The 72,089-nt window shown below is 37.6% G+C and overlaps 1 long non-coding RNA gene across 1 annotated transcript; it reads left to right on the plus strand.

The window, feature by feature from the left end:
• Window positions 1-17,592: 17,592 nt before the first annotated feature.
• LOC128864546 (uncharacterized) lies at window positions 17,593-56,387 on the plus strand. The gene is made up of 2 exons (XR_008454708.1): window positions 17,593-18,278; window positions 54,923-56,387. It is a non-coding gene; the product is annotated as an uncharacterized LOC128864546 (long non-coding RNA).
• Window positions 56,388-72,089: the final 15,702 nt, after the last annotated feature.

A 72,089-nucleotide genomic window follows, 5' to 3' on the forward strand; every position in this document is an offset into this window, starting at 1 on the left:
CTGCGACGCATGTTACAAAAAAAAATTATAAAAACGCGCTTTTTTAATTTTAAATATTATATATGTATATTCTTACAAATACTGAAAATTTTAAATAAAATTAGTCAAAATTTTCGCCTGCGGCCCTTTTTTGATTTCAAATAAAATAAATAAATAATTGGCGCGTACACTTCTGTTAGGTGTTTGGCCGAGCTCCTCCTCCTATTTGTGGTGTGCGTCTTGATGTTGTTCCACAAATGGAGGGACCTACAGTTTCAAGCCGACTCCGAACGGCAGATATTTTTATGAGGAGCTTTTTCATGGCAGAAATACACTCGGAGGTTTGCCATTGCCTGCCGAGGGGCGACCGCTATTAGAAAAATGTTTTTATTAATTTTGCCTTCACCGAGATTCGAACTAACGACCTCTCGGTGAATTCCGAATGGTAATCACGCACCAACCCATTCGGCTACGGCGGCCGCCGTGATTGATTTCAAATATACATACATATTATATATTCATATTACAATACAAAAAAAAATGTATTTCATTAAATAAAATGTTTATAAAAATTATAAATTTTTCGTCAGTGTCACTTATAAATGTTACGATAATAAAACATTTTAATAAATAGTATGAATTATAAAACCTAAGTTAAATGCTTGCTGGGTTAACACTTGCTTTATACATACATTTCTCTTCAACGATATTTCAGTACAAGTTGCAAATACGGTCGTAAAAAACCTAAGTTTTAAGCTTTTCCTGGACGTTCTATGGGATCCCTAGGAGTTTGGGACTTTCATCTTTTTAATGGTGTGACCTTGCTCTTTCTATTAAGCATGGTGGGCCGCGCCACGCCCCCTCCGCCCCCAACAAAATATGTCGTGGCAGTAATGGAAAGTTTTCCCTATGTAGCAATATTTGAAAAATTTCATTCTTTTTCAGTAAAATGCAATGAGTTTAAAAAATCTCGTCTTCCATTTTCCATTAAATAATCTCCATAAGAAATTAGTTATTATTCAATAATCAAAAATGTACCACTAATCACTTTCTTAGAAATATTAACGATAATTTTATTTTCAAACAATTTCATCACAAATCTTACACAATCACCCACAATCAGGTTTATCCAAACCTCACGACGAAATACAAATCACGCACCAATCAACAAATTAGGCATTTCACGCGAAATCGTAGTATTATGACAAATAAATCTCTGGCAAATGCCAAAAAAAAAAAGTAAGTACCTCAGCAAAAAAATAAAATAAAATAAAATTATCACTTTTTTACCTGTAACAAAGAGAACTGACCTTTTTGTGCAGCTGGAGTAGGAGTAATGCTGTTGCTGGCCCACCTAGCGGTAGCTGGCTGCTTGCAGTCTTTTCTTTGAAATTAGTATAGGCGAGCACTGAGAGAGCCGCACCTTTATATTATATTTTGTTTATTGTTTACGCAGCTGCTCGGCTGTCTGTCAGATGCGCTTATCACTTAGCCGGATACTTTAGGCTTTTTATGCAAATTTATATTTTACTAGTTTTTGTACGTACTTTGGTTATTATGCACGAGAACAATTAAAAAAATAAAACACACAAAACATATAAAAACTGGAAGCCTGCAGAGAGATGAAGCATTTTATTTTGTATTTTATTTGTTGTTATTAATTAAAACTAACTGTTTCTCACACATTTCTTTATGCAATTTCGAATTACGAAAATTTACTACACGCAATTTTTATTGCTAACTTTATCATAGTTTTACTATTTACTATACATATTTTTGAAGTAGGTATTTCTCCTAAAAACGTAAAATTCCCTACTTTTATTTTTCGTACCCCTTAGCACAGGTAATAAATTGAAAAATCCAATATTTTTCGCAAGCGCCTAGCGAAAAATACCCAATAACCGACTGAGCAACATTGAAAAATCCAATTGGCGAATGCCAAGGAGAAAATCGAGCAAAACAACTACGAAAGGGTGGAAGAAGCAAACGGCAAGAATTATGAATGAACAAGAACGAAGAAGACGCAGCACAAAGCAAGGTGTGTGCAAATAAGTAGAAAAAAAAACAACACGAAATAGTTGGAAATACAAAGAGGAGAACAAATTGTAATTCGCTTTTGTTTCCCAATTCTATGCACGCAAAATTTTAAAGGAAATCAATTTTTGTAGATTCTTTGCCTATTTAATTGTTAGATCGTTTCATTAAAACGCCGCTAACTAAAAGTAGCAAATTAATTTCGCTAACCCAATCACTCATTTCACGAGTTCTTTTTCACCCCCCCCCCCCCCCGTCCTTCCGTTTTATCAACAACTAACGACTACAATCAGCACAGCTGCAGCCATTTTTCGCGAAATTCTTAAAGCTCAGTCAATTTGGTTTACCACAATTTCCTACAAAGTACCGCAAACTATTTCGACCCCCACTGACTAACCTCCAACGCACTGTGCATAAATTCTTTTACACTCAATTGTTTGCTAATGCCCCCATTTCACAAAACGCTTCTCATTTCCCGTTTATACTTTATGCAATTTTTTACACACTGCCATAATTTTTCACCGATATTCACATTCTTTGCGAAAATTTTCACCGCACTCTGTTGCGGTTGTTTCGCAATTTTTGGCCACAGAAACACTGTAAATCTGATACTCACTTAATTTTATGAAATTGTGATTATATTTTTGATAATTTTACACTCTGTGCATATCTTTTATTTTGCACTGCCCGCAAAATTCTCCTAAAATCCGCGTATGATTTAACCGCTTTACCAACAATTGATCCGCCATTTGTTTCTCAACTGACATTTAGTCTCATAACGGCGGACAATTTTCCTTTGAGTTTCTTCGTCTTCATTTTCGGGAATCATTCGTCGTACCGTTGCTTTGTGCTGAAAGAAGAATGTCAAAAAGATGAATTGTGTATTTAACATTCTCTGTGTGTATACTAATTTCAAAACTTGGCAGCACTGCGGAGCAGTTTTGAGGGTGCTGGATTGCAGAGTTGCATATTATAAAAAAATAAATGAGAGATAAGAGTTTATATAACTTTTTTATTGTAAGAATTTTTGTTAGGTAAAAATAGTTTGTTATTTTAATATTGAGACACATTTTTATCGCACATTTAAACCTTCCATACGACGCACTGTCGAGATTAACCAAAGCGGAACCCATCTTTAGGCAAATCAAAACCAGAAAGTGGCGATGGATAGGTCACACATTGAGAAAACCAGCATCATGAGAATGGCACTGGACTGGAACCGCTCGAAATCGCATGAGACGGTGCACAGAACCGTGTACGAAGAGCCTTGTTGAGGCCCTATGCTCCTGAGAGAAGTGAACAAGAAAAAAAAAAAAAATAAAAAAAAAAACCTTCTATAAATTGGGTTCAACAAAGTCCTGTTAAAACAGAATGCCAGCTGGAGACCACAAATTGCCCAGTTATAACGCATTTGTTTTGCAGGCGCGTTGCCTTCATTGCTTTAGCATTAGATGTCATTTCGTAATTTGACAGCTCAATTTTAATTTTATCGCTCCATTTGCATGCGCGCATACAGCGATCCGATTTGCCTGATATTTCTGCTAAAATGAAATGTTAAGACAGCAGGGTTCCCAAGAATGATGGCATAAGAGATTGTGCCCTCCGAATTCGCGTTGACGTCAGGCTCCGAGAATACACAAATAAAAGGAAGGGGCTTTACTCATTCTACAAAAAAGCAAGTACATACACCCCTGGTGTGAGTTCGATGGGCAATCAGGTGTGTGATGATATAAGTTGTTGGCCTCTTTGCTTGCGCTTATTGGCGGGATTGCTATTCCAAATTAGAAATGTGTGGCAAAATTAAAATCGATAGAATATTAAAAAAAAAAAAAAAATTATCTTTGCTTCGGAAAACTTACAATAACTAATATTTTTAATACATATCTTAGCTATAATAAAGCTTTTTATTGAGAAATTTCTGAATTTGTTCGTCGTTTTGAAGACTTTTTAACATGAATTTCTATGAAACATAATAATTGTCTATGCAACGATGTTACATGAAAGAGCGTTTTGGAATCAGGTGATCACAGCTGAGAGTAAGTTTCGATACTCAGCTGAGAGTGGTTTACTTATTTGTGACGAGGAAAAGTAGGCAAAAACAATTCATACTACCGAACACAAGAAATTATACACACACACACACACACCCAACTCAACCTTGCTCGCTCCACGAAATGGTTTGTTAGCCAGCATTATACCCGGAGTGACCATCTCGCGATAATTTGCGAAATAAAGAAACATGGCGAACCAAAGGTTCCATATACATACGACGCGAGATACAGGGTCGACTCAATGGAGGCCGAGGTAATCGAAGTCATGCTGGCAGATGTAACACTCACTGGTGATGCAACTGAGAAGGCTACGCAAGCTATGAATCACCTAACAAAAGCATGCGACGCAGCCATGCCTAAAACAAGGCATAACAGTGAACCCGTTTACTGGTGGACAGCGGACATTGCGGAATTGCGTAGCGAGTGCAACAGAGCAAGGCGAGTTTATCAACGTTCTAGGGGCACGCACAGTTTCCAAGGGAACCAGCTTCAGTATAAGCAAAGAAGGAAGGCCCTGAAAAAGGCAATAAAAGGGAGTAAACGACAATGTTTCCTCCAACTATGTGACGAAGTCGATAGTAACCCTTGGGGACTCGGGTATAGGCTAGTTATGAAAAAACTGAAAGTTTTCAAGCCACTCCTAACAACGTGCCCGGCCACACTGCGTAATGTAGTTGAAACATTGTTCCCAGCACAAGATGCTCTCCGAGCCAACGATTTGGAAAAATGTTGTGAGGGGGACCAAAATATGCAGTTGACAGACAAAGACGAGCTCCTGATGATCACTAAACGGATCAAAAACAATAAAGCTCCTGGCCCAGACGGAGTCCCCAACGAGGCACTAAAAGTGGCAATTCGAAGCCATACCGACATTTTTGTAGATCTCTACAATACATGTCTAAAAGAAGGTACATTTCCAGCTCAGTGGAAGTTACAGAAACTTGTGCTGTTCCCAAAAGGATCTAAACCAGCGGATGATCCCACAGGTTACCGCCCTCTTTGCATGTTCGATACCGCAGGTAAAATTCTAGAACGGTTGATCGCTAATCGTCTAGAGGCTGCCATTGATGACGCAGGCGGTCTATCATCCTCGCAATTTGGATTCCGCAAGGCTCGCTCAACCACAGATGCTGTAGCTGCGGTTAAAACCATTGCGCAGAAGGCAATCGAAGGAACTCGGTGCTTGTACGGTGGCAAGGAATACTGCCTAATGGCAACGCTAGACGAAAAGAATGCCTTCAATACCGCGAACTGGAACCAGATCCTGATGCCGTTTGATTGCTTCCAGGTCCCAATGTATATACGAAGGATTATCCTCAGTTATTTCATTGACAGAACCCTTCGCTATAATACCGATGCGCATATTAGGGAATATAAAATAACCGGCGGAGTTCCACAAGGCTCAGTCCTAGGCCACTTGCTGTGGAATATTATGTATGACGGAGTCTTACGTCTCAGTCTACCCCCAGGGTCCAAAATTATAGGGTTTGCTGACGATATCGCTGTTGTGGTCGTAGCTAAAGTACTACACCAAGCCGAAGCAACCTGCAACCAGGCTGTCGGCATGGTAAAAGAATGGCTGCGCAAGAACGGTCTAACTCTTGCGGATCATAAGACGGAAGCAGTGCTCATTAGCAGCAGGAAGAAGATGGAGTCGGCAAATATAATGGCGGGCGAAAATACCATAGGATCGAAACCGTTCATTAAATACCTGGGCGTATTAATCGACCATAGGCTGAACTTCAGAGATCACCTATCATACGCAAGCAGCAAAGCTGCAGAGGCAGTAACAGCACTGACGCGCATAATGATGAACATCAGAGGCCCTAGGCAAAACTGTAGGAGACTACTCAACTCTGTTGTCTCATCGATTTCGCTGTATGCAGCTCCAGCATGGGCGGAAGCAACTAATTGCACCTCATATGTGAAGTGCATGAAATCAATATACCGATTAAGTGCCTTCAGAGTGTGCTGCGCGTTTCGCACGGTATCGGAAGACGCCATTATGGTTAGAGCAGGACTACTCCCAATCAACCTCATGGCAACAGAGTATGCTGAAATCTACAAAAAAAAGCTACTTCAGAACGGGTGACAATACGCAAGATAGCAAGAGAGCGTAGCCTGCGTTCATGGCAGGAGAAATGGAGCTTGTCCCTCCACGGACGCTGGACGTACCGTTTGATTCCCACAATTTCCAAATGGGTTAACCGTGAACATGGACAGTTAGATTACTATCTGACCCAAATACTGACAGTACATGGGTGCTTTAAATCCTACTTATATAGGTTTAAGCACGAAGACGACCCGTACTGTTCTCATTGTGCACCAACTGCAGAAGACGCAGAACATATCTGTTTGTTTGTCCGCGATTTGCGTTCGAAAGGGAGGAATTAAGCACTAGGGTGGCGAAGCCAATTACGGCTGATAACCTAGTCGATATTATGATAGAGTCCGAAGAACATTGGTCCGCTGTATGTAATATGGCAAAAATAGTAATCTCCGAATTGCGTCGCGCTGAACAACAGCGCAAATCTTCATGAAGAGGTAATAGGCCGCTCTCCCTCCCGTGAAGTACTACTTAACGGTTGTCTCGCGGGAAGGAAACGGAGCTGGGGTGGGTTTTTCGTGGGTGAGCCGAAAGGCAAGTCTCACACTTTTCGGCTTTCAATGCTTTGTGCCACCTCCAGAAAAATAAAAAATAAAAAAACACACACACACATTTTCTTGCCACCGTTCACTGAATTTTCACAAATATGTAATTTGTTCCCCTTTTGTTTGTTTTGTTTTATTGAGTGGTCTGACGATACACTTGGTAAAATCGCGAAGAGTAAAGTAGCTGTTTTGGGATGACGCCACCTTCTGTATTCAATTTGCCTTTAAGTTGCCCACATTAGAAAACGGGGCAATTTCAAAACAGAAATTTGACAGATGTTAAGACACATTAGTAGAGTATAGATGTTGGGTTACGATTATAATCAAAGTGTTCTACTTCAAAGTGTTTGCCCTGGAGTCGGGGGATGAAAACTGAGTTTAAATCGGAATTGAAAAAGTTACAAAGAGGAAATTTATAACTTGCCTTTCGTGTCGAATTGGTATGAAGCTTTAACTTGCATTTTGGCTGTGATTTTGTCTTGGCATACAGTGAATTTAAACAGACCCAGCAATTTTCTGTAAAACTTTTTGTTTTTTGGTTCTCAAAACTTTAATACTATTAAAGGAAAAGGAAACAAGTAACTAATTTGATCAATGCGTAGTAAAGGCAAACACTTCAAAGTTTAATAGAAAATAAACGATACTCCAACTGTGTAAGTCATTTTTGAATTGCCACACTTTAAAAATTTAATTTTACGTTATTTCATCGCATTTTGGCTTAAAGACGCAACTCTTTTGAAAGTTTACAAATTTGTGCCAAAAAAAATCTTAGAGAAAAGATGAACTGCAAAATACAAAAAATTCCGTTCAAATCGGAGCATTCGGTGCACAGTTAGATAGTGATTAGCTTACTTACTTTTATTGGAATTTTATTTTATAAGATTTTGATGAGAATCGACGCGTTTCGCCATTTTATTAAAATTTTTAAAAAGTATATAGTTTACCTTATTCCGCAGAAATTAACTATAATAACTAAATAACACCTGATTCATTATATCTAAATAAAAAGTGAAGTCGCCTTTAATACTTGAATTGAATGCTTAGTATTTAAAGAACTATTTTTGAACTTGCACATACGATGCCAAAACAAACTTTTATTTATTATTTTTATTTATATCAGTTAGCAACTAACCGGAAATTCATTTTCCGGTAAACTTGATCGGAAGTTAACTGATGGTTTTTTGCTAGACGGACATTGAAAAATCACTTTTTACTCACATGCTAATTAAACACAAAGCGGATTCATACAGCGAGTCAAAAAAGTATTCGCACCCTTGAAAAATCAAAGTTTTCAGTGCTATAACTTTTCTTCTAATGAAAGTATAAAAAAATAGAAAACGCTATTTTCTAAATGTATTTATTTATTACGTATCTGAACAAAAAAAAAAAAAATTATTGTAATTTCGACCTAGGTTTACAAGCCCAACCTTGAAAGGTAAAATAAGGCACAAATTCACATCAAAAAAGTATTGGCACAGGTAGCGTAATCAGCTTGCGCCATTGCAGCTGTAACACGCTAATACTTTGTGGGTCCTCTTTTAGACTGAATAACGGCCTGCAAACGTCTCTTCATACTACAGGGTGGGCCTTATAGCGTTTGCTTTTTGAACCACCAATTTTTTTGAGAATGGCAACACAAATGACATGTCAAATGTGTTCATAATTTACTTAAAGGTTTGACATTTACGAAATGGGACGCTATACGCTTGAACAAAATTGCGAAATATTGAAAACCTATTTCCAAAGTGATGAGTCTTCTTCTTCTTTTCTGATTTTCACATCGGTGGCTACGTCAATAAGCAAAATTGTCGGATTTGGGGCTCAAAAAATCCACACGTTACTGTAGAGAAGCAAATGCATACACAACGAGTCACTGTTTGGTGCGGTTTTTGGTCTGGCGGCATCATCGGGCCATTTTTTTCGAAAATGAGCGAGGAGCCGCGGTTACAGTAAATGGCGAGCGTTACCGTGACATGCTGAACGAGTTTTTGTTTCCAAAAATTGAAGAGGATGATATGGACGACATTTGGCTTCAACAGGACGGTGCAACTTGTCACACTGCCAAAGTTACACTCGAACTTTTGGCTACCGTTTTTGAATTCCGAAATCAATTGGCCGCCTCGGAGCTGCGATTTAAGCCCGTTGGACTATTTTTTGTGCGGAGCCGTTAAGGACAAATGCTATGCGAACCATCCAGAGACGATTGATGCTTTAAAACACGAAATCGGAGTTGCCATTCATGAAATTGGAGCCCAAACAATCGAAAATGTACTTAAAAATTGGGTTGATCGAATGGCCTACTGTAAAGCCAGTCATGGCAGTCATTTGAACGATATTATTTTTCATTCATAAATGACAATGTTCAATCTTCAAAATAAAAAAAAAGTTTGAAAAAATATTGATTAGTTTTTTTTTATAGCCGATTCAAAAAGCAAATTTTTCATGGCCCACCCTATATTTACCAGATTTGAAGTTTCGGAAGGTGTTGTTTTACTCCATTCAGTAATTATTGCCTCTTCATTTTGCCAACACATTTCTTCCACCGTGTTTAACTGTTTTGAGCAGGTTGTTCTCCTGAAGTTCTTTATTTGGCTTTCGCCAAATTTTCTGTGCTCTATTTGACCCAAATAAATTGAGTTTTGATTCATCACTAAATGTGGTGTCGTTCCAAAAAGCGTCTGGCTTATTTAAATGCAAATTTTAGCCTCTTTTTTCCTATTGACCTTCGAAATAAAGGGTTTGCATCGAGGAACCCGGCCTCTTTTTCCTATTGACCTTCGAAATAAAGGGGTTGCATCGAGGAACCCGGCCATGATACCCAGCCTTATATAGGGTATTCCGAACAGATTGTGATTGAAATTGATTTCAAGTGAATTTTGCAGGGTTTCGCAAAATTTAACAGCCGTAGTATTTGGATTTTGTGCCACTGTGGACACCACAATTCGCTCCTGTCGTTCGGATTAATATTTTTGGGCGGTCAGATCTGCTCGCCGGAGCTATTTTGCCAGTATTGCAATAATGCATAACGGTGTATCGAACGCTGGACCATGATTTATGGACAAGTAGGATTTTGAAGTGAAACTTATTAGGCGTCGATGGGCGAGCGAGAATGGAGAGTAAAATTTCTAGGCCATGCAACGTTTTGGGCATTTTCGTTCCGCGAGAGAGAAAAAAGATGCAACGTAGAGGAAAAGGAGAGAAAGAGAGCTGTACCTTAAATATATCTTAGATACACTTTAGGTTATTTTTCCTGAGTTTTTCCTTGTAGTTGCTAATTTCTTTTTTTATTTATTTATTATATATCAATTTTTCTGATAATGCTTTTCATGACAAGTAATCACGAAAATTTTTCGATTACTACTAAATGTTAACGATTAATAATAATTGCAATTAATCATTCAGTTATTAATCAATAGAAATAGTAGTCAACGTTTGAGGTTTAATATAAGATTTTGTTCCACAATATTATCCACCACTGTTTTCGAGGCTTAACTTTTTCTAATTTGGTTTCAATCCACAGTGGCATCGAAACTAGAGTAAACATTTCATTCGTAAAACGCGTAACAGCCGACAGTTTTGAGCTCTGTGGACGCGCGGTTGAAAACTTAGCTAGAACTTAGAATTTGGGCAACACCGGAAAGTTGATAGGCTGAATTTCTTAGACGGTTCGTAACACTGCTAACAGTAACTAAGCTTTTGGTGTTCATGAGTGTTCTAGAAAGACTTGGTAGACCAAATAATAGGGAAGCCAACTGCAACCGCTGGCTTGTGAGTTTTTTACACCGGAGCGATTAGAGCTGCGAATACTAGATAGAGAAAACACCCGAAGCATGAAATATGTATGAATAGCCATAGAGCGACTACAGAACAATAATGTTCTAAAAAAATTAATAATAAAAAAAACCTTTTTAATGCATGAAAAATTAAATATAGTACAAGACACAATGGCATATCAAAGGCATTTCGTCGCATGAAAAAAAAGTGCGTGTAGCGTAGTACACATAACAGAGGTGAAACTTTCAAGGCAGACAAAGGATGAGAGAGAGAGAGAGAGACCGAAGAGATAATAAGAGAGAGTAAGACCCGAGGGAGAATAAGAGAGAGAGAGAGACCCGAGAGAGAATGAGAGAGAGAGAGATGGAGAGAAAGAATATATAATATATATCTAAATAAATTCACAACATTTGCATAGAATACAGATAGACAAAATTTACAAAAAACGGAGAACGGGGTCGACCGGTGTAGGTAAACGCCGGACACAAGCCGTGGCAACAACGTGCGCTACTCCGAGCGTTTATCACCAGCATAAACACAGCGATTCCAGGACCGCAGCAACGGCACAAATTACCGCAAGGCAATACCATTAAATCCGACGCCGGAATGCAAGCATTTTATAGTACGCACAAGCACTAGCCAGGAAACGGAAATAAGCGCCAAAAAGTAGGCACCAAAAAAAAAGCCAAAAAAGTTGCGACTAAAAAACGCCCTAAACAGTAGGCACCAAGGAAATATAACGCAAAAAAGTAGGCAGAAAAATAGATTTCCTACAAGTTTGCACCAACAAACAAGCGCCAAAAAGTAAGCAGTGTTATTTCTCACTAAAAATTAGCAAACACAAGGAAAAACTCAGGAAAAATAGCCTAAAGTGTATCTAAGATATGTATAAGGTATTGCTCTCTCTCTCCTTTTCCTCTACGTTGCATCTTTTTTCTCTCTCGCGGAACGAATATGCCCAAAACGTTGCATGGCCTTGAAATTTTACTCTCCATTCTCGCTCGTCCATCGGCGCCAAAGAGTTTTCACTTCAGAAAAAAAAAAAAAATTTTTTTTGTTTAATTTGATTTTCACTCGTCGCTTGTTTTCAGAAAAATTTTCCTTTGCAAATATTTCCACCGGGAAAATTTGGGTCTCTGCATATGCGAGGGTTGTTTGGGAAGTCTGCTCAAAGTTAAATAGATGGCATTACTGTTGCATTCCGAGGTTATGTTTAGTTAATGGCATCCATTGGAACAACACACACACCAAATTTCAACCCGGTTGGTCTATTTCCTTGTGGTTGGCATTCGTTTGAAGCAAGGAAGCCGAGTGATTTTTGTTTTCCATCACTATAACGCACCAGCTCACGCCCTAGCAGTTGTGGTGGCTAAATTAATTTTTTGAGGAAACTGTCTTCTTCAGTTGACTTCGGTTCACTTGTTCTATCAAATGATGATGTCATTGGGGGATTGTTAAAGATTAAAAACTCTTCTCAATCGGATGTAGACGGGCTTTCTGTAACTTTGTTTAAAAATTGTCGCTCTTTGGTGCAACCTCTTAAACTAATTTTTAACAAATCCTTGGCTGAAGGAATATTTATCGTTGCTTGCAAGCTGATTCAGTCACTCCGATTTTCAAAAGCGGTAATAAAATTACAGGCCAATTTCCAAATTATCTGCGGTATCTAAACTTTTTGAATGTGTTGTCAAAGACAAGTTATATTTTAGCGTCAAACGTCTAATTAGAGTTCGAGATAGCATGGTTTTGTAGTTGCAAGGTCTACGTTATCTAACCTATCCGTTTTTTCTAAAGATTGCCAGGCAGGCTTCCAGAATGGTTTCCAAACTGACGCGATATACACGGACTTCTCCAAAGCCTTTGATAAAATCTCCCGATTTCACTAACAATTGGGTTGTCCGGACAAAAATTGCCGATTTTTGAAAAGAAAGCGAATAAATTTTTATTAAAACTTAGAATGAACTTCAATCAATTATATATTTTCCATTTTGTTCGAAAACCTTTAGCCATCTTTCCGGCAAATTCATTATCCGCGCTCATAGAACTTCTGGCCTTTATTTGCAACAAGGCTGTACCAAGTGCGATTTTATAGCCTCGTCATTGCCGAAAGTTTTACCATTTAAGAAGTTCTGCAAAGACCGAAACAAATGGTAGTCTGACGGTGCAAGATCAGGGCTATATGGTGTATGCATCAAAAGTTTCCAGCCAAGCTCTCTCAGTTTTTGGCGAGTGACCACGAGTCATGTATGCGGTCTAGCGTTGTCCTGATGAAATATGACACCTTTACGATTGATCAATTCTGGTCGCTGCTCGGAGATGGCTGTATTCAATTTGTCCAGTTGTTGACAGTAGACATCCGAATCAATTCGTTTGGTTCCTCTGAAGCAGCTCAAAATACACCACACCCTTCCAGTTCCACCAAACTTACAGCATAATCTTCTTTTGGTGAATATCAGCCTTTGAAGTGGTTTGTGGCACTTCATCATGCTTAGACTATGATCGTTTTCGATTGACGTTATTGTAAACAATCCATTTTTAATCACCAGTGATAATCCGCTTCAAAAACGGATCGACTTCATTGCGTTTAAGATGCATATCACAAGCGTTGATGCGGTTTGTTAAATAAATTTCTTTCAATTCATTTGGTACCCAAGCATCAAGCTTTTTTACCAGTCCAAGACTCTTTATATGCTCATGAACGCTTGATTTTTCTATATTTAACTTATCTCCAATCTCACGCAACGATACATGACGATCCCATTCGTTTGAAGCCTTGATAACGTCTTCATCGACATCACTTGGCCGACCTGAACGTGGCTCATCTTTAAGTGAAAAATCTCCAGAACGGAATTTGATAAACCAATTTCGACACTGTCTTTCTTCAAAGCTTTATCACCATACAAATCACGCAACTTTTTAGCAACACTCTCTGCGCTTTTTCTTTTATGGAAATAATAAAGTAAAATGTGACAAAAATGCTCTTTTGTGGACTCCATATTAAAATTGAATATTATTAAATTATTGCCAATTGGCACCGTTTGGCAGAGGTAGCAACTTCTAGCTGCATCAAAATTTCCTACCCTCAAAGGACCCTTTGAACTCAGGACAAGCCGGCTGGTTTTGCGTCGAACTCCTGACGCCATGGGACTGCCGTCACGCATTACATCCTGGGGAGAAAGCCGCATTAGTCACTGCTCCTACCCTGTAGTCTTTTGAGGCAGTCTCTTCATCGTCGCTGCTATTTTCCGCTGCTTAGTAGCAGGAACAGGAATTACACGAATGACTCTGGATTGAAGTTTCCACCGAAAATGATGACTTTTCCGTTGCATACTCAGGGTGTGCTTTAAATCATAGCCTTCTGTCTATCATAATACCCAAGAATTTTACTACTGGCACTGTTGTGATGCTGTGGTTGCCATCTCGACTTTCTTCCGCCTAGACAGGAGCACTGACTCCGTTTTCCGCTATATGACTTGAGCTCCATTTTGCACCGGCCATAAACGGGCGCTATGGTTTGGTTAGCTTTGTCGAAAATTCCGCTAGTTTTTTAGCGGTATTGATTACTGCAATTCGCTGACGATAATGTGATACTGCTGGCACCATTGGGAGTTTTGAGGTCCAGAACACCGTCGTATATGAAGTTCCAGACCAACGCTCTAAGCACTAAACCTTGGGAAACCTTGTCTAATACCTTAAAACTCTTTTTGCCTGCTGCTGTGTCGTATTCCAGTGAGTGGAATAGAATTGTCTTCGGGTAAGTAGGTCGGCTGGTAGGTTAGGTTAGGTTGTGGTGGTATTAGGTCCGTAAGACCAACTCACTTGGACCTCATAGGTCCGTTGTGATACCACAGTCCGAGCCATAGGAATGGAATGAACTCGTTTATTACTGGAATGTACGTAAACGAACCCACTGCCATCCAATGATAAGGCCTGATTAATGATTCGACTAAGCACCCGCACCACGGCAAGGTGCCTACCCTCGCGGAGGGTGCTGGCTGGTAAATGGGTACTCAAATGCTGTCCAGTGCCTCCAGGATTTGCGAGAAGTTTGCGGTATTGAATGCATTTTTACACATCCAAGGCTATTACTCAGCAGTACTCTTTGGAACGTGCGAGCTATCGAGTACCGCTTAGCCTTTCCTGTTCAATGTTTGTGGCAATATTCACGGCGTGAACGGTGGACTTCCCTTTCTGTATCCAAACTGGTTGTCAGATAATCCCCCAGCGGCATCGATCTCGCTTTCGAGGCGGCTATAAATAATACGCTACAGTACTTTATCTGCGGGATTGAGTAAGCAGATTGGTCTGAATTTAGATGGTTCCTTGGAAGGCTTACCAGGTCTGGAAAGTAATACCAGATTTTTTCGCTTCCATATCGATGGAAACGTTCCCGCCGCTAGGTAAATGTTAAGTAGGTAAGTAGGTGTAGGAAGGTTGGTCTTGCCTGGGCAAAGGCTAATTTAACACTCCGTTGGATAGCTTTTTTAAAACCTTCGGTTAGACACCCGGGTCTGGCTTTTTGCGACCTGTTCGAGGATACTTTTTAAAAGGCTATCTCCATAAATCGAAGTAAAATTAAATTTTAGGAAGCTACGTGCAAGCTCAAGTCGTTAGCTATAATAGAAATATGTGAAATTCACGACCAAACTCGAAAAAGTCCGGCCAGAAAAGTCTGGATCCGGGGACTTATGATCTTTGAGTTTCATTGGAGCTGGAAGAACCTCGTCTGCAGTAATTCTTGGGAATTCATGTGTGGTGGACATCCAGATTGAGGGAGACAACTTCTTTATTTTGTGGAGTAGTGTTCTCAGAATTATGTAAGTAGTTCGGGCATGTTGGGATCGACTCTATAGCGAACTTCAGCTTGTATGTTATTTTCCAAGGATTGTTCTTAGGATCATTGCAAAGCTCAAGGAAGCTTCTAAGAAAATGGGTATGCCTCTTGCTCGTTGGAAGGGTCTTCTTACCTTAATGCAGTCTTTTTGAAGTGAAAACTCTTTACGCGCGTCAGAGTATAGTTTCAAGGTTGCGACACACGAGCTAGCGTTACGAAAAACCGTTACAAAATGTATAAGCCTACGGCATACAAGCTATTCTCTTTCTCCGCTTTGTACGGTGCTTCGTAGTCTCCCCAATCTGTAGTCGACCGCTTGCCACTCGACTATGCTTCGTAGTCTCCCCACTCTGTAGATACGTATTACAGAGTATACACAGACAATATACACTACTACTATGCCATATACTGCAGCCTACGGCCTATGTCATATGGTGGCATCCGTATACACGCGCATTTACGTGATATTACAGGGGCGAGGAGACGCAGACGCATAGCCACGTAGAAAACGACGCGGATTTGTGTAGTCCATGTGTTCATTGGATGACCATAAAAAATGTTGTTGATTTCCAATTTTGAATTACTATTTGTTATAGACTTCAATATATCAAAAACGCCAGCTGAACGTGCACGAGAATACAGAGCTCGGAAAAAATTGTCGAAACAAGAAAAACCGCCAGCGCAAACGGCAGCACAACGCAATCGAAAATGTAGGGCTCGACAGAAGGCTTTGACAAATGCAGTCGCCACTATAGGAGACGAATCATCGTCGACGAATTTGTGGCAAGTGACTTACCCATAGTCAATCAAGACAAGCAGGCCGCCGTATCTGTATGGGTTGATGCGTGATTACCATTCGGAATTCACAGAGAGAACGTTGGTTCGAATCTCGGTGAAACACCAAACTTAAGAGAAACATTTTTCTAATAGCGGTCGCCCCTCGGCAGGCAACGGCAAACCTCCGATTGTATTTCTGCCATGAAAAAGCTCAACTACATCCACAAATACGAGGAAATCAGTCGCTCAGCGGTGTCGTGAATATAGACAGCGAAAAAAGGTGCTGGAAGATGCCAATACTATTGTCGTGCAAAGACCAGTTGTTTCTCCAGTTATTGTGAATGTGTCTTCGAATGTGAGTGATATACAAGTTGATTTTGCTGAAGTGTTACAATCTCAAACATTGGAAATAGAGTGTGATCCTCCCGTCACTTCAGCCGTTAGACAAGAATCAACACTACCACATGTTCCCATTGATGTAAATGAGCGAGAGAGATATAGTGCTTATCTTCAACATTATAAAGCACCATCAGTACAAAATATACAGGCTATTGAAGCACCGACTAATGTACAAATTTCAGAAATAAATGAATAATAATATTATCCATTCTTATTTTATGCAATTTTATAAAAAATCATTTAAATGCTCATTAAAATATTTAAATTTATCCAGAAATTAAGAAGTTTCACTTTTTTTTTAAATATTTTATACCCTGGTTCCACAAAGAGACAGGAAAATGTTGCTTGGTTGCCATTGTGCGAGACATTAACGCATCGCAGGCTTTTCGAATATGGTGTGGATTTCTGCACACGTAGCTTTTGCTCTGGTAAGCTTCTCTACTTTGAAAGACTCTTTCATTAAAATGTGTAACAATAATTTTTCCTCCCCAAACGAAACACAATGGCAACCCCCAGTGGGCACACGTTGTCTGCACAGTCAATGAAATTGGAACTTTGGAACTTTCATACCTGCTGGAAAGGCGCCAGAATATGGAACTTTGGAAGTGCGTGGCTGTTTGTGTGCACGAGCGCGCCTATATACACTTACATATGTGCATGTGTGTGTATGTGCAAGTGTAAGAGGACAAGTGTGGCTGGCACGCGCACACAGTTACAACGAGCCAAAGGAGCTTTTTCGAAGAACTTTGCGTCACAGCTGGCACAGTCGGCTGCACAAATGCACGAGTACGAATGCTCGGTTAACAGGAAGCGAAGTGAAAAACGAAAGGATGGAGGGGTAACCGATAGCACGAGCTGCACAGCCGACGTTGACGCCGACGGCGACCACAACCACTACGACGAGTGGGGGGCACTACTGTAATCGCATGGTTGGTTGTGCTTTTCGGCAGCTCCAGCTGCAGCTGGCATTGGCGCGCCGCAGTGAGTGTTAACGTTAGCGTTGACAGCGACAGCGGCTGTGCTTGTGCCGATTCGATTTAGCTGGCTGGTTAGGTATGAAATTTTTTCGATGTCAAACGTCAGTCATGGAGTTCCAGTCGTCGGGTCAATTTGGAACGCGTACGAATTCGCGCGCGTCTTATCAACGCCATACATTTTAAGAAGAGCAAACACAAAGCAGTTGTAAACCACAGTGAAGATTATTAAGTGTAATAAAAATCTAGTAAATATTTGCAAAGAATTTCATGTGAAAAAAAAATTATTTAAATAATTTGGCACAGTAAAAATTTTGTGTGAATGAAAAAAAAAAAAAAATTGTGTAAATTGTGAAAATTGTTGGCAAATCAGAAGGTGAAAAACGCGAAAAATTCTGCTGCAACGTTTTCGAAAGAAAGCAACAGCAACAAAACAAAAAGCAGAGGAAAACAAGGAACAAGAAAGGCCAAACACAAATCCAGCAAAACACAATAACAAGACAAACCAAAAACAACAAAAAAAGTGCTCTAAAAGTCAAGCCGCGTCCTACGTCGCTACGTCGCTAGCTCCGCGTGTGCGTGCGTACGCCTGGCTTCCCCGCGCCGTCAACGACGCCGTCGGCATCACCGCAATCGTCGCGCTCGCCCGTAGTATCCGTTTTCACGTACGCGTTTGCCGCTTCAGAGTCCGTGTTTTGTACAGCTTTGTGTACGTGCGTCCACGTGCGTGCGTGTGTGTGTGTGTTGCTGCGTAGACTATTTGTTCCGGCACTGCCGCAGTTATCCTCGTGCAAAGTGACGACGGTATGTTGTATGATAGTAGGGCGGGTGGAAACAAAAAAAACTCCATAGACACAAATTATTTGTTGTGTATGTGCTAGTGCGCATATGCTTGTGTGCATGTGTGTTTTATTTAAATTGCAAATCAATTACAACAACAAATGTTTAACATATTCTATTCAATAAAACACAGCGCGAGCCTAGAACGGCTCTACGCCCGAAAGGGAAACAGCTACGGCGGGCATTCAAGCAGGGCCGAGTGACATGGTTTGTTTGGGCATGACTTGCTTAGATTGGAGGTGTATGCGAATGGTGCTGGTGATGTTTATGTTAGTGGTGGCGGCAGTATGGCTGGCCACCTTCTCTCACTTGTCTGTCTTTCGTTATTTTTATGCCTCCATTTGCAGCGTTTGCTGTGAACATAGTCGTTGGTTTTGTTGATGCGGGTTCGCTACGTTAACGCCGGCTGCACAAAAAAATAACAATAACAAGATATTCATTAAAAATTTGGCAAATATGCGTAAATTAATGTTGATGGCAGCTGCTGAGGCAAGAGGAGAATTATTTGATTAATATTCGGACAAATATTTAGGATACTTAATAACTTTTTTGTGGTGGATTAGCTTAAAATTTTTGGCCTCATTGTTTTGAATAAAGAGGAAAGGATTATAGAAGTCTAGACAAGAGATGCGGCTGATAACAGCGTGCAAGAAAAATCAAAATTTTTTTTTTATCCAGAAAAAGGTCAGATGCACGTGAAGCCATTGATTTTATGTGGTAATGCTGAATACTCAGTTTTTTATTTAATTTTTAAATTAAATTTATTTATTTTTATATGTTTTTTTTCTTAAATTATTTATTTTATTTTATTTATTTATTAATTATTTATCATTTTATTTTTAAAATATTTTAAAAAAAAAATTGTTTTAAATACTTACAATCACTCTATGGTATTAATATGGATATCAAATGAAAGAGGATATAACCAGCTTTTGAAGATTTGGTTTTTTTTCACTTTTCGCAAGGCCAAATATACATTTTCCATAGTATCCATTGCGCAGCCTTTATTTCATAGCAGAAAAGTGCAACTATTTTTTTTTACATTTTCAAGCTTCTCAAGCAAGAAGAATGAAGTTTATATTGGGTTGGTTCGTAGCGTTTTTACCGAAAACAATACTTACACTGTGTAGCAAAAAAACAAACACTAAATATACTTTTATGGCGACCTAGCACAACTTGTAGGTATAGAAAAACTAAAAAAAAATGGTATAGGAGAAATTTCCAATACACCCCCAAAATCTCATTTTATGGCAAAAAACCCGTTTTTCAGTAGTTTGATGTGAACAATCACTCCTAACTTCGCCAATTTCCATCCGATTTCTAATTAGTTTTTTAGTTCGAAAGAACAAAGAACAAAACCAAGCCTTTAAGCCAGCGTTTAAGTCAACTCTCGAAGCATTTCTGAGAATCTACTAGGTTGGGGAATAAATCGTTTTTACCGAAGACTTTTATTTAAACAAAAAACAATAACCCGACTAGAAATTTTGGTAAGGCGGTGATTGGGCGCAAATAAGGCAGACCGCATTCCCAATATGCGCCTCATAAGGCAGCCAAACCAGGTCCCAAGTCCCGAAAGGTATCGCCACACATCTGCCTCATCAGGCGCAGGTTCGAAAAACCGAACTTCGGTAATACTCCGGATGCCCTTCTACAAATCAGTTAGGGATTCCAATTTATGCCTAAGTGAGACACTGCCACAGAGTTTCGTGACCACAACCAAATTTGGTATTGTTCTGGCATGCCAATCTTTGCCTTGCCTAACGTGGGCCTGGTAAGGTAATAGTGAGGTGTGCCTCAGTAAGGCCTGCCTAATTCGGGCCTAACTGATTCTTCGGCATGCCTCACTGTAATTCTAGTCGGGAATCATATCAACGAGTTAATAAGTTACATATTCGCCGTTGTTGTTTACAAACTCTTCAAGAGAGGTAGACCAAGTTGTTCATGCCGTTCCGTTAAAAATCGCCTGGTCTGGTGCCAAAGAAGTTCTTGAGCCAGCTTTTAAGAACCTGTTTGTCATCGAAGGCAACGCCTTTCGGATGGTTTGACAGGGAGCGTAAAAGATGGTAATCGGTGGGTGCAAGGTCCGGAGTATGGGGTGGATGCTGAAGAACCTCCCATTCGAGCTCTTGGAGTGCGGAATTGACGACTTCTGCAACATGAGGCCTGGCGTTGATGTGAAGAAGTATGAGTTGCCATGTTGATCTGGTAATTTTAGTCGAATAGACTCATTCATGCAGTGTAGCTGGGCAATGTAGAGTTCTTTGTTGACCGTGGCATTCTTTTGGAGCATTTCCCAGTGCACTATGCCCTTCCAGTCTCACAAAACACACATCACACATCTTTTTTGGATGAACATTCGGCTTGACTCTCGGCTTTGGCGTATCTCCTCGAACCACCCACGCTTTGCTTTGCTTCATATTCACGTATAGGCACCATTTCTCATCTCCCGTGTTGATTTGCTACAAAAAGCGCTGTTTATGACCGCGTGTTGCTTGATGGCAAGCGAGATGCTGAGAATCAATTTGTAGGCGAGTTTCTTTGTTTTTTTTCATAGAGCTCGTGAGGCACCCAGGCTCCCAATTTGTCGGTAAATCTCATTGAATGAAGATTACTGATAGTCGTTTTATGAGCGAAGTTCAATTTCTTCCGCCAATTCATGACTGGTTTGGCAACCGTTCTCCTTTAAACGTGATTTGAGACGTTCTTCATCGAACTCAGAAGGCCTTTCTCTGTGGAACGTGCCATCGACGTCAAAGTCGCCAGTTTTGAACTTTGCAAACCATATCCGTGCTGTAGACTCGCCTATGACACCTTTCCCATACACGTCGCAAATGTTCAAGGGCTGCTTCAACAGCTTTTTGACCTCTATGAAAAGCAAAGAAGAACAGGCGCCGAAAATGTTGATTCTTACCTCCTGGGTGTTCCATTTCTAAGTCTTAAAACTAATAAGAAATTAAATAACTCAAAATTAGAATTCAGGTATTAGGTGCGCAACTAAGTTCTCGGTGTTTTTTTTTTAATGAAAATACAACTTTATTCTGAAAAAAAATAGTTACAAGTGAATCATTGAAAGTATTGTCTATCGCTGGCTAATACTTTTTCCTATCTTTCTGGTAGATCTCGTATACCCTCGCGGTAAAACTGTTAATCTTTTGAGGCTATCCTCGGATCAAGCCATTTTTTGATGTCTTCATATGAATGGAACTGCTGGTCAGCTAGACCATCTGCCATCGATCGGAACAGGTGATAATCGGACGGCGCAATATCTGGAGAATATGACGGGTGAGGTAGAATTCCCCATTTCAGTGTTTCCAAGTAGGTTTTAACGGGTTTGGCACATGAAGCCGAGCGTTGTCATGCTGCGGAATCACTTTTTCATCCCTCTCCGCGTATTGCGGCCGCTTCTCGCGCAGTGCTCGGCTCAATCGCATCAATTGAAGTCGATACCGATGCCCAGTGATGGTTTCGCTTGGTTTTAACAGTTCATAATAAATAACACCAACTTGGTCCCACCAAATACAGAGCATAACCGTCGCAGCGTGAATATTCAGCCGAGCCGACGACGTAGCAGCATGACCGGGCAGTCCCCATGACTTTCCTTTCTTTGGATTGCTGTAATGAATCCATTTTTCATCACCCGTCGCGATGCGATGAAGAAAACCCATCCTTTTTTGCCTTTTTTGCCGCTGGAGCAGTTGTTCACAGGCGGAAAAATGACGTTCAACATCCCTTGGTTTTAACTCATAAGGAACCCAAGTCCCCTGTTTCTGAATCATACCCCGAGCATGTAATCGCTTGGAAATGGATTGGCGGGTAACTCCTAATACTGAAGCAAGCTCTTCTTGCGTTTGACATGGATCCTCCTTGAGCAATGCCTCCAATTAAGCGTCTTCGAAGGTTTTTGGTCTTCCTTCACGCGGACGGTCGTCAACATTAAAATCACCGTTTCTGAAGCGACGGACCCCATCCCGGCACGTTGCTTCACTTAAAGCAGCATCTCCCTAAACTTTTTGTAGCTCTCGATGTGCTTCAGCCGCCGTTTTTTTCGAATGAAAGAGGAAAATCAACACTTCCGGAAAATGACGATTATTCGGCACAAAATCAGATCTTTTCACAAAACCAAAAGTATATGAAACCAAAACAAAATCACCAATGTGTCGAAGCAGTTTGTTTACCATATATCTAAGCTTGGTTAATGAAATTTAGGTTATGTTAGAATCGACTAGAACACATTGCTGGTGGCATGTGTTGACAAACAGCGGGAACTTAGTTGCACACCTAATAGTTTTGTAGAGCAGAAACAGTTCTATCGAATGAATACTTATCCTTTGCCAAACAGCAAACAAATTGTTTTAAAAGAAAAAAAAAATATAAAAACGCTATGGACTTATATACAATATATACATATGTGTGTGTATGTGTGCATTGGGTACAGGTTTAAATTAAATTTTTGAGCATACGAATTCTGAGCTAATCTGCCAAAAAATTACACACACACGCACACATACATACGTGCTCGATCTTCCTCTTTCTAGGAATAAAATTGTTTACACATTTCCTACAAAAATTTGTTAGCTTCTGATGCTTCTTCCATAAAAGTCAATAAATTGGTTCTGCTTAACTGCTGATTGAAGCTTTTTGATGTTTTATTTGAAAATGAAGAGGCAAAATGAGGGGTTGACAGTGCTTGGAGCTGCTTGTTTTTGTATGATGAAAATGTGAAAAGGAACAAAATATTTCATTTTACTCAGTTCTGAGAATAAATTACAGGAAATTGTTTTAAAATTGTGTAGCATGAAGCTGATTTCACATTTTGACATATTATATTTATATATTTGAAGAGTAGTAATTGATTATTTCTACAGGGTGGCCTGCTAAAGCTGCCTATCTTTAAATTGATCCGTCTGAAGCAACACACATGTGCTAACGTTTAACCCAGTTCTGCATGCACCTCTAGTGGGCCGACAAAGGGATGGCCTTCAGCATTTTCATCGCATTCTCTTTGATCTCCTCTATCGACTGAAATTTCCTTCTGCGAAGTGGTAACTTCAACTTGGGAAACAAAAAGAAGTCGCACGGGCCTTATCAGTTGACTACGGTGCTTGCACGATGGTATTTACTTTGTGTTTGGTCAAATAATCCAGCACAATTTGGGCTCGGTGCAATGGCGCGTTATCATCATGCAAAATCCAAGAATTGTTTGTTCACATTTCGGGCCGTTTACGACGTACAGCATCTCTTAAATGCTTCAAAATAGATAAATAATATTCTTTATTGACTGTATGGCCCACTGGAAGGTACTCATGGTTCACTACGCCTTGGCAATCGAAGACAACAGTCAACATCACTTTCCCGGTACTTTTTGATCATAGGGTACATATACTTAGTGTTGCCATTAATTCTGTGACAAATTTTAAAATGCAAATTTTACAATGAGAACAAATTCGCAGAAGAAAGTTTCGTTTTGTTTTTGCTTTTGTTCGTATGCATTGTCTACTCACAAAATTATACTCAGTTTCGTGACAAATTTCGCTTGTTAACAATGGAATGAGGAGCCGAGGAAAATCGCATTGCAGTGATTGCATTACAAAAGTGTGGCAAAAGTGCAAGTGAGGCTTACGAATTGCTGAAAAAACTTTAAATATTTCAAAAATCGCTTTTCCCAAACGTTTGAAATGACTGACAGAAAAACAAGTGGTCGTCCTCGCGTGGTTCGAATCAGTGCAGCCATAAAAGCCGTTCGTGAAAGAATTCGCAGAAATCACCTTCGAAAGCAGAAAATCAAGTCCAGGGAAATGAATGTATTGACCGAATCCATGTCAAGACTAATTAGAGATGATCTCCACACGAAAGCCTTTCGTTGCTCAACTGGTCATCTTTTGACAAGGCGCTTGAAGAGAATTAGGCTGGACAGCTGCAAGCGGCTTTTTCGGTGGCACGCGGTCAACGGCCATGAAAATATTCTTTTTACAGATGAACAAATTTTCACTGCTGAAGAAGTTTTTAATAAGCAAAACGACAAAATCCGTGCTAAAACTTCTGAAGTGTTCCAAGTGCTTAGCGTGACCACCATCCAGTCCCCGTAATGGTTTGGTGGGGAGTGTCTTGTAAAGACGTTACATCTCTTCATTTCCGCGAAAAAGGGGTTAAGACCGGAGCAAAAGTGTATCAGGAGGATGTCTTAGAAGGCGTGATGAAGCAGATGAGCAGTACGCTACTCAATGGAGAGCGTTGGATCTTCCAGCAATATTCCGCTTCAGCCCATAAGGAGTTAGGGTCAGAGACCCGAAAAAATCATGATTTTCAATAAAATTTTTTTTTGCTGGTCAGTTGCTTTATTTTACAAAAATGAATGAAAATATTAATGCTATAATAAATCATGTTTCGACTTGACATTAGCAAAATTTCAAAAAAAAAAAAAAAAATTAATAATACCTGTAAAAGCTATCGCTGTTTGTGTGGATCCCGTTTCTCCAGAAGTCCTTTGCGGTGATCATCACAAATGCTTGGAGATTCATCTAAAATCAATCGGACAAGAGAAATTAGTTTTATTAATAGATAATCTTATGCCTGATCGTGTGCCTCAGGAAATATTTTTTAGATGTTCGAGAAAAAAACCGACAATTAATTGTTAAAAAAAAATCGAAATTAAAAAAAAGAAATTCTTCGATCAGGCACGAGTTTTTTGGCTTTTCAAAAGCAGTATAAATTTAATTGAAATCTACCAGGCGGTTTTTAAGTTACAGCGATCGCCAATTCAAAAAACATAGTTTTGAGAAAAATGCATTTAAAGTTTTGCTATCTGCTCCGGAGCGCCCGAGCGTCTTTTGTTAATTGTTGAATAACTCGAAAAGTATTTGTCGGATTCACTTCAAATTTTTACGTAATGTTTTGAGAATAAAAAAAAAAAAAAAATACAATTTTTTGGAAATTCTTACTACCCCTAACCCTTTAATAATTTTGGTATTTATTTATTGTTGAAAATTTTGATATAGAATTTTTAGAAGTAAAATAAATTAGGCTCATACTTTTAATTTGTTTCTTTCTTTGAATTTGTAGTAAAAAATATCAACAATTCTATCTAACCGCTTGAGTGAGTTCAAAGAATTTTTCTAAAATTTGCTCTCCGCTCATTACTATTCTCGCTGCCAACTCAATGGTCTTCCTACACTTTAGCACAGAAGATGCATTTTACCGAGCTCATTTGTCATTAACATCATAACTGGCTCTATGGACTCCTCTTCTTTTTTAGAAAATATTGCTTTTAATATACCTTCTAGAATTCTTCGCCACTCTTTACAATTGCCTTTTCTAGCAGTCGTTATAGTGTCGACGCTCCCCCATCAATAATTTTTGCTGAACTAAAATTAGACTTCAATGCTTTCGATTTTAACTTCATACAATAAAAAATTGTCTTTAGTTAAGTATTTGCGAATCTTTTTCTCTGTGCCACATCGGTTGTATTTAATTTTTGTCCTAATTTTAAGATTGATCTACAATTAGTTTAATATTAGGTCGTAATCTGTAAGTAACAGAGTCGAAAATCAACACAACGTGTTACTTCAGAGCTTTCTCATAAACGACTAACTACAACCAAGGCGCATACATTAAAGGTGGTGGCACTAGACCAACAACAATGTTTTGTACGCTTGATTGTCAAAGCAAAGTATTGGGAAACTAGAAAAGAAATAATGAATTCGCCTCGTTTTATTCTGAGTTGACAGCCACATAGACACGGCGAAAGAAAAAAAAGCAAATCAGCTGATTTACCAACACCACTTTTAATAGATTCGCCTTGACTACAACAATACGTAACAAATGGAAAAAGGCAAATTGAAAAATTCAAATATTCGGATTGCCTTTGCAGTGCTTACTATGTTAGCTGCAAGTTAAATATTTTTATATTTTTTGTTGGGTATTCAAATAGTATTTTAAAAATAGTAATAATAATTTATAAATCCATTACCATGATTCAATGATAAAAGGTTTGCTCAGTAAGCAGCTTTCTCGGTCTCTCTTGACAAATCGGCTCCCTTAACAAGACACTGGGTTGCTAGCTCTAGAAATTTTGAGTAAAAATGGAGGAAAAGTAAAATTTGTATTGTAGAAAAATCATTTCACTTTCAAAATGGTTTGTTTACGAGCAACAACTCGCTATGTATTCGTTTTCGTTTTCATTGGTATGTTCAGGACTATGGTAGTATGACATGAAATACATACCGCTTAAGTCAGAACATAATAGAGTAATTGACGCAATCCGCGATCGTTGAGTGGAGAATTTACAAAGCTCTATTTCCTATGATGTGGTGATTTCTACAGAGTTCATATTTTTCAAAGAGCTAGCATTTCCCAAAGAGTTACGACAGGCAGATTAATTGGATAGTCCCGACGCGATCGGTAACATTGCATACTTCATTATAAAAACCTGTAGGTCCTTCCATTTGTGGAACAACAATAAGACGCGCGCTACAAATAGAAGGAGGGTTTCGGCCAAACACCTGACAGAATTGTATGTGCCAATTATGTATTTCTTTTTAACAAAATAGTTTCATATTGGCGAAATTTCGCAACTTCGGGATTGTTTTTAAATTTAATAATTAATTCACAGCATATAATCTGGGATTAATAATTTCTTGTTTTAATATAAGACTTGGCAATTTAAAAACTACTATTTGTACCCTTATTTTCATTCAAATATTAATTAAAACTTATTTTTTAAACCGCTCGCAGTTTGTTTCCATTCAAGTAAGAAAATACTTTTTTGCTACCATTTTTCCCAAAAAGGATTTAATTTGTTCCACTTTATTCACCTTCTTATATACAACCTTTTGTAAGGGAGTGCCAAAAATCGAATGTCACTAGTGAGCAAACCTGTAATAATTGAATCATGTCCATTACCTCCTGTTATAAAAATTTATTATGCAACATTCGCAAAATTGGTGTCAAAAAAGAAGTCGGACATCTGGCATTATTCCGATTGTTTGTGCCAAAAATCGAATGTCACTAGTGAGCAAACCTATAATAATTGAATCATGTCCATTACCTCCTGTTATAAAAATTTATTATGCAACATTCGCAAAATTGGTGTCAAAAACGAAGTCGGACATCTGGCATTATTCCTATTGTTTGGCACTTTAAAACGGGAAATTCCACATTAAATTTGCTCTCGATAGAATAGTGCAAAGAATGAACCAAACGTAATAAATTAAAATAAAATTTCAGTCGTGTTTTGTTGAATAAAAGTCCAAATTATATGCTTGGGTAGGCGGCGTGGTCAAAGCTCAATTGAAATCAAAAATTCAGTTATTAATCATCATGAAAAGGGTAAAACCGTTAGAGAAATCGCAGAAATAGTGGATAGACCCCGTTCCGCTATTTACGAAGTGATAAAACGTTTCAAAGAAACAAAATCCGTGGAAACTAAGAAGAAATCGGGACGACCAAAACTGTTTTCAGATGCAGATGAACGGTGCATAGTGCAAGAGATTAAGAAAAATTCAAATTTGAGGGCTCCTAAACTCACAACAAGAGTCGCGCAACACCTCAATGTTAACTGCGCCACCGAAAGTATACGTATAGTATTGCGAAAGAATAATTATAATGGAAGATTTGCTTGCAAAAAACCTTTCATCAACGAGATTAGCCGACACAAGAGAATAAAATTCGCAAAGCGTCATGGGGATAAGGATTTAGAGTTCTGGAAGCACGTTTTATTTGCAGATAAACACAAGTTTAACATATTTAGGTCAGATGGACAATCATAAGTGTGGAGAGGACCTAATGAAGAGTTGCTTGAAAAAACTTACAACCGACAGTTAGACATGGGGGTGGGTCAGTAATGGTGTGGAGTTGTATGTTCGCTGCTGGTATTGGAAATTTGTGCTTCATTAACGGCAATATGGACCACAAACAATACCTATTCCTCCCATTTGCGGAACAACATCAAGACTCACGCCACAAATAGGAAGAGGAGCTCGGCCAAACACCTAAAAAGGGTTTAAGCAGCTATCATATATATATATATATGCATATATATTATATATGTATATATGCACACCTCTATGCCTTTAACTGGTATTCAGTAAATTCAAAGGCTTTTTAAAATGTATAACTTTTTTTTTAATACAGTAAAACCTCGATATAACGAATCTGAAGGGAACCAGAAAATTTTTCGTTATATCTATTTATTCGCTATAGGTACTTATTGGTAGCACCTTGGGAAAACGAAATTTAAAGAAATCTGAAAGAAAATTCGTTATAAATACTGTTTTTACCTGTTTACATCAAAATAAAGATAAACCTGCGCTGAAGTGGGGTGGATATAAAAAATAAAAAGTTATAAATTTTTTCAATTCGATTTTATTAAAATAATTGGTTATTTTTGTTTGTTTGCGCAAGCTTCGAATGCAGCCATCAATACTTCGCTCAACAGATGCTAAGCTCTTGAATGCACTTTTTGGTATAGCTTCCTGTGCCTTAAGAAAAGTTTGGAGCTTTTCAACCATTTGTTTAGCTTCTTTGGCAGTGATAACGTTCTCGACCTCTTCATCCTCCTCAACAATGACAGTCGACATTTCTGTTCAAACCACTATCAACAATGCCATCATCAGTAATAAGACCCGTAGTATTGACGTTATCATCGAAAGTAACAAAATCATCAAATCGTTCATCCAAATTGAAATGGTTTTTAACGACAAGCCATTCTTCGCTGTCTTGAACACAATCATTTGTGGTCAAAATATTTGGACTGTCGACAAAGCCACATGTCGCAAAACAGTTGACAATCGTTGATTGTTTTTTGCTTTCCCATGCTTTATGGGCCATTCTGATGCCTTGTAGAACGTTAATATTACTCTTGTGCCCCTCTTCCATATCATTGATTAAAATTTTGACCACCTCTTTGCGATAGAATTGCTTGACATTTTCAATTATTCCCAGATCTAGAGGTTATAATTTCGATGTTGCGTTTGGCGGCAGAGATTGTAATTTAATAGATTTTAGTGATATAGGGTTTTTGCGCACCATGCAGCTATCAACGAGCAATAACACTTTGCGATTAGCCTTAGTCATTTCGTTGCCAAATTTTTCTAAGTAATCCAACCATATTTCAGTAGTCATCCAAGCGTTTTTGTTCGCAAAGTAGTCAACGGGTAAGCTTTTAATATTTTTAAAGCATCTTGGATTAGCCGATTTTCCGATTACCAGCAATTTTCTCTTCTCAGTGCCAGAACTATTTACCGTAAATAAAATTGAGAGTCTTTCCTTGCTTTGTTTTCTGCCGTGGCATTTCTCAGATTTAAGTGCCATTGTTCGATCTGGTGCGCATTTAAAAAATAGCCCAGTTTCGTCTGCATTAAAAATATTGTGGGGCTGATATTCTGCCAACAGACATGGTATAAACGTTTTCCAGTCAGAACAAACTTGGTCATTTACACTGGCACTTTCCCCACTCACTTTTCGAAATCCGATATCACAGCGCTTTTTAAAATTTTCAAGCCATCCGCTGCTAGCCTTAAATTCCTTGTACCCCATACGTACAGCGAATTCTTCAGAATTTTAATGCCTTGGTGTTGCAAATAATCTTCCTATTTTTTTAAATTGTTGAAGGAGTACCCGGCGGAATATTAAATTGTGTAGCTTGCTTCGATTTATCAGCTTGATCAACGGCATCAATTATTAATTCTTTCTCGCGAATAGAAATTGAATTACGTTTTAATGAACTCATTTTGCCAAAAGTCAAGGCTCGAGTGACTACAAGAGGCTTTCAGACTCAGAAATTCTTCGTTATAACTATAGAGCATTTTTGTATGAAAAACTTCGTAAAAGCGAGGTTTTTTCAAGTGACTTAAAGAAAAATTCGCTATGCTGAGTTCTTCGTTATAACGAAGTTCGAATATCGAGATTTCACTGTATTATGAAGAGTTGAGAGAAGTAGATCCAATAAAAAAAATTACTGCAAACAAACTTTCAATAGCACTAAAATCTGCTCAGGGTGGCCGTTTTTAATCTTTTTTTATTATATTTAATTTTTTTTTTTTGAATTACAATTTTGGTAGCTTCAAACTAAACAAAGAAACAGGCACAAAACTCAAACATTTTGGCATTTCGGGTATAAGAAGTAGAATATTTTTGCATAATCTCAAAAAAAAAAAAAAAAAAATTAATGCAAATCTCATCATCATCAAATTTTATAAAAATCAACAAATTTTCGATAGCACTAAAATCTGCTCAGGGTGGCCGTTTTAGTCTTTTTTTATTATAATTTTTGTTTTTTTGAACTTACAATTTTGGTAGCTTCAAACTAAATAAAGAAACAGGCACAAAACTCAAAAGTTTTTTGAACTTACAATACAATTTTGATAGCTTCAAACTAAGCAAAGTAACAGGCACAAAACACAAAATTTTTCGCATTTTGGGTATAAAAAAATTCTAAATTTATTGTCAAGAGCAAAGGGTTGGCACACTACACAACTCGGCTAGTGTGACGTCACGCACTCTCTGATGGTCGCAATCCTGTTCCTGTCATTCTTGCGCCTCAACATTAGCAATTTTTTGAACCAGCGTTCCTGGTGCAAGTAAAGCGCAAATTCTTGTTTCTATAGCGAACTTAGCTTAAGGCTGATTATTAAAATTTTTTTGAAACTTATTTTTATCATTAAAACCTCTTGTTTCGTTCGACTTCATGTCACACAGGCAATTTATAGCTGCTAACAACACTTTTTTATAGCTGCTAACAACACTACATCGACAGCCCTACCCTCTTCTTAATATACCCCTAATAGGTATGCACTTTTGTTCCATTTTTACGATTCCTCTACTTTCGGGATCTCGTTATTGCAGTGCCGGTATAATGAGACTAGTTCCGGAATTTAAACGCTCATTATTTTGCAAGAACTCCTGCATTTCAAATTCTGCGCAAGAAATTATAAATTCCGAAAATCACGAGAAAATCAAACAAATAATTCAAGTACTTTCGGGATTAAAAAATAGCGAAATTGACATCCCTAACTCCAACTGAGTTCTTCGTTATAACGAAGTTCGAATATCGAGATTTCACTGTATTATGAATAGTTGAGAGAAGTAGATCCAATAAAAAAAATTACTGCAAGTCTCATCAACATCAAATTTTATAAGAATCAACAAACTTTCAATAGCACTAAAATCTGCTCAAGGTGGCCGTTTTTAATTTTTTTTTTTATAATTTTTTTTTTTTGAATTACAATTTTGGTAGCTTCAAACTAAACAAAGAAACAGGCATAAAACTCAAACATTTTCGCATTTCGGGTATAAGAAGTAGAATATTATGAGACCTGAAAGACCTGCTGCACCATAATGATAGTAATATGCATAACGACATCAAGGAGTTCCATGCAAGCATAAGGACGACCATCATCTTTTCGCTTGACATTTTTCACACTTACCAAACGTCAATTGCTGTCATAGAAAAGTGTGTTTCTGTATTTTTAATTTTCTCTACATTGCCACGTCCCGTAACAGTTATGTGAGTTTGTTGTGAGTTGCTGCTTTTGCAACCTTCTTTTTCCACTGTTAACACACAACTCGGCCGGATGTTGGCAGTTATTATTATCGTCATCAACATTCATCTTGCATCGCTGCTCTGCTGCTGTCGCTGTCGCTAATGCTGCTGCTGTTGTTGCTTTTGCTCTGCTGTCATTATTATTATGTTTTAAATACAAAAAAAACACTTTTTTCCATTGCTGTTGCTATTTTTGTTGTGTCCATTGTGCACAGTTGTGTCAGTTTTGACATTGCTCTTGTGCTGGTTGTTGTTGTTGTTGTTGTGCGCATACGCATAACATCCTGTTACCCTTGACAACCGTTCGCAACCCGGCCATTCTCATTTATCTCGTTAGTTGAAAAATTGAGTCTGCACATAATGAGGGAGGCAGGTTATGCAAGAGAGAGAGTGAGAGTGGGAGAGAGAGAGACGGAGGGCGGCAATGGCTATGGCCAAAAGGAGGTCGCTTACGTTTAACGTGAAAAGAAACGTGCTAGGCATTTCTCATTATTCCTTACACTCAACTCGTGTAACTTTTGAAAAAGAAATATGTTTTTATGACTTATTTGTTTTTTATATAATTTTTTTTCTGGCTCTATAGTCCACGCTATGTTTCTTGTTTGCTAAAGGCAAAAGTACCTCTCTCGTTTCTTTTTCCCCCATAATATTAACAAAGGTTTAATATAAATAAATAAAATATTACTCGGAAAGTGGCGAAATAGTGGCGCAAAGGCTTTGGAGCTGGGGACACCTGCCAGACATTGGCAACTGTGCGCAACCCCGGAGATGGGTGTTCGAATAGCTTAATGTGGCGTGTGTGAGGGGATGGTTGAGTTGACTAAGAGTAAAGGTGGTTTGAATGAAATTTATGAATTCTTTAAATCTATTCTGCAGACACAATCATTCTCATTTCCGTTTGTCACATTTCTTATCGCTCATCTTATTATTGCATACTTTTGTGTGTAATGCCTTAAGCGTCACTCATTGGAAGTTTTTATTTATGATTTGGATGCTTTCGATGCAATGACATTACTGTCAATATTGATGGGTATCTGATACACACTATAGTATATATGAAGTGGCGCAAAATTTAACAAAAATTAAATTAGTTTTTAAAGATGAAAAAAAAAATTATTTTGAGTGATGCAGATCTTTATTTTGACTTCTACGCACTCCATTGTTTGCTTTGCCTGTTTCTGTACTGCAGCAGGCTAGTTCACAAGAGTCAAAATGTTTGATGTACGACGTCATTTGCAAAATTTATATATCTTCTGATAGGGTGATTAATTTTGCGCCACCTTGTATACATTTTTTTTTTAATTTCTGTTCACTCCTCTCGGAGGGTTTTTCATAGGGCCTCGATAAGACTCTTCCATCGTTCACGGTTCTGTGCTGTTGTTTTTGCACCATCCCATGAGACGCCGGCATCTGCTAATTGGCGTAGCATCGAACTTCTCCAAGTGTTTTTTGGTCGACCGCGACCTCTGTTCCCTTGCGGGTTCCAGTCCAGTGCCATCCTCGTGATGCTATCTGGTGGTTTTCTCAGTGTGGGACCTATCCATCGCCACTTTCTGCGTTTTATTTGACTAAAAATGAGTTCCTCGTTCGTTAATCTCCACAGTGCGTCGGTGCTGGTGGTGTTTCCCCAGAATATTCTGCAGATGATGCGGAGGCATTTGTTGTTGAAGGATTGTAGCCTCTGTGTGAAGATGTTAGAGAGCATCCATGTTTCGCTTCCGTACAATAATACTGCTTTTACGCATGAGCCGAATATTCGTAGTTTCGTGTGCCTGAAGATTTCCGAACTCCCCCATGCTGTATGCATTCGCCCGAATGCCGCCCTTACTTTGTTTAGCCTGCATTTGACATCTTCATCTGCTCCACCATCTGCCGTGAAGATGCAGCCGAGGTAGCAGAAGCTTTTGACAAATTCCTCCAGGTATTCGTCAACCAATATCTGCCTTGCCTTATTACGGTTAACTCTCATAGCCTTGGTCTTGGCGATGTCAGAGAGTTTGTGAGAGAGGAGGCAGATGTCATCGGCGAAATCCAGGTCCGCAAGATGTCTGGTGAAACTCCATACGATGCTTGTTTTGTGCAGGGTCAGTTGACTCATGACGTCATCAAGGACGATGGCGAAGAGAAGGGGCGAGAGGGGACAACCTTGCCTTACGGCTGCGTTGGTAGTGAATGGATCGCTGATATCGCCTTTGTGAAGCACTGCCAGTTCGGAGTTCTCGTAGAGGGTTTTGTTGATGTCATGATTATCTTTGCGGCAACTCCCTTTCTACTCAGTGTTAGCCATAGTGCCTCTCGTTTGATAGTGTCCAACGCCTTGTTAAAGTCTACGAACAGCATGTAGAGCGGGGAGTGCCACACAACTGATTGTTCTACTATGTGTTAGCTTGGTCAACACAGCTTGGGTGAGGGCGAAAACCAGCTTGCTCTTCTCTTAAGGAGCGTTCGATATCTTTGAGCCTGCTTTGTATGATCACGGCTACAATTTTGTAGATGGTGTTAAGAAGGGTTATTCCTTGCCTTTCTGGAGCAGCTTCACGATGATGCCTTTTGTCCAGGACGGAGGCCCCTTTTCATTGCTACAGAGGGCGGTGATGTGGGGATGAAGAACACATATTGTAGGTATAATTTTGCATCGTATTGTATGTATATTTGATACTCCTCCTGTTGTTTTGGTAATAGCGTCACTTAAGTTTTAACAAAAAAGCGGATTAACGAAAGAGCTAGTAATTTTTGCATTTCCTAAATTTCAAGTTTTCAATATTTCAAAAAATTTATTATTATTTATTCCTAATAAATATTAGGCTTTGCTAACATTTAGGAACTGGCGGTACTGTCATACAAGAAATTTTTATACATCTGAGCGAAGGTAGTGAAGTATTCATTGTCAGAGTAACTTAAGAATCAAAAACAATCAACGGACAAACGGAAGAATTCGTAAGGGAAGATGATACAAATTTTGTAGTCGAGTGGATGGATAACTAGCCGCTCTATATTAAAAGCTTCAACATCGGCTGGATCTCGGTACCACTAGCGGATTTAGCGGATAAGTACATATCGTACTAAAGGATTGCTACTCATACCAAAAAATTGGCTTGCCACGTCCAAATCCTGGGTATTGAATTAACTAAGAAAAATATGCACGCAATGAAAACAAAAACAAAATGAGTAAAAAAATACATGGACTTACTAGATTTTAAATTTTACAATGCCGAATATTTAATTGCTGCTGCAATACCAGAGAAGAGAAAGACACTTCATCAGAGATCGAAGTTGAATCGCCACATTTCTTGCAACATATTTCCCTGCGTCACTATAAATCGGTTTTATGGAGTTGCATTAAAAATTGACTTCTTTTAATATTTAATTTGCCATGTAAGACGTAGAATTATTTATAAATTTAAAAATAATATGAATTAGTAAATAAATTTGGATTTAATTGAATAAAAAAAGTGTGTTTTTGTCAACTTAGTTACAAATGCCCAGTCAGCTGCACCTGCCACGTATTAGAATCTTGCCATTCAATATGTCCTATAACAAAAATTTTCTTCTAATATTGATGTGAAAATCAAATAAGTATAAGAAATACTTTCGACAACTTCTAATTTGTGCTTTGCTCTTGGAACTGCTCACTTGCTCAGTCCGAATTTAACCAGTCAACAGAAAACGATGCAGCGAGGCAGCGTGCAGAATTGTTTCTTCGGAAGTTATGTATGTATTTTTTTTTCTTGTTCACTCCTCTTGGGAACATAAGACCTCGACAAGGCATGTCTTGCATTGGTTTCGTTAATCTATTTGATTTCTGACAGGGTAGGTGATTCGCCCCGCTACCAGTCCTAAATAGTGGGAATGCTCACCTGTCGTTGCTTAGGAACAAAGCAACAATGTATGCATAGGCCTAAAGCGTGGCGAATAGATGAAACAACTGACATAAATGAACATATCCTGGCAACGCTGGAATGGAGTTGCCTTAAATTATATTTGTTTGTACGATAGTGAGTTATACCAACTTAATGAGGTATAACCATATTCGCTAGCGGCAAATCTTACCCCATAGCTTTCTAGCTTTCTTGTTGCCTTCACACCCAAATGTTTCAAGTTGGTCGGGAAGAGCGATAGCGAGCAGAGAGGTGGCGAATAGAAGAAGTTTGCTATCAAATAAATGTCGTTGTATATCAAATCTTTGTATCGGAAAATTTATAACTGTGGGTACATATTCTTTGATAGCTAAAATGTAGATTCATACAGAACAAAAAAAAAAAAAATAAGTGCTGGATCTTCTAAAGTACGAGGCTGCTCTTTAAGCTTTTTGAGAAATTTTTTTGATAAAATAAGTGATAAAATGATTTAAAATTGTTAGAAAAACTGATATTACATAAAAGTAGTAGCTGACCCGGCGAACATTGTACCGCCCTAGAGGCAATAAATAAGCCGATTTTCGATTTTATTAAATTAATTTTTTTATTAATCAAGTATTTCAATGAAGCTTTAATAGATTGTACACTTCAGTTAAGCACCTTGTGATAAACGATATTTTTTGTTTTATTATCCGGTGCAAGAACAAACAACGCAGATGGTTTTCCGACCCGTGAACATGCCACATATAATATAATTGGCCATGTGAGGAACATTGATTTTCTAGATTCAGACCACAAATTTTCAAGGATTGGCCGTGTGATTTGTTAATGGTCATGGCGAATGCAAGACGGATCGGAAATTGAAGTCTTTTAAACTCAAACGGAAAATCGGTTGGGATCATCGGGATTCTCGGAATGAGAACTTCTTCACCTTCGAATTTTCCTTCGAGTATCGTCGATTTATTTACCACCAAATGCGTACCGTTGCAAAGTTTTGGTGGGCTTATGATTCGAAGCATGATTACTACGGAGCCAACTTTTAGGCGTAAATTGTGCGGTGGTAAGCCAGGCATATCCAAGGAGCTTAAAAATTCAATTGGATAGTTGGTGGCTTCATCTTTATTTGTTACAGAGTCAGTGGATTTGGAAATACTTTATTGATAAGTACGTCTTTCGATGAGACAAAGTTACAGAAATTCTGTCCGCTCGATTCGTCGACAGGTACTCGACCATTACCGATAGTCAGTAATTGCTCAGAGAAATCTTCAGTAGATGTATCATTAAGTAATGCAACTCTCATGTTTGTTGTCAGTTGAAGTTTTTTCACATAGCGCCATAGATTCGATGATTTGAGGCAAGCGTTTATTTCGTCAGCAGCCGTTGAACTTGGAATTACTGGCAGTGTTTGGCGGACGTCGCCAGTCAATAAAATCATTGCGCCTCCTAAAAAATTCAATAATGGCAATTTCACTCTTCCCCTAAGGCAGCACAATTCGGGCGTTTCTCCGGAAAACTTCAATGCGCCACAATACTCGCAAACAACGTTCATTGGTCCAATGCAAACGCTAGGATGCAAGCAGTAATCAGTGTTGCAATCATATCGAAACGCTGCTCGATTCAAATCAGCTCTTGATAATTCTCTTCTTGTGCGTCGAAAATGATCTACTTCTTGATCTCTGTTATTCGCTCGACGATTTCGCATAGCCAACCGAGCCGTTTCACGGGCTGCCTCGTTTTGCATTAATGTGATTGCGCACCTTTTTGTTTTTTTTTTGGTGGGTGAGGTAGGGTTCAAAATGCCTAAATGTCTTCGCACTTACAGTGACCGTCGTCTACTGCGTCGTGTAGTGTGGCCACAAAAATGATCCCTCCTCTCCTTCTGGACAGACACCCTTCCGGGACTTCTTTCTATATTACTTCGGGAGGGTCCAGAACGGCATTCGTAAAGGACCAATTCTATTCACCCACGTCTGGGTCCACCATATTTGCAGCCAGCTTTCATGCTATAGGCTCGTCTTCTTGTGTCTCTATCTGTGCGGCTTCGCTTTGTTGCACTGTGTCGAGGTCAATCTTTTTTTTCGTAGTACGTTCTCGATGTATTTCTTTAATGCGTCCTAGTTGTCCCTGCGTTCGAGCATTCTGCTGATTATGGTGCTCAGTGCGATGTCGTCAATCTGCTCCCACAGATCATTTCTTTCCGCGAGCCATCTGTCACAACTAAAAAAGGTGTTTTCAGCGTCATCGCTCGGTGCTGCGCAGTATATGCACTTGGAATCGGTTATCTTGCCCATACGGTATAGGTAACTCCGGAAGTATCCCTGTCCCGAGAGGAACTGAGTTAAGAAGTAGTTCACTTTGCCGAAGTTCCTTTGGACCCCTTTGTCAATTGATGGAATAAGTTTCGGCGTCCATCTGCCACTCGGTTCAGTGTCCCACCGGCTTTGCTACCGCAGCATGGTTTGGCGTCTCCGTTCTGGGAAGCTAGTGATGACGTGAGTCCCACGTATCCATTCGTTCCCGGACCATGAGGTCGATGGGTATCTGACCGCTGATAACGAAAATTGCAGCGCCTGAGACAGTGCGGTGGGCTGCGGCAACTCTGAGTGCCGCTGTTCGTTGCACAGCCTCCAGTGCTTTGCGCTTGGCTTTGCAATTTAGCACAATTCTCCATACTTTGCTGCCGTACAGGGGAATTGGCTTGTTGCCGCCATAATTAGCTTTCTTTTACTCTGTGTTGGCCAACCGATGTTTGCCATTAATCTACTTAGCATACCCGTGACCTTTGCTGCTTTGGTAGCCGCATGCCGTATCTGGGCGCAGAAAGTAAGCCTGCAGTCAAGTTGAATACCTAAGTATTTTACTACTTTTTGGGTCACTAAGGACGTGTCGCCTATTTGCATGCTGACCTCGAGTGGTATGTGACCTCGTGTCATAAGGATGACTTCGGTTTTATGTTTGGCGAGTTCCGGGCCGTGGTCCTCAATCCATATTTGCGTACTTATCATGACTTGGTTCAGCTTCCTTCTAGCGTTCTCAGTGCCCTGTGCTGGTATGACTGCCGCTATATCGTCCGCGTATCCTACTAGATATGTATCTTCTGCCATTTTTATGCTCAATATCTCATCGTAGCTCAGGTTCCAGAGATCGGAGCCAAGAATAGATCCTTGGGCTGCGCCAGACGTTATCGCTTTTGTTTTCTGGCCATCTGGCGTATTGTACAGCAGTTCACGCTCGCTCAAGTAGCACTGGTGAATCCTTAGCAGGTATGCAGGTATTCGAAACCTTTCCCGTAGTACCTTTATAATGTCTGTCCATCGTAGGCTGTTAAAGGCATTTTGTACATCAAGCGTAGCCAAGACGGTGATGCGATTTGGGTAGTGCCGTCTGCGTTGAGCGCTGCTTACTACCTCCTCTATTGCGCCAAGGGTTGATTTCGCACGTCGGGAACCGTATTGCCTTGCTGACAATCCTCCGGCTCTCTCAACAGACTCTGCAAGTCTACCCTGTATGAGTTTCTCAAGCAATTTGCGGGCGCTGTCCAGCATACAAAGCGGACGCCAAGCTGACGGTTGCGCTGGGTCACCCTTACCCTTACTGATCAACATCAGTTTCTGTATTCTCCACAGCTTAGGGAAGATGCTTTGAGCAATGCATGCATTGTAAACGACGAGCATCGCATCTGGTCGGCTTTCAGCCACAAGTTTGAGTGATTCAGCTGGGATGCCATCTGGGCCTGGAGCTTTGTTTCTTTTGAGGCTTCTTGCCGTGGTTTTAAGCTCTTCCTCGGTGAAGGGTGGGAGCATCTCGTCACCTTGGGGATCTTGGTCCCCGCACAGCATAGGGTGCGTGGGGCACAGTCTGCCCACTATTTTGCTGATAGCAGCATCACTGTCTAGATGTACGGCTGTGGAGTTGGCGTTTAGCTTCCGCGTTACAATTTTTTAGCCCAGACCCCAAGGGTTGGTATTTAGATCCCTTCGAAGTTCCTCCCATTTTGCTTTCTTACTGGCGATGATTGCGTGCGAACCTTAACCTAACCCAACTCAGTTTTTCCTTTTTCCCCTAAAAATTTGATTTTTTTACTCACTTTTCTCACTCATCTTTTCCATTGGCTGCACAACAGATTTAATAGCATTTTATTTGTAATAAATATCTCTATTTCAAATTATTTGCTTAATTTTGTTAATTTGTATTATTTTTCCATTTTCGCTTTTCTCACCTTCCGTTGCGCCTTTAATCCATTCTCGCCTGTCAGCCACCAATTGCGTTACTTGTGGTTTCCTTCCTCGCTCCCTTTGTACAACTTTACATTTCATTTGATGGCTTTAAATGTCAATTTCGTGGCCGTAACGAGTGACACAATAATCCTAGATCCTTCATGTTCTGCTTCTCTCAATTCATTTTCTCTTTTTTTGTGTTTTTGTTGCTTCACGGCGCTTCTACGCCCAAAAATAAACAGGCATAGCATAATATTGACGTCATACTTGTCATTTATCGGCAGAAAAACTTTTTTTGTAGCTATTGTTTTTGTAATTTATATTGTAAGTTTGTGTCTGGTTGGTGCTATTGTTGTAGTTGTTATTATTGTAGTTTTACCGGCACCGCTGGTGTGCCGCCATTGATGGTTTCATCTATATTCATCTCATCAGCTTATTTTGGCTTATGTGAAGGAGAAAAGCAAACTTACTCAATATAAATGAAATAGGGTGAGGACACAAAAGATAAAAAATAATGGAAAAACTGGCAAAAAACTAAATGAGCGTACTTGGAAAACTTTATAGCGCCAGCAAAAGGGAAAATGTTGTTCTAAGATAACGAATATTTTTTTTTTCTTTTTTTGTTTTTTGTCTCTGTCTTTTGCTGTTATCTTTGATGAGCATAATCTCCGGCGTTTCTTGCACACATACATACATACATACGTATATACACGAAGTCACAAAATTTGACATTTTCCTGCACTGGCCTGCTTTCACAGTTGGTTGTAGTTCCATACTCTTCCCCATACTTTCTGTATTTGCGCGCCTTCCCCTTTTGGCGCGCCGCGAATATTTTTAATTTTTTCTTTTCCACTTTTGTATTCTTTCCTATTGTATTCTTCTATGCTAGCTTTGGCTGAGAAATTCGTACTTTTCCTTGCCCTTCCTTGCAGCTCGTCGTGTTTCCTTTGTTCTGTATTCCTGTATTTCCTTCCGCCTCTGCTTTTATGACCTATTCAACCACAAATGAAACTAAGCATCTCTCTAGCGGTTTCGCTGCCTTTTCATCGCGTCTGCTCCATTCTTTCAAACATTCATTGACTGAGAAGTAACTAACCTTTGAAAACATTAAATAAGTTAAGAATTTGCCATAGTTCTGCTCATAGCTGCCCATCAAAAATACTTCGAATAGTTCTATGAATTTGTTTAAAATTAATTCGCTTTGTTATTTTGGTGTTCTATTTGCTTTTTCGTTAGTAAAAACACACAAAAAAATTTTTTTATCTGAAAGTGGCTACACAGCCGCGTGTGTTTGGGAATGCCATGCCAGCAGCAACTTCAGGACTCGATTCGCATTAAGTACAGGGCACATCAAAGCGATGAAACAAGACTCTGCTTACAGCTGTTGCCACGCGGTAGATAAGCCCTTGAATATATCTCCGCAATGCGTGAAGCAGAGAAGCTCGGCGCAAAAGCTAAACTACTCGAAAAAAATGTAGTTGTAGTTGTTGAAAAAATGTGTGAATGTGTCGCCTACCGACCATATGGCCTCTATGCAAATTTCTCCCACTAATTTGTGAATTACTTTTGTAGAAAAAAATAATGATGAAGAAAATCCAAAGTCATGAAAAAGTTCTTCAATTATTTATTTTGTTTTATTTTATTTAATCTAACACAACAACATCGAGTTAGGTATCAGTGTTAGATACCAATGACATTACCATATAATGTATAGAAAATTAAAAATTGCTACGATTTGATTTTAACATCTAAAATTTATTAAATTACATTGTGTTTGAAGGTTAATCTTTTAAGACAAAACAAAGAGTAGTACAAGAATTTAGCGAAGTAGAGTAGGAACACAGTTTTTTGAAGTGAAACTTCTTAGGCGTCGATGGCCGAGCGAGAATGAAGAGTAACATTTCAAAGCCATGCAACGTTTTGGGCATTTTCGTTCCGCGAGAGAGAAAAAAGATATAACGTAGAGAAAAAGGAGAGAGAGAGCTATACCTTTTATACATCTTAGATACACTTTAGGCTATTTTTTCTGAGTTTTCCCTTGTGGTTGCTAATTTTTAGTGAGAAATAACACTGCCTACTTTTTGGCGCTTGTTTGTTGGTGCAAACTTGTAGGAAATCTATTTTTGGTGCCTACTTTTTGGCGTTATATTTCCTTGTTGCCTACTGTTTGGGGCGTTTTTTGGTCCCAATTTTTTTGGCCTTTTTTTGTTTTGGTGCCTACTTCTTGCCGCTTATTTCTTTTTCCTGGCTTGTGCTTGCGCGTACTGTAAAATGCTATCCATTGCGACATCGGATTTATTGGTATTGCCTTGCGGTAATTTGTGCCGTTGCTGCGGTCCTGGAATCGCTGCGTTTGTGCGGGTGATAAACGCTGGGAGTAGTGCGCGTTGTTGCTACGGCTTGTCTCCGGCGGTTACCTACACCAGTCGACCCCTCTTTGTTTTTTGTAAATTTTGTCTATTTGTATTCTCTGCAAATGTTGTGAATTTATGTAGTTATATTTCTCTTCTCTCTGAAGCATGAAGTAAGAGCCGTGACATTTTATTATTATTATTATTATTTATTTATTTATTTCTTGTTTTTGTTTTTGTTTACATGATTTGAAGAGGTGTGCCCCGTTTGAGGCGCGGTACGTAGGTGTTTGGCTGAATTATGACCTTGACAAGTGCGTTGAGGTGGCTCCACAAACGACTGCTGTATTTGTGACTGAACCGTTTTATTTCTTTCCGTATTGAAGGTATCATCGTTTTGTTGCGTATCAGCTCGTTGCTGGAGTAAATCGAGTCACCAGTGATTAATCGCAGTGTCTTTGCCTGAAACCTCTCTATGATGTTCGTTTTGGTCGCCGCTGCCCATTGTTGGATGCCGTAAGTCCAAATGGATTTAATTACGCCTTTGTACAGAAGAAGTTTGTTTTCTAGAGACAGTACTCAGTTTCTTCCCATAAGCCATTGTAGAGAGGTGAATTTAAGTCCGAGCTGTTTGCGTTTGGTCATTATGTGTTTTTGCCACGTTTGGCGTCTGTCCAGGTTCAAACCCAAATATTTCACATTATCCGCTTGTGGAAGCTGCTGATCGAATAGGGTGGCGTCAGCACAGGTTTCTCGTTTCAGTGTGAAGGTAATTTGCGTGGACTTTGTTGGGTTTACCTGTATACGCCATCTATTAACCCATTTATGTATATTTTTAATGTATTCTTGTAGAAAATATGTTGCCAAAAAACCTTTGTTGTGACTAGTAGACATAATGACATAATGAGAGTGGTAGATCCGCAGTAAATACTGTGATTTCGTCTTCTAGTTTGATTCTGAAGTACCTTTTATTTAGATAGGAGCGTAACACTTCATAGTAACTGGGCGGCAATGTTTTTTTTTTTTCAATTTATACAGTAAACCTGGGTGCCAAACCGTGAACATTTTTTTCTTCTAGAGCTTTGCGTTTGGTGTTGTAGACTCGGTGAACTTGTTCCGTTGTTGCGTGCTCTTGGTGGAAGCCAAACTGATGATAGGGTATTAATTGGTTTTCTATTAGTATTGACTTAAGTCACAAAGCCAAGAATTGTTTAAGAATTTTTTCAAAAACTTTTGATAGGATTGGGAGAAGACCAATCGGTAGGAAGTAACAGCTTTTAGTGGTTTACCAGGCTTGAAGATAAGGAAAAATTCCCGCAATTTTGAATTGCTTTGGCACATAACTGGCCCGCAGAATGGCGTTGAAAAATTGCGTGATGTATTTTAAGCCTGCGTACGGGAGTTCTTTTAGGACTTTGCCGGTTAGAAGGTCATATCCTGGAGCCGTAATGATTTTTTTGATTTCCGATATTGTTGTAGGTACAATTGGCAGCGATGTCGATGTGAAAGATGTCGGTTTCGTCTACTGGGGCTGTGGATAGATGCGAAGTAAGGGCAATTGAACATCACAAGCGTACATCTGAATTAAGGTGATGGGAATCCCCCGCCATTCAATTTCCAAACTCATTGCGGTGATCACTGGTCACTGGGTGCTCGGCACTCATGCGGAGAAGCTTGGAATTCCGTACAAGCCCTATTGCAGAAGCTGTCGGGATCCTGCAGAGAGAGAGACTGTTGAACACTTTCTCTGCAAATGTTCGGCGTGCCCTTTGGGGATGTCTTGAAGAAATTCTCCAGCCTAGATCCCTTTTCTCTCCTCCACTACATCAACAGCACTGGATGGCTGTAGACGGTTTTCTCTCCTCCCTAAATCCTTTCACAGGTAATGGTCCACATTATGGTATCAAAACGGCACGTAAGTGCTACTTGAAGTATGTTTGTGGCACTCTTGCCATTTTACCTACCGACCTACCTACATTAATCTAAATAGCTAAGAAGTTTTCTCAAATTTATTGAAAAATTCTCACTCTTTCACATTTTCTCAAATTTTCTCACTTCTTCATAATTTTTAAAGCAAATGATTTTGGTTCATATCAGCTTTTAAAAGTACATCCATTTTTGTATTTGCGGTAAAATGAAAAAGTTGGAAATATTTTATACCGTTAAAATGCCGCCATGTGTGCGCTTATGCGTTAGTTTTTTGTGGCCCACTTAACGTTTTATGTTGCGCAAAGTGTCACGGATACACAGATGGGCAACGCAATGAGTAACTCAACACTTACATGCACTTACACACACACACACACACACAAGTAAGTGCACGCAACGGCGGTTGTACAAGCGCCCACGCATTTCGTGTTGAGCGTGTTTACAACATTTTGTAAATACATAAGCACATACACGCATACATAACGTATAACTATTTGTGTGTGGCACGCCCAAAAATATGCCTCGCTCGCATGATTTTCACGTTCTGCTCTGTTAATTTTTAACGTTGACTTTTATGCGCTTACGCTACTTCCGCCTCATGTACAACTAACGCGCCTCCATACACACACACACACATACATATATATATATATATTTACTGCTACCATGCACACATGTGTTTGTATGTGCGTGTTTGTGTTATTTATGCCTTTTGGCGTATATTTTTATGACCATTTTGTTGGGTTAAATGGTTAAACCGTGCTTTTGAGAGCACCTTTTTGTGGTAAGTGCGCAGTAGAGGCGAGTTCGCCTATTGCAATAATTTCGAGTTTTGTTAATTTATGAGCACTTAGTCATATTTATATGCCCACTGGCTGTATTTATTGAATATCTTTTATGCTTATGTGTGTGTGTGTGTGTGCGCGCGTATGTACATTTGTTTAGCCTTTGTGACCTTGACATGCTGGCCTAAAGGCGTTTTGTGGCAGCTGAAATGAAAGCCTGCTTTCATTAAGAGCTCTCTGATGGACAGTTCAGTGTTTGTTAGTGGGATTAGTGCGTCTATATGTATGCAGTTTGTGATTTTAATATCTTACTTTTATGATTATTATATGTGAATCGTAGTGATTACTGTAATCAGAGTAATCCAACGTGATTGATGCTATGCTTGCAAGTGGCGAAAGTGAGTATGAAAAGTATAAGAATTGTAGCAAGGCTGGAGCATTTGTTTGGGGGGATGAATTTATTTATAATTCGAATAAGTAGAACAACGATAATGAATATGAACCTAGATATGAAATATTTAATAGACATACTGCTTCAAAGCGGAAGGTTAAGAGCAACTTGAGTGAGTAAATGAATGAAAAGGAGGTTCGCACTTCGCACTTCGACCTTAAGATCTTGTCTGACCTCTACCCATTACAGTACCTCATCGAAACCTAGTTCCCTCAATAAACCTAAGATGGAGCTGGATTGGGCTGAGCGTACAGGGTTTGATTGAAAAGTAATGAGCCTTCCCGCGCGGAGCGTCTGCCAAGCGATCAACCGAATCGGCTGGTGGGGGAAAATGGTCGTTGGAGCAACATTACTCGATCAAATTTTGCGCAAAGCTAAACAACACGAGTACCGAAACCATTGGGCTACTCAAGGACGCTTATGGGCACCAATCTCTGTCCAGTGCCCAGGTAAAATGGTGGCACAAGTCGTTCAAGGAAGGCCGGGAGGAAGTCGAAGACGAACAGCGATCTGGAAGGCCTTCGACGACGCAAACAGATGAAGATGTGAACCGGGTTCGTGAATTTTTGAACACTGACCGTCGTGCTAGTCTACGTGAGATCAGTGAAGAGTTAAATTTAACTTATTACAATGTGCGGCAAATCGCCTGAAATGAAAGCTGAACGGGAGGCGTTTCGACTCCATCGAGGCGGTCCAAATGAATTTAAAAATGTTTCCTGCAATGGAGGGACCGCTACCAGCGGTGTATTGACGCTCAAGGGTCCTATTTTGAAGAATATTAGTTGTATAAGCCAAAAGGTTTAATAAAATTGTCTAAAAAAATAAGGCTCATTACTTTTCAATCAAACCCTGTATGTGCCGTTCTTTTGGCCGTATCGCGCCGAGATGTCTACTGCTTTTTTTCTCGCTATGCTCATAGAAAGGGAATGCCCGAGGAAAAGGTGGCTGGCTAGAAGATGTGGAAGCTGTTTTTAGGAAAATGTGCGTGCAATGTTGGAGGGGAGTGACTGTAAATCGGACAGGGACTGTGACGCTTAGAAGAAGAAGTAGATGGGCATCTTACAGCACCATTTGCATTTGTGATTTGCCAATGAAAAAAAAAACTTGAAAAAATATGCGCATTTTTGCAATTAAATAGAACTCGCTATGAAAAAGTGCACTACATGCTTCTTCTTCTTGATTGACGCCATAATCGCCGAAGCGATTTTGACCGAGCTCAACAAAGTGCGCTAGTCGTTTCTTTCTCGTGCTAACCGACGCCAGTTGGGAACTCCAGGTGAAGACAAGTCCTTCTCCACCTGATCTTCCTAACGCAGAGGAGGCCTTTCTCTTCCTCAACTACCACCAGCTGGTACCGCATCGAATACTCTCAAAGCCGGAGCGTTTGGATCTATTCGGACGACATGACCCAGCCAACGAAGCCGCTGGATCTTTATTCGCTGCGCTATGTCTATGTCATCGTAAAGCTCATACAGTTCATTGCTCCATCGCCTGCGATACTCGCCGTTGCTAACGTGCAAAGGTATTTGAGGGCATGCACCTGGAATGTCCGGTCCCTTAATGGGGAAGGTGCCGCTGCCCGGCTGGTTGATGCCCTCGTGAGAGTAAAAGCTGACAGCACTGCCATTTAGGAGATGCGATGGACGAGACGTGGCTGCAAAAACTTAGCACCTTGCGATGTCTACTACAGCTGCCATGTAAAGGAGCGCAAATTCGGTGTGGGATTTGTTGTGAGAGAGAGACTTCGTCGCCAAGTACTGTCGTGCACTCCGGTGAACGAGCGTCTCGCAATACTCCGCATTAAAGCGCGATTTTTTAACATCTCGCTCATTTGCGCCCACGCCCCGATGGAAGAGAAGGACGATGCGACTAAAGATTCCGTCTATGAGCGCCTGGAACGTTCCTATGAGCGCTGCCCCCACCACGACATAAAAATCGTGCTTGGCGACTTCAACGCCAGGGTGGGAAAGGAGGGAATGGCTGTCTCCTGATCGAAAAACGCGCAACAAAATCGATCATGTTGTGATAGATGGAAGACACGCTGCTAGTGTTTTAGATGTACGTACGCTCCGAGGACCCAACATCGACTCGGATCATTACCTTGTTGCAGCCAAACTGTGCACCCGCCTCTGTGCAGCAAAAAACGTACATCTACCTACGCAAAGAAAGTTCAATATCGAAAAGCTGCAATTACAACAGACAGCCTGAAGATTCGCCACTCGACTCTCATTCCTGCTCTCAGAGAGTACTGCCCAGCAAACCGGCATGCACGAGCAATGGAGCAACATTTCTCGTTCTCTACGTAGTGCCGCCGAAGAAGAAATCGGATTCCGGCGAGCCTGAAAAAACAGTTGGTACGACGAGGAATGTCACGCTGCTGCCGAAAGAAAACATGTTGCCTATAGAGCCACGCTGGGATCGGGCGCAACGCGAGCCCTGTGGGATTGCTACAGAGAGCTAAGAAAGGAAGATAGACGTATTATCCCACAGAAGAAACGAGAGGCCGAAATACGTAAGTGCGAGGAGCTTGAGATGCTGGCCAACAGGAACAACGCCCGAAAATTCTATCAAAAAGTTCGGCGGCTTACAGAAGGTTTTAAGACCGGGGCGTTTTCCTGTAAGAACAAAGACGGCGATCTGGTGACCGACATCCAGAGCATTCTTAAATAATGGAGGGAACACTTCTCCAACGTACTAAATAATGACAGCTGCGCATGTCACAGAGAATGTGAAGATCCCGACACCCCAATCGTTGACGACGGAATTGTCGTTCCGTTACCCGACCATGACGAGGTGTGAATAGCGATAACGCGTCTAAAGAACAAAACTGTTTGTTTGAAGACAGAAGGTACTTCGTTTTGTCCTCGTTCACTAACAGACCCATTCGCTTTACTTCTTTATCCAGTTTGGAAAAGGCAGAACTAACAGCGCGAGTGTTAAGGCGAGATTAGGTTGAGATTAGTATTCATTCATAAGTGTGTTTCAATCGAAATGTTTTTGTTTTCTCTTTGGAGCGATACGGGATAATTATCAGTATTATTGAGCCAAAGTGCACTACAACTTCTAGTGCAGCCTATTGAGCTTGACTGCGAGCTCATGATTGAAGGCTTCCTTATAATTAAAGCACTTCCTCAGGTTTTTTGTTCCTTATGACCCAAAGACTAGACCCAAAGATCGAGACTAATTTTACTATCTTTTCAGGCAGTCGGCAGACAAAAAAGCTCTTAGGGATAAAACTTGTAGCTCTAAAAGTATTTAATTTTTGGTGATAGAGCAAGGAAATTGCCTCCTTTTTGTTGGCAAAACAAATTGTAACATAATTTGGCTGCGCTTAGTCTTTCTACTGCTACCAGTTAGCTCGGATAATAAATAAATAATATCCGATGCAGTTTAATGAGCTCTCTACAAGGGTAGTAGTCTGGTGTAACGACCGAAATTTCGACTTTTTTCGTGAATCTTTTTTTAAAAGAAAATAAAATGCGATCGTTTTTACGTTTTTACATGTTTTTATTGGTGTTTTTAAGTATATAAAAAAAAATTTTAAAGTTAATTTTATATTAATTTGTTAAAAATTTTTGACGTCAAAGTCGAGTCCTTAAAAAAAAGATGAGTGTGTTCGGGGAAACACACAGCCTTCCAAAGTCATCTGAAATAAAAAATTCAAAGAGATTATTATTCTGTAGACTTTATTTAATTATTAAATAAAAAACAAAATCAAAATGGCGGACTTGTGAAAAAACGGGTTAAATTTTTAGCTAAATCGGTTGAATAGTTTTGAGTGAGTGATTCCCCGAAATTTCGAAAACATGGTTTTGAGAAAAACGCATTTAAAGTTTCGACAACAGCTGCTGCTGGCGTGTCACACGCTTTCATACACACTACGGCGCGCTCTTTTATTTTAGCTATAACTTTAAAAATAATTAAAATTTCTACAAATTTTTACAGTATATTTTTAAGATGTTTTTCTTCCGAAAAATGTAAAAAAAATTTGATTTTTTGAACCCGTCACACCGGGCTACTACCTTAGGTCAAGAACAAGAAAGAAATGGGGAGAAAACAGAAGATTTTCTTAGCCTATAACTCGCCCAAAAAATGCGTCAGTTTATCAGTGAAAATTCAATTGAATTCGTTTCATTTGTTCCGGACGCGTTCAAACTAACTAACAAATAAACATACACAGTTTTTAAAAATATTTCTTTTATATTCTCTTACTCTCCCTACATCATACATAAATCTGTTTTTGATAACGTTTTCAATAATCTTACATTTTTAATCAATAAGTATGAAGTAACAAATTAATTAAAAAAATAAAAACATATAATCCTCTTTATTACTGAAAAAAGTAATATTTTTACATCAATATTTTCAGTCAAGCCATTTTTATACTGAATGTATAAAGATTTCATTTACTATACTACTGTTTTTAGAAGCTCTTAAATCCTCTCTAAAAGCAGACTATTCGATATGGATGCAATGCAAAAACAATATTCATGTACAAGTATATGCCTATATTTGTTAGTGTAGAATTCTCTATGGTCTCTTCCTGTATCACAATAAACAACAAATAAAAACTATAGCAAATCAAACAAAGTCTATGCCAATAACCTAACTTACAACAAAAACTGGCATTAAATGTTAATACTAATAACAACAAAAAATAAATGTAATAGTGATGATTTGCTCATACAAAAACACCAGCTCTAATAGAGTTATGCACAAAAGCAACAAATTACTGAGAATTCAGTACAGAGCTTACAGTATCTATATATATATACATATATACATAAATGAACGTGCGCCTTTCGTGTACCTGCACAATATATATTACATAGAATGTGTGGTTGTATGTGCTAAGTGTATTGCTCCCAACGCAAATGTGTAACAACAATCCCATTGACTGGCTGACGAAGATTAATATGCCGAGACTTGTGTAATGGAAATTTGTGAAGCATAGCTTCGTATGAGAGGAAGAGAAAGACATGTTGGTGGAGAGACAAGTGTTGAGTGCACGTATATAACGGAAGTCATCATTATTTTACGCTATTAGTTTTAAGTGACAAAGGAGAAATCGATTGACAAAGAGAGTGTTTATAGGTACCTAAGTAATTTAGGGGCATACTTACTACAGCATTCGCTGTATGAGTATAAGTGTAGATATATATGTTTTTAGTAAAATGATAAAATGTTGAAAGGAAGAAAGTGAAAGCGAATATTTAAAGTAATTAGCAAAGCCTTTAGTTCATGAATATGTATTTGACCGAAGAAGTCGTACTGGTCGTGGAGTGACCTCAATTGCACTAGTTGCGCAATGAACATATAGAGGTATATGGAGAACAAATATTCTTCCGCTCCTAAAAAAAAGGAATGCCTTAAATGTTAAGGATGAAAGTTAGATGCATTTAGTTGTTGATACAGCCAAGATATCTGCTTTTTATGACTATTTTGAACAAGTTTATTAATTTGTGGTACACTGATGCAAACTCTTAGTAGTTCGTTAACTGGTATGAAATTGATGCAGGGGTTCAGTAAATGATTTTGAACTGATGCTGAGGTTGAATAGGTCGTAACTCCTGCAATATAATGTTGATGCAGAGGCTGATTGCATTGGAAAGAGATGGAAAGAAAAAGTTACAAAGTAAACAGATATGAGAGGATGAGAGAGTGGTCGGGAGTAAGATTAATTCGGTGAAAGAAACGTTTGTTTTTAAGAAATTTTTTTGACGATGAAGGTAATCTTAGTTTATTTAGACAACTCTTATGTAAAAACGCAATATTTAAAAAATATTTTTCTAAAATTGTATTGCAAAATAGTGAAAATTGAGTGAATGCCGCTGAATCTTCGGAAATAAGCCCGGAACCTGGAGCCTTAAATATAAGTTGTTTTGCGATGTACGTCTTAATGTGTAACAGAATCATCTGAAACAACAAAATAAAAATGTAGTTGTTGAAGGAGATGTTTCTTGAGGTATTCCTTAGAATTTTGATTTTTCGTTTTTAAATTTTTCGTAGCACGCGATAAAAAAAAACGGGTTTTGTTAAAAAAATTGGCTAATTTGTTTTATAAAATTAATAGCTCTATTTTACAGCCAAAAAAGTTGAATGACCCGACGATCCGCTTTTTATGTAAAATCGAGTGCGGAGTCTGAAAGCTCGCTTAATTTTTTTTCTGTCATGTTTTCGAGATATCGCCAAATAACCGTTCTGAATTGGAGAAAAATAGATGACATACAACTGCAATATTCGGAGAATGCGTTAATTGATTAAGTATAATAAATTAACAGTAATTTTCCCTAAAAATTAAACATTTAACAAAATTAAAAAAAAATTATTTTTTGCTTAAGTATCAAAGTTTTCCTTTCATGTTGTGAAAACATATAACAAACAATTTTTGGAATTTTTAACTAATTTTTTAACCTAGAATATTAAAAAAAAATTTAAAATATAAATGCAAGAATCCTCACTGAATAAAAAAGTTATGCGCTCGAGAATAGAAATGCCCATTTTTGGGTATTTACTAACGTAAAGTTCAACAAGTGGCCAATGTACAATCGATTGTGGTGATCTCTTTAGTTGATTTTCTATTCAAAAATTATTAATTTGAGTTATAGAAGTACATATTAATAACATATTTACAAAACTGTTTCAAGTACAGCAAAAATGCAGGCATCAAACTTGAAAGAGAAACTAAAAATTTGCAATAAAAGGTTTGAATAGCTTATCTCCCCTTAAAATAGTTTAGAAGTAAACCAGGCTAACTGCTGAAAATCTGCTAAGTCAGATGAAGTTTTACAGAAGGGTATCGTGGTAAAAATGCATCATATTTCCGCTTGACTGTTATGGAAAATTTCTTATAAATAAAGCAAAGGGTGATTAAGTTTCAAGGGCCGGTGTTGATTTTGAATAAAATACCAGTTTTTGAGGAAATTATTGTCATTTCTCCTTATTATGATAATATTGGTACAGCTCAATTACGTATGGAACAAAATATCGGTCAAATGGCTGCCGCAGCCTCGGCGGCACATCTCCATCCGATGGTCAAAATTTTCGATGACGCTGAGGCATAACTGAGGCTCTATGCCGTTAATGTGCCGAATTATCTCATCCTTTAGCTCTTTGTTTGTTGCTGGCTTACCGACGTACACCATTTTTTTTAAATAACCACAAAGAAAGAAGTCCAACGGTGTCAAATTACATGATCTCGATGTCAATTGCCGCGACGTGAGATTATTCGGCCATTGAGCCATTGTTTCGTTAGCTGTGGGACAAGTGCCACCGTCCTGTTGAAACCACATATCGTCCACATTCATATCTTCCAATTCGGGCCATAAAAAGTTCGTTATCATCTCACGATAGCGAACACTATTCACAGTAACTGCCTGACCGACCCCATTTTGGAAAAAATACGGCCCAATAATGCCGCCGGCCCATAAACCGCACCAAACAGTCACTCTTTGCGGGTGCATTGGTTTTTCGGCAATCACTCTTGGATTATCATTCGCCCAAATGCAGCAATTCTGCTTATTGACGAATCCACTGAGGTGAAAATGTGCCTCATCACTGAAGATGAAATGCGCGATATGCATTTTGATTTGAGCGCCCGTTTTCATAATAAGCCTGAATAACTTTAACGCGTTGCTCGATTGGGTATCTTTTCATGGTTCAAATTGAATTAGGCTGAAATTGAAAAATGTCAAATGAAATGAAGAAAAAAATTTTACGTTTAGGAGTGGTTCACATTCAACATCGGCTCTTGAAATTTAACCACCCTTTATATTAGAGCATTTTCTAAAAGTTCATATATTAGAGTACTCAATGGAAGCGAAAAAGTGTCATATTTTGGGGTGTTCATATAAAAAAGTCTTTTCGTATTTCTAATCAAACTTCAACTAATTTTTTTTTTATGTTTATAATGAACTTTATTAAACCAAATATGTACCATTTTGGTCGACCACCTTTTGCCATTTTTCTTCTAGAGACTTTATTCCATCAGTGTAAAACTTTTGTGGTTTCTCGGCGAAAAACTGCGGCAAGTAATTTTCACAGGCTTCTCTTGAAGCCAACTTTACTCCATCAATGGAGTTCTGCATTGACCGAAACAAATGGTAGTCCGATAGTGCAAGGTCAGGGCTATATGGTGGATGCATCAAAACTTCCCAGCCAAGCTCTCCCAGTTTTTGCCGAGTCATCAAAGATGTGTGTGGCCTAGCGTTGTCCTGATGGAAGACGACGCCCTTTTTGCTGATCAGTTCTGGCCGTTTTTTTTCGATTGCTTGCTTCAATATCATCAGTTGTTGACAGTATAGTGTAGAATCAATCGTTCGAGCAGCTCATAGTGGATGATTCGTTTCCAATCCCACCAAACACACAGCAAAACCTTTCGAGGCGTCAATCCTGGCTTTGCGACCATTTGTTGAGCTCCACCACCCTTGTACCATGATCTTTTTCGCACATTATTGTCGTATTTGATCCACTTTTCATCTCCTGTTACCATTCGCTTCAGAAATGGTTCGATTTCATTTCGTTTCAGCAAAGAATCGCAGATGTTAATTCGGTCCATTAAATTTTTCACAGACAATTCACGTGGTTCCCAAACATCGAGCTTCTTTTTGTAACCAGCCCTTTTTAAATGGTTCAAAATCGTTTGATGATGAATGTTTAGTAACTTGGCGATGTCATGGCAGCTTTAGTGACGGTCCTGGTCAATCTTTTCCATAATTGCATCGACTTTTTCAACGATAGGTCGACCGGAGCGAGGTGCATCTTTCACATCGAAATTTCCAGAACGGAAGCGAGCGAACAATTGTTGTGCTACACGAACTGATACAGCATCGTTTCCGTAAACTTCACAAGTTTAATTGGTGGCTTGCGTGGCATTCTTCCCTTTTTTATACAAAAATTTCAAAATATAGCGAATCTCTTCATTATTTTCACTCATTTTTGAACAGCTATAACTTTTTTTCAACTTCTCCGAATTTAATTTTTTTTTGGTTGAATGAAGCCTAAAATGTGACCTTTCTAACACAACATGATATGACACAATGTGATTGGTAGCACTGGAGATAGATGACTCCAACGACATCTATTGACAAAATACGAAAAGACTTTTCCGACTACCCAATATTAGGGTGTTAATATTATCGCGAGTGCAGTGTAAATCATTTTAATTTATTTTTATGCTTTTGCAAGGTATTAAAAAATTGTTATTTACACATTTTAAATATTTTTATCACATGCAAGCAATGCTTAACAAAGCTGATTTTTTAATAAATTTGGATTGCCAAACAGCAACAAAACAATAAGTCCGGATTTGTGTACCTTTCTTTGTAACCCGCAAAGTGCATACATACAAACATACGCGGTAATACATCTACATGTGATTCTAAACTCATGCATTCTTTTGAATTTTTACGCAAACTTATTTTTACTTCTTTATTCTAAAAATTTCATTGAATAATTCTCTTTACTAATATTTTATTTATAGCGCGCTCACCAGTGAAGCTTTAGCCGCCAATGCGCCGATGAACAAAACGAAACTTTTCTAAATAATTGGATTTTAATGGCAACATACACGTTTATTGGAAAAGTGAAACTGAAAAAAGCAAAAATAAAATAAGAAAAAATAAAAAAAAAACGTATGTACGCACATATACACATGCGCATGTATGTATATAAATTATGCACAATTATACAGCTGTAAAAATGGGTAGGCAGTGCGTAAAATGGAAGCCAAATTGAGAGGATATGTTAAGAAATGTAAATAAAATATAATTTGAAAAGAAAGTGTTGAGTGCAAAAGAATTCAAGTGGTTTGAAAATCGAGACTTTTGAGGTAAAAAAAAAATGTTATCAAAAAATAAGTGTTTAAAAATAAGTAACTAAATAAAAAAAGTGTACGAAATTAATTACCCATTGTAAAAATAAGAAAACAAATGGTATATCAATATCACTCCCCATACATACATACATACATCTGTCCATACATGCGCATATAGGCAATCAATCTTTGCCAGCTTAAAGTTCCTGCATCACTCATACGCCCCAGCGCACCAACCTGCACACTTCCTGTTGTTCGTCTGCTTGTAACACGCATACGTGCATACAAACATATTAGATATACATATTTCCATAGAGTAGCTATGTGTAGCAGCAAGCGTTGAAAACCAAACGAGCCAACCAGCCGGGCAGCTAACCAACCCCGTAAGCTGACGCGGCAGTGAACCAAAGTTCTCGTTAACCTCACAGCTGCCTCACACTCAATTGGCTGCTAGCGGCTACGGATGCCACATGCACTACCTCCTATACTCACACACACACACACATTGTTTGCAATTATATAGAACAATGTGCGTTTGCTGTTTAAGGCGTAAGTGAGGAGTGGATATGAATTAAAAAGGATGAACTTTTAGTGCTGAAAAATAAAAGTGGCAAACAAAGATCTTTTTAAAGACAAAAATAAAGTGAAAAATAAAGCAAATAAAAGTAAATGGAAAGAAAATAAAGGAATAAGTAAACAAAAGTGTGAGAAAGTGTAGGAGCAACAACAAAATAATTTCAAAATTGAAACAAAAAAATATGAAAATAAAAATAAAAACCACAGCAACAACATCCAAGTATGCAACAAGCATGCCCGCTACAAGTTTAGCAGCCTAAAAGTCTATGCGTCATAGAAACCATTCTGTTCGATTTAAAGTTCATACAGCAACCAGCAAACAGCAGCTGCCTTCTTCGAGAAAATCTAGAAGGAAAACCGAAAAACAAGCAAAAAAGTAAAGAGCAAAAAAAATCGTTCCATCCTTCACCATTATTTGCTGCTCTGGTATATATAAATAAAGGCTTAAGCAACAATAATACCAACAACAGCAACAACAACAACAGCGAAGGCCACCACAACAACAGCAAAAAAAAAAAAGAAAACAAAGAAAGTAAGCAACGAAAAAGTTTTTCAACTGTTAAAAAGTTTCAGCATACGTTCCAACGTTTTACGAAAAGTAAGTAAAAAATAAAAAATAAAAAAAATTATATATAAAATATATATTGTATTTGTAAAAAATTTATTTAAACGTGCATGCATGAATGCATCAATAGCTCAATCGAGCTTAGCTAAAGTTTACCACCATCTATCTAAAAATTTTCTGACACACACACACAGATACAAATATACCTGCAATTTTTATTTCTGACGTACTCTTAAGATACCTATGTAGCTGGTAATGCTTTCTATACAGCCATCAGCTTGCGTTAGGCTATTAAAATTCAATTAAAAGTAATAAAGAAAAAATACGTAAAAGAGAAAATGAAAAATTTTAAGATGGTGTTTGGTAATAAAAGTTGCTTTAAGTGATTTTCTGAATTTTTGATGCTAAATTTCCTTACTCTACAAAGATCACGTGAGTGTGGATTAAGAATGCTGTGCTTACTTCTATATATCGAGCATACCTATTGCAAAAGATATCAGTAGAGGAAGCCATAGATTCCTATTCCTTTTATTTCGATATGTTGTAACCAACTAAGCCAAACCATCAGCTCTGAATTTTGTCTATATACAAGGTGGAGTCCAAAATAAACAAGACTGGCGTCATAAAATTGCTTTTGATGGAGCCATATTTTTAATGAGTTAGTGCGTTAGAAGTTAGCTGACTTCCAGTGAAAGCTTGGTGACATTCGGTTAGGTGGAAGCGAAGTTATTGCGTCTAAAGTGTCAGTATGTTTGTGTCATCGGCCCAAAAATGAGATTCGAACAAAGACCTGTTATCAAATTTTGTTTAAAAATCTGTAAAACATTTAACGAAACATTTGCATTGATGAAAAAAATGTATGGCGATGATCGTCTATCTCGTGCCAGAGATGGTTGACAATGAACATACGGGGTGCCCAAAATCAGTAATCACCGAGAACTCCATCGAAATTGTCCGTAAACTTATCAGAAATGAACTTATCCTTCAAATTCATGGAGTTGGAGTTGAGTATCTCCAAAACATCGATTTATAGCATTTGAACTGATCATTTGGGCTTACGAAAGGTCTGTGCACTTTTCATTCCGCACAAGTTAACTGAAGACCAAAAATTGCTCAGAATTCAACATTCTAAAGACCTCATTAAAGAGGCGAGAAAGACGAGAACTTCCTTTACAACATTGCAATTGATGATGAAGCGTGGTGTTTCCAACAAGAACCTAAAACTAAGCGTCAAAGTGCCGAATGGAAGGCCCCAGATGAGCCACCACCCAAAAAATCGCATTTGGAGAAGTCAAAAATCAAGTCGGTGCTCATTTTTTTTTACGGTTCCAAGGGAATTGTCCACAAGAAGTTCGTGTCTATGGGCCAAACCGTCAATGTAATTTTCTATTGTGGCGTTTTGAAGCGCTTGTTGTATCGCATTCGTCGAATTCGCCCTTAATACCGCGAAGGAGGAAGCTGGCGCTTATTGTATGAAAATGCAACATCTCATCGATTCACTCTTTCTACTTTTGTGACTGATTTTTTGACTACAAATCCCATTTTCACCATCAACCACTCACCGTATTCGCCTGGTGTGGCTCCCTGTGACTTCTACATATTCAGAAAATTGCATTTGGCCATGAAAGGAAAACGGTTTACGAACGTAGAGGCCATCCAAATGGCTTGCACCAATATCCTGAGGGACATTTCGGTCAATGACCTGGAACATTCTTTCGAAAAGCGTTTAAATCGCGCAAACCAGTGTATCGAGACCAGAGGGGACTACTATGTATAAATAAACTCGAAGTTATCAGATCAAAGCCCCTGTCGTTTCTATTTTAGTTCAGTCTTGTTTATTTTGGACCTCATCTTTTTCGTGCTTTTATTCTTGATCGCTCAGTGAAAAGAAGAGTGAGGCCACTAATTTGCCAAGCACACAAAAGTACATGTATAAGTATATAGAGGGTATTTTTTAAGAGCTTGAGAACTTGAAATGCTGTTGTTGTTGTTGTTGAAGTGGTTCAGCATTTCTACTAAAATAATCCTAATTAGCGACTAGAGCCTTTTTGCTAGCTCATCTGCTGTCTCCTTACCCTTTATATTCCTGTGACCGGAACCCCATATCAGAGTGATTTGAAGCCAACGACCAATCAATTCTAGTTTCTCTCTATGCTGTTAAACTAGTGTGGATGAAATGGATTGAAATCTATGGCCTCGACAGCTGCTTTACTGCTGAAAAGGTGGTAATTTAATTATTTGCCAGTGTAGATTTCGATGCTGAATCCATCCCTTTTCCTCCATTCGGCTCTCGGTGGAAAACGTACCGCAAAGTCTTTTCTGAAGTTAAGGTCGAGGATTGTGAAGCCTGTTTTGTTTTTGAGCAGTGAGGGTTCCTGCAGGAGGATCTCACTGTGACCGTACGATCTTGCTATGCAGCTTCTTATGTATCTGAGCCTCCCCGCGCTGCATGTAGCGATTGTTTTTATGTGTAAGTCAATAGATTTGTCATTACGTTTAGCGCTTCAGCAGGCCGGGTGCTAAGGGTTGGGACACAAGCTAATATTTTTATTCATCTTGTTCAGTTTGGTTTGTTTGTATTATATTTCTGTTCTATAGCGGGCCACCAGACTAGTGCCGCATTTGTTAGTAATGGTCTTACTTATACAATGGCTGTGTAGCGCCAATTGGATAGCTTTGGTTGAAGGCCCCATGTTTCACCCAACATTCTCTTACACGCGTAAAGTGCCATAGGTATTAGCTTACTTTACACAGTATTCTACAATGCGTCTCCAGCTGAGTTTGGGATCTAGGATAACATCGAAGTATTTTACTTGCTGGCTTAACGTAAGACTAACGCCATTTAATTTTGGGGGATTAAAGTTTGGTGTCCTGGGTTTTAGTGAATATCATCCGTTCAGTTTTACTCGGGTTAACACTCAATCCATAGTCTGTGACCCAATTGCTGAGCAATCCCGGAGCTCCTTCTATGATCTCAATGATTATTGCTGGAAACATTTCCGAAATTGTGATTACTATATCGTCCGCATACGCCACTGCCTTAATCCCGTTTCGGTTGAACTTGGAAAGTGTATTGTGGACAACTAATAACCACAGCAGAGGGGATAAAAATTAAAAAATTAGAAATATTATTGGAATGAATTTTTTTGTATTATAATCTGGCAGATAATTTCATGGCATTTATTTTTTGATTATGATTTTCGGCATATGTCCGCCTTGGCTACGAGTTATGTGGTCCATTCAATCAGTCCAAGTTTTGACTATTTCTTTCAATAAATCTGAATAATAAATCTAAATGAGCCCAATGAGCAAAAAATGCGATGCAAACGATGGTTTTTGGCTCCAATTTTTGCACGAGCAGTAACTTATAGGGGCGTAAGCCAAGATCCTACCCTAAAATTTTCCACGTAGTCGAAGGACAAATGTCAATAAGTTGAGAACGACAAAGAATCAACATTCTGGGGTATTCTTCAAACTCTTCATTGCAAAGATTTATTTTTTCAAAGTAAATTTCCACAATTTGGACACGTTTTCCTAACGTTAAACGATTCGTAATGATTTGCCAAAGTCTATTGTACGGAAATGTAAATATAGTTTGCCATTCTCAGTTGTCAAACACTAGTAATCGATATCGATAGTCTCATCCAGCTTAAAAAAACACCAGATACATACCATTCAAAGTCAAAATATTTAGCGCATGATATTATGATCATTCGGTTCTACTTTAGCGGAACGAACGGGATTTGTATCCGGTAAATGACTGTCACTCCAGCAGCTTGTCCCAAACATTTGTGGGGAATTTTTGTGCTGCTACAACAACAACAACCAGTTTTTATTGTTTTTCTTTTGTCTCTTATGAGCAGCAGTTGTTTAGTCTTTAATACATTATCGGCCCTATCATAGAATCCGTTGTAGAAAACCTACGAATACGAAAAACTTGTAATCGTGTCTTCTATGTGAACACGAAAAAAGTGCTACCAAACTCAAATGTCAAATTTTAATATTTCGACAAAAGCTCACTTCAATATAAAGAAGACAATTTGGTACATAATCTTTAAGTTATTTGTCAAGTTAGCTGAGCATTTACATACGTTTTGAGTTTCATTGAAGACAGCGCAAGCTCAGCAAGGTTGTCGTCCATAACTCCAGTTCTCCGCCTATCCTCGGTTTCTTGAGGAGGGAGGCTATCAGCACGGAGTTGGCACAGATTTCAACTTGCCAATGGGGCAGTCGACATTTCGCTATGTACTAAAAGACATATTGGTGTCACTACAAGCACGATTGTGTCCTCAGTGGGTAAATCTCGACATGAATGCCAAGGAAAAACGGTAAAGGAAGATGGAATTCTATGAAAAATATGGATTTCCTTCCATCATTTTGTGTGTAGACGGGAATGATTGGAATATCAGAAGGGTCTGTGAAAACCATTTTGAAAGACCATTTGGGCCTACGAAAAGTCAAATCTCGTTTGGTACCGAAAACTCTCAATTTCTTGGAAAAAAGTCGTCGTGTTGATGTGTGTGAAACAATGCTTTCAGACTATCAGGACAAGCTCAAATGCATCATTACGGGAGATGAGACTTGCATTTATGCTTACGACCCTGAAACAACCGACCAATCAAGCGAATATCGTGCTAAAGGCGAGCCCAGACCGAAAAGAGCACGTCAAAGTCGTTCAAAAATAAAGGTCATGATGACATTTTTTTTCGATTTTCGTGGTGTGGTGCACTATGAATTCCTTCCACCTGGCCAAACTGTTAATAAGGAATATTATTTGAGCGTTATGCGTCGTTTACGTGAAGCAATTCGTGTAAAAAGACCAGAATTATGGGCCATTAACTCTTGGTTTTTGCATCACGATAATGCACCGTCTCACACTGCACTCGTTCTTCGTGATCATTTCGCCAAAAATTCCACGCATATCGTTCCGCAACTACCGTATTCGCCTGATTTGGCTCCGTGTGACTTCTGGCTATTCCCAAAACTCAAGAGACCCTTTCCGGGGAACGCGTTTCGAGTCGATTGAGGAGATAAAAGCTGACTAGAAGAGGGTGCTGATGGATATGCCGGAAATGGACTATTTGGCATGTTTCGGGGATTGGAAAAATCGTTGGCATAAGTGTATTTCATCGAGAGGGAATTATTTTGAAGGGGATGAAATTGATTTACAAGAATTAGTAAAGATGTTTAATTTTACAACCAAATTCACCTTACTTTTTGCCCGCAGTAGTAACGTGTTGTTACAACTTTACACATGTGGAAGTCATATAAAAGTACATATACTTCAAAAATTTCTTTTTATTTATAGTTTAGTTAATACAGGACTCACATTTTACAGCTTTTTATTTGTTTCCTTTTAAATCCTCTTTTTTTTAACTCGTTCTAATTTTTGTCCGTTAGTCTAACGTCGTCGTTGAAAAATTCTACGAAACTATAAGATTTGTCGTTACGAATGTATTCGGTGAATGCTACTCTGCGAATTTCGAATGTACGTTCGGAGCTATTCGAATTGTATGATTACAATTTCTTAGTTTCTACGAAAAACAGTTTACGACGGATTCTATGATAGGGTTGTATATTCAAATCATGTCTTCCTGGACTCCCTTAAAAAGGAACCTTATTGGTTACACCACTTGGAAAACTAAAGGGACGGTGGTAAAATCCCGCTCACGGGGCATTACAACGAATTGCTTGGCCTAAGTGTGAGCCTAACGTAAAGCCTTAACTGACAACTGACAACTGACAACTAACGTAAAGCCTTAACTGAATGCCCCAGCAGCCAGTGATTTAGTATGCAAGTGAAATGATTTTTTTTATTGGGAAAGTAATTTGATTTTTTCCTAACAGAGGATTTATTTGCAATTTTTCACAGCTAACTTCGAACTTACGTCGCATTGTCATTATATGTTTTGACAGCGGATATAGCAAGGCTTGTATGTGAATAAGTTCAATTGATTTTACGAAGTAGTTTTTGGCCGGTGTCCTTTTAAATATGGAGAGCACTAGCAGCATTTTCATCATTTTTTACTACAGAAAAAGTAAAAATGCTGTTCAAACCAGAAAGAAATTAATCGATTTGTATGGAGAAGATGTGTTGACAATATGCCATTTTTGAAGCGCAGAAAAGATGAACCGGCGCAAAGCATTTCAAAAGCCGATATCCATAAAAAAAACGTGATGCTGTATGTTTTGTGGGATTTTAAAGGAGTCATTTTTTGTGAACTTTTACCGGATAACACAACAATTCATTCGGAAGTCAACTGTCATCAGCTGGACAAACTGAATGATGCACTTCAATAGAAAAGGCCAAAATTAACCAACAGAAAAGGTGTAATGTTCCACGAAGATAATGCGAGACCTCATACAAGTTTGGTCACTCGTCAAAAGCTTTTACAGCTTGGGTGGGATGTGTTGCCACACCCACCCTACTCTGCAGACCTGGCTTCTTCGGATTATTATTTCTTCCGGTCATCTTTCCCTCAAATGAACACGCCAAAAATCACCTGGATCACTTTTTTGCCAGAAAAGAACAAAAATTATATGAGCGTGAAATCATGCTACTACGAGAAAGATCGCAAAAGGTGTTGGATCAGAATGGCTAATATATAATTTAATTAAATATTTATTCATTAAACGAAGGTCGTCTTTCATTTTCACCACAACAGAACGAAATTACTTTCCGAACAATACAATAATTCCAGTCAAAATATTCTTGTTTTCGATGGTATCCTATTGTGGCAACAAGTTTTATCGACATTAACAAAATCACCAACGCAAACGTTTCATTTTCAATTTCAATGGTCGCACTTTCTATGCCACACTCCTGTTTCGGCCTCTGTCATATTTTTTTATCATCAGAGATGGTATGAGTCGTTTACCAAAGCCGCATGGCTTCAACTCATAACTCCAATAGTACTCGTCAACTGCGATGGAATCAGAAGCGCAAAAACCGCTTTGCCTTATCTCTGTGAATGTATCGGTCATTTCATTTTCCAGTTCTTTTAATCAATACTCCTCTAGTTGTTGAAACCATCAATGAAAGGTATGAAGCTTTACAAATATTGATAAAAGCAGAAGAATCAGAAGAATAATGAACTATAAAAAAATCATTGAAACGCCATCATAAAAATGGCATAATAAAAAAAATCGAATTAGAGTATTGAATGCAGTTTGGGAGTGCTTTTTTACTTCCTGAAGCTATTCACAGTCTACTTTTGACTATTTGCTTATTAAAGGTAATTATAAAACCGGGAGGAAATTGAATTGAACCTTCATTCATGCAAACAGAGAAGAAATATATAAATAAATATAAAAATCAAAATTATAATTACCATCACAACAATGCGCCAAGTCTTTCAATTCATTTGCATCATAAAAGCATGAATAGCACCACAGAATTTGTTATGAAGGTAATAATAAAAACTTTTTACACTGCTGAGCTTTAAGTAAACCAAAGTAAAAAAAAAAAGAAAATCATCGGCAAGCAGACAGTAAAGATGGACTCGAAATAGAGCACTTTAAGAGGAAAGGAAAAGCTGTACAGTATACACATCTCACATATCACTGGAGGGTAGAAACAATACGTTGATGCAGCAGCTGCTAGACAAGTCAAAAGTATGCCAAATTCAAGAGGGTTGTCTCGCAGCGAGTAGCGAGTCTTTTATTTAGTGTGAGTGGAAGATGAAAATGTAGAATTTATCTTTCACAAAGGTACAAAAATGAAAAAGGTAATAACAAGTGGAAGAAAAAAATAGAAATTAAAAATTAAATAAATGAAGAAGCAGCTAAATTTTCCCGTCAAATTAAATTGCATAGGTAAAGAAATAATTAAAATAAATTCTTGATTTTTTTAGGGGGAAAAAATTAAAAAATAAAATAAACTTTATTTAAACTGATTTAAGAAACTCAAGCTCAACAGCGCTAGGTGACAAGGATTCAAGTCTCACTGCAGGCCAGAAAGTCGTCAGTTTAGTTGAGGAGTTGCGGGCGGGGAGCAGCAATAAAATCAAATAGTTTTGAGCTCGGAAAATTGTTATGCATTTTCAATGATCGGATAGAAATAAAAACCTAAATACATTTATACTTCAAGCTTAAGGAGGGAGTCTGCTTTAGACGCTTCAAAAAATCGATTTTTTTGTGAATTTTTCCGGGAAGGAAAGAAATATTCGATTGAAACGAAACTTTCTGGTTTTATCGTAATATATTTCAACAGTCTTCTCAAATTTTTTCATTAAAATATATGTCATATTATGCCTCGTACAAGCATTTTGCCGAGGCGCCTCGAGTGTGCATGTGTCGTGCGGCGGGAAAGATGCAGGTCACAATTTTCATCTGAAACCAAAAACCCAAAAAGTTTTTTTAGTTTGGTATAGTATAGCTTCTAGTTAAACCAAGAAAATTAAACGAAAAGCGAGAAATTCAACAATTTTTCGCTAATTAAAAAAAAATGAATTTTTTTGGAAAAACAAATTCACTTTAGATTTTTTATAAAGTGGGTTAGTCATCACTGTCTTAAGGTTTTCTAAGTTCAACTAGAAGAGAATTTAATTGCGAATACAATCGATGTTATCTCGTTTCGATAGGACATTTAACTTTTTCCCTATCTTTCCCGCCAATTAGGAAAAATCGTAAAAATAAAAAATCGAGAAATCGCACTTCGAGCGATCCGGCCGCTCGTATACCTGCTCGACGCTTGCTCAGAATTTCTTCTGTAACTCCGAAAAAATTTTGAATTTGCTTCTGAAAGTTTGAGGACACATTCCTGGATAGTTTGGGAAGACAATTATGCAAAAAAAGAGCCTCTAAAGCAGGCTCCCCCTTTAAGGCCATACGTAGCCAAAACTTGAAGCTTATTCTATTTTAAAGTATACTGTTTAGTTCCTCTTCCTATTTCTGGCGTTCGTCCCGATGCTGTTCCGCAAATGGAAGGACCTCAAATTTTAAGCTGAACCCGAACGCCAGATTTTTTTTATGCGGAGCTCTTTCAGGGCAGAATTACACGCGGAGGTTGAACATTGCCAACTGAGTTAACTGTAAATACAATTAAAAAAAAAAAGATTAAAAAAAATACAGAAAAAAAGGTTTGGAATTCAATATTTATATAAAATCTGCAATTTTTGCTATATGTAATAATTTTAAAAATTCGAATTTCCAAAATAAAGTTTTTAACATAAAATTTTATGTTTTAAATTTTTATATTAAAAGGTATATGTAAGTTTCGGTGCTTAAATGTTTGATACCTGTTATAATTTTTAAATTTCAAATGTTTTTGTGGGCAAAATTTCTAATATTTTGGGTACTAACATGTTTGGTTAGGTTCAAATGGTTGCCCAGAGGGAACGCACACGTGGACAAAAATCAAAAATTCGTCTTTTGTGATATTTTATTAATTTCATTTATTTTTATTTTTTTTTTGGCTTATGGACTTAATTTTTTTCTCTAATGTATGGCACGCAAAATAATTTTTAATTTAAAAATTTCAGAAATAGGTTTTTTAGCATACTATGCATATACTTATATGTACCTACATACACATTTGTATACTAAATTTTGGGTACACAATTTTTGACCTTGAATTTCCACAAGATTTTTTCTCTTAAATTCTCTGAAACACCTCGTTTGATACTTTCGAAAAAAATATGGTAAACATTTGAATATGACGTGGTTGGAATAGATTTTTTAGTACTAAATTTTTAGTACACAAGTTTTAGTACTAAGTTATTAGTAATTTTTAATACAATACTTTTAGTACTAAATTATTACAATAGTTTTGCATTTTAGGTGCAGCATTACAATGTTTTTCGTACCATATTTGTAGTAATAAATTTTTAGTACAAAACTTTTAGTACTAAATTATTAGTACTAATTTTTAATAAAACACTTTTAGTATAGAATGTTTAGTACTAAATTTTAAGTGTAGCTTTACAATGTTTTTAGTACCAAATTTGTAGTAATAAATTTTTAGTTATACAGTTTTAGTACTAAGTTTTCGTACTGAGCATATATGTATAACATATTTAGTCCTAATGCTTTACTTTGAATTACCATAAAAATTTGTGCTCTAAAGCTTATATGAGTACACAGTTTTTATACTAAATTTTTGGTAAAAATTTTTGGTCTCCAATTTTTATTAATTTTTTTTTCTCTTAAAATCTGTGAACACTTCGTTTATTACTTTATAAAAAAACTTTGGTAAGCATTTCAATATGACGCGTTAAGTTTAAATTTTTTAGTACTAAATTTTTAGTGCAACGCTTTTAGTACTAAAGTATTAGCTTTAAATTTTAAGTATATCAATAGGAATTTTTAGTACTTCATTTTTAGCACTAACATTTAAGTACAAAATTATTAGCATTAAAATTTATGTCTTGCAATACAATGCGTTTAGTACTAAATTTGTAGTACTAAATTGCTAGTTCTGCCTTTTTAGTACTAACTTTTCGTACTAAACATAAATAACATTTTAATGCCTAAATCGTTACTTTGAATCATCTTTTCTATCATATCGTGCTATAAAGCGTTACCACAATTACGGTGGTACTAAAAAAGTTTAGCTATTTGCCTTGTAAAGGCCATATGCACATAATTTGGCTTCGATTGATGTTTCTTATTTCCATGAGGAAGGTATAACTGACGCGATTTGGTCGAAATCGCTTCGGCATTTGCCTTATCCTTAAGGAAGAAGATAAAGGAGAAACACCATTGTAACTTTGCAATACCAAATATTTATATGCATTTAAATGCCTTAGCCTATAACTGCTTGTACTAAATTTTTGTTAGATGTGGTACTAAAGTTACATAAATTATTCTCCTAAAATTTTTGTACTACATTTATCATTGTTTTAGTGCAAAATACTTGACCTTAAATTTAGTACTAAAAATTAATGTTATTAATTTTTTTGTACTAAAAATTACAAAAATTATTCTATTAAAAAACTACATTTATCATATCTTTAGTGTAAAATACTTAGCCTTAAATTTTTTTGTACTAAATAAATGTTATTAAGTTTTTAGTACTAAATTTTAGTACAAAAAATTTCGGTTATACATTTTCAATTCCACAAATTTGTTTAGTACTAAATTTTTCATATTAGTTTTTTAGTACTACATTTTAGTACAAAAATTTCAGTTTTAAATTTTCAATTATACAATGTATCTTTGAACCCTAGCTTTTGGAATAGTTTGTTGAAAATTCTTTAGTACTAAAACTCTGGATGTGCATTAATTTTTATATATATTGTATTAGCGTTTCAATATAAAATCGTTAGTAGGCTAAATTGTATTACAATTATTTTGTTTAATAAAAAGTTAGAATCAAATTCATTTTTTATGCTTTTAATTTACAGATTTATTTTGAATACATAAACTTTTGAATGAGAATATTGGTACTAATTTTTAATTCACTATTTTAAAATATTCAATTAGTTAATTTTGTTAGTACAACATTTTTTAGTACGAAATTTAATGTTAATACAATATTTTTGATTTTTTCTAAATTTTTAGTAGTAAATTTTTTAGTACTAACAAACATTTTTAATGTACTATTTTAAAATATTGAATTACGGAATTTTGTTAGTACTGAATTTTTTATTTGTACTAACAATCGTTTTTAATTTACTATTTTAAAATATTGAATTACTGAATTTTTTGGTACGAAATTTGATGTTAATACATTTTTTTTTAATTTTTTCTAAATTTTTGGCACTCAATTTTTTAGTACTAACAAACATTTTTAATTTACTATTTTAAGATATTGAATTACTGAATTTTTTAGTACGAAATTTAATATTAACACAATTTTTTTAGTACTACCAAAAATTTTTAATTTACTATTTTAAAATATTGTATTACTGGATATTTTTGGTACTGAATTTTTAAATTTTTTAGTACGAAGTTTAATGTTAATACAATTTTTTTTTTATTTTTTCTCAATTTTTAGTACTAGAAAACATTTTTAATTTACTATTTTAAAATATTGAATTACTGGATTTTTTTAGTACTGAACTTTTTATTACGAAATTTAATGTTAATATAATTTTTTTAATTGTTTCTAAATTTTTGTACTAAATTTTTTGAACATTTTTAATTTACTATTTTAAAATATTGAGTTACTGAATTTCGTTAGCACTGAACTTTTTAGTACGAAATTTGATGTTAATATAAATTTTTTAATTGTTTCTAAATTCTTGTACTAATTTTTAGTACCAAAATTTTTAGTACTAATTTTTAGTACACAATTTAGTACAAAATTTAGAATTTTTTTAAATTCAGTACTAAAGTTTTAATATTAATATACATATGTGAATAGGTATGTATATATATAATATTATTAAAATTTAGTAGAATTAAGTATTTTAGTAGAATTTTTCTGACCTTCCTTTTTTTGAGGTTGAGTGAAAATGAAAGTGGCCATTTTGGCATAAAACCTTTGACATGCGACATTTTAAATGAAAACTTTAGTATTTTTTATAATATTCCAATTATCAAAGTTTCATATTTACATGCACATTCCTTCTAACATACATACGTAGGTATGTATGCACGCATATTTGCTTAAACTAATCCAAAAATTCTAGCCCATTGATTTATTTCTTGGCTGCTTCATCCACACAAAACTTTTAAGCCTTTCCAGATCAGTAGTTGCCACATAAATTTATGCTCAAATTTCATTTGCCGGGCAGCGTAAGATTAAGCAGAAATTAGCCATGCATAGCATATCCTTCGGCGCATACACAGCTCAACGAATTCAAAGCATATTCAACTCCTGCTTGAGGCGACACTAATTTGTTTAGGGGCGGAATGTGAGCCTCCTATGTTTCCTACTTACAATTTGACATAGTGAAATTTTTGATTTGTGGTTTAAGGCTTGCTTTTAGGCGTAAACCAATAGCCTACGAGGAAGAGAAAGAACCAGCAAGCATTAAGGAATAAATTTTAATTAATTTGCTAATGAAATAAAAAAAAATCCATGCTGGTTCACATGTCAGTGTATGCGGGCTGCGTGTGTATGTATGCAGGTATGTAACTACTAAAAGCTTTATATATGAACGTACGCATGCAATAATCGGATTATAATTCGAATAAGTTGGCAGAAAATTTGAATGATTTCATAATTAAAATGCCAAAATTCAAAATTTATGTTTGCGTGCGCATATGTCAAGTGTACGAAAACTGTGGCATAAACATTTATTTACCTTGAAGCGACACATTCAAGTAGTTGCAAGTAAATGAAAAATTCAAATTTTAACATAGGGAACGCCTTTTTATATGTAGAAATATGCGAGTATGGAGCAATGTGGTGGAAAATTCGTGCAAAATTTCCATTGTAAATATGTTTGTATGAATATTGAATATGAAAATCACGCACTCCGGCTTATGGTTAGTGTTGCGTGAAAATCTCTGCATAGTTTCAGGCGGGTAAACGCATTAAAAGCAAAGCGTTTACATTTCATTCGTTGTCAGCAAATATGCCACACAAAATGAGCGGTGGGTGGCGAGCGTATTAAGTTGTCCAGCCGACGGCAATTTTGCTCATTTTTCTAAATGCGAAAATGTCACGTTAACGCGCCTAAAATTATGCGATTTTAGAAAAAAACAGAATAAGGTAATGGGAGAAAAGAAACTTGAAGAAAGAAAGTAATAGGGAATACATGAAAAAGAGGACAAAATAACGCAACCACACAAAGTGGGCAATTCAAGGTTATTTTTTCACGGAAAATTGTTGTTTTTCTTATTGTTGCTTTGTAAATATTTTTACGAAATTTTTGCGGTTTTCATATTTTCGACACGCACAGCTATTTGCACGTGGTCGCTAATGATAATGGTAGTCAAGGGTGTGTGTGTGTGTGGGTGAACATTTGTACGGTACGCGAAAAAATATTGAACCTCAACATTTTGTTAGGTTTTGGCTATATTTTTTTTTAATTTTTTTATTTTTCATTTTCATTATTATAAAAAAATACAGTTTATGCTATAACAAATACCTTATTAATGTAAGTTTTAAACTTTCTACAAAATTTGTAAAAATTGGACAAATTTTCAACAAAATTCCAAAATTTTTTAACTGAATTTGTGGAAAAATTTCGAGTATGCAATTTTATAGCGCAGTAAATTTTGGAGTAATATAGTTTAAGTGTAAAGTTGCTAGAAAACCCCGTTGATGTTTTACAACTCTTTTCCTTGATAGTCTTGCGCATTTTCCCCATAAAACAAATCTGCGAAATTTTGTTCATGGGAAGAACCTAAGCAACACCGTGCGGGAAAAAAATTATAAAAAATCAATCGGTGTTTTGAGCAATTTTAAACATGCATTTGTTATACCAGAATGGAATGAGCCATAAAATAGCATTCGAAGTTTTTCTAAAAATTTTATATATGTATATTTATATTTTATATTTTTATAATTTTTGAAATTTTAAGGAAAATTTGTCGAATTTTTATATATTTTGTGCAAAGCCTAGAACTTAGCTTAGTAAATTATTTATTATACAATAAACTATATTTTGATAGTAAAATAATTAAAATTAAAAAAAAATAAAGCAATAATTCGAATTTACCAAAATGTTGAGGGGCTATATTTTTTTCGCGGGCTGTATGCATAAATGTATGGGAGCACCCGAGCGTATGACTATAAGTGAGCTTCGTTCATTTTTGTTAGTGTGAGTGGGATTAGCCGAATTTTTTCTGCCGTTGCATAATAAATATTTACTAGCGCATAAAATGCCTAGGCCTACTATTCAACATGGCCTAATGCCTCCATTGACGCTCAAGTCAAATGTGATGGTTGGTTGCCAAATGAGTGGGAAAATATGCGGGATATACCAATGATTAACGCTCACTTAAATACAAACATGAAGACAAATTACTTGCCTACATTTAGGTGTGGTGCCCTCTGCTTGGCTTACCTAAATTAGGTGATACAAAAATTGTGAAAAATATAATAAAAAGGCCGAAATATTGATTGCGTCTGCTGGTGTAGTGTACGTGTAACTAGCAGTTCTTAATGGGAATGGAAAGGGGAAGTAACAAAAAACGGAATAGCAAAAATAACTATTAATAAATGTAGCACCTGCGTGAAAGGCAGTTGTAACATAGATATCAGGGAAAAGTAAGTTAGTAATGCCAGCGAAAGAAATGATAATAAGTAGCTCATAATCATTTGATACCACACTACGAATAAATATTTTAAGGGGACACGTCCAGGTAGAAGCCGTAAAATCGGTCATTTTTTAAACATATTTTTAAAGGTGATAAAATAATTATATTATTTTGAAGCTTCAACACAACTTTATTTAACCTTTCGAGAGTAAAAAAAATTTTTTTTCATATTTTTTTTCCAAAATGGCGGTTGAAGATCATTTCTTGTCGGCACGAGGTCCCCAATTGCTCTATTTATTACTCTTAATTTATCGATCTGAAACAGAAAATGAAATTGGTTTTTTTTTATAACATATTAACGTAAAGGATGAACCTATAAAATTAAAAAAACAAGTATAAAATTAATTATAAAATAAGCCTTTGAAAAAAAGGCAGAATTTAGGGCTATTTTGCTGACGTTTTTAACCCCCAAAAAGTAATTTTTGCTTTAGGTTTATCCTTCCAGTAGTAATGTACAGAAAGGTCTCACCAAACTTCAAACAAATCAGTTGATAACTTTTTGAGTTACAACACGAGCAGTTTTCAAAAATACAGTTT

Source organism: Anastrepha ludens, chromosome 5 (assembly GCF_028408465.1).
Source record: "Anastrepha ludens isolate Willacy chromosome 5, idAnaLude1.1, whole genome shotgun sequence".
In the NCBI taxonomy this organism is placed as follows: Eukaryota; Metazoa; Arthropoda; class Insecta; order Diptera; family Tephritidae; genus Anastrepha; species Anastrepha ludens.